Source organism: Amblyraja radiata, chromosome 3 (genome assembly GCF_010909765.2).
Source record: "Amblyraja radiata isolate CabotCenter1 chromosome 3, sAmbRad1.1.pri, whole genome shotgun sequence".
NCBI lineage: Eukaryota > Metazoa > Chordata > Chondrichthyes > Rajiformes > Rajidae > Amblyraja > Amblyraja radiata.
In genome coordinates this window covers 51,348,550-51,420,638 of record NC_045958.1, presented here as the reverse complement: position 1 = coordinate 51,420,638, position 72,089 = coordinate 51,348,550, and the positions used below count along the sequence as shown (strand labels likewise).

General features: G+C 41.5%; 1 protein-coding gene across 1 annotated transcript; it reads right to left on the bottom strand.

Annotated features, from left to right (window-relative positions):
- Positions 1–32,034: 32,034 nt before the first annotated feature.
- Positions 32,035–56,231, bottom strand: dmrt3 (doublesex and mab-3 related transcription factor 3). Its single transcript, XM_033017793.1, has 2 exons — positions 55,009–56,231; positions 32,035–34,409 (listed from the first exon to the last, which is right to left on the bottom strand). Exons 1-2 carry the CDS (start codon positions 55,403–55,405, stop codon positions 33,457–33,459), a joined length of 1,350 nt encoding a protein of 449 aa, XP_032873684.1. The 5' UTR covers positions 55,406–56,231; the 3' UTR covers positions 32,035–33,456.
- Between the last annotated feature and the right edge of the window lie 15,858 nt (positions 56,232–72,089).

Here is a 72,089-nt window from a genome sequence, read left to right as displayed (position 1 = left end):
AGTTGCTGAAATTTGTCTTTAAACCCTGTAGACTCATTGGGGTCCATAACTCCTCTCTATCACCATGAACAGGTGATCCTAGCAAATGTTACACCTCACATCTCAGTCTAAGTTACCGAGGGTGGATTAGCAGTGTAAACGCAGGGAATTCCCAGCTGCTGCATAGTGGAATCTCTCTCCCTCTCCAACATACACAAACAAGACCAACAGGTCAATCAAAGGAAGACGGACAAAAGAGAAGGCTGGTTGAATGACTAAAGGTACAAAAGGGGAAGGAGATTACTTGCACACAATGCTAATGACACAGAAAATCTCCCACATTGTTGCTACGCCTTTAATGCACTGAAAAGAGAAGAATGATACACTAGAAGAATTGTACCTTTTAGAAATACCTCACCACTTACAGTCTTATTTTGGTGATTTAATAGTTGCAAGAGCTGGGCAGTGCCATTGACATTAGGTCATCTGCGGACATAATGTCATTAGTCATAATTCAATGCACCAAAACAGGAAAGAAAACATCTTTAAATAATTTCAATTTGTACGTAGAGCTAAATCAAAATATCCTATCATGTCCTGTAATCTCAACCCTCCAATGTGCTCCAGTTATCGGAAACATTAATGATCACTGGGCAAGAAAAATTATTTCTCCAAGCCAATTGGGTACAGTCAGGATAAGGAAAGAGAGTTTGACTTCCAGAGTGACTATTAATTCTAGTCTAGACTAGTATTCTATTCATGAAACTCATGTACATGGATAGGTTTAGAGGGATATTGGCCAAACGCAGGTAACTAGGACTAGTGCAGATGGGACATGTTGGTCGGTGTGGGCAAGTTGGACTGAAGGGCCTGTTTATATGCAGTATGACTCTATGACCTGCTGTAAACTAGATCGGCAAGAACCAGTTACGGAGGACCTCAGTGTTGTAGAAACATAGAAACATAGAAAAATAGGTGCAGGAGTAGGCTGATCATCTAAAATCAGTACCCTGTTCCTGCTTTTCCCCAGTCCCTTGATTTCTTTAACCCTAAGAGCTAAACCTAACTCTCTCTTCACCCCTCGTTGCAGGAGATGGCCAACTATCAGGAGCGTGGGATGGAAATGCAGGCAGAAATTAAGGAGCATCCCTAGCAGTAATGGGAGAAGGCTGCAAGTTCTCAGTTTTAAATGTCTCAGAAACTCAATCAGTAACTTTGCTGTCCCATTGACCCTTACTAATGCTAAATCATAACCAGCATTTAGTAGTGCTCTGTAAACGCTTTCTTGCTTGCATGCACAGTGTGTTTTTCTCCCTTTGACCAGGAGGTAATACAAAACCAGTAGTACAAATTAGATTTGGTAACCACATCATTCTCGAAGGATTTCAACTGGCACCTGTTATATAACTGTATCTTTAATCTGTAACTGGCTGGAAACCGCTTCTAATTATCATTTTTCAAGCCAATGGATAGACTACAAACTGTAATTTGAGGAAGCTTCATCAGGTCTGTTGTGCTTTGTAGACAAATATTCTGAAATCCAGCACATAGCTACAAACTGCTGAAATGAATGATCTTGTTTCTGCTACTGGAAGATATGGAGAAGCACCAGTGTAAGTTGCCCTCATTGTGTGTACACATATATTATTGATTGGGATATGGTTTAATCTCACATTATTCCGTTTATTGCTTGTCTTGTATTTATAAATGGCATATAGATTTTGTGCTGCACTGATGAATAACATTAAGCTTAAAATATTCCCATAATAACTTGGTTTCATGTGTCAAGGCACATTTTAGCTGATTGCGCTGTTTGTTTTCCGATGAAAATGCAGATGTGTCATTCATTGTAAATGGTTAACTTATTTTGGTAGCCACATTGTAAAATCAGCAACCCAATGCAAGTTGGAGATAGGATATGAAACATAAACCAGAATGAAACAAGAACCAGAGGAATAGGTTTAAAGTGAGAAGGACGGCAGAGTGGCGCAGTGGAAGAGTTGCTGCCTTACAATGCCAGGGACCTGGGATTGATGGGGGCGGTCTGTACAGAGTTTGTATGTTCTACCAATGACCACATGGGCTTTCTCTGGGTGCTCTGGTCTCCTTGCACACTCCAAAAACATACAGGTTTGCAAGTTAATTGGCTTTTGTAAATTGTAGATTGCTCTTGTGTGTAGGATAGAAACATAGAAACATAGAAAATAGGTGCAGGAGTAGGCTATTCGGCCCTTCGAGCCTGCACCGCCATTCAATATGATCATGGCTGATCATCCAATTCAGCATCCCGTACCTGCCTTCTCTCCATACCCCCTGATCACTTTAGCCTCAAGGGCCACATCTAACTCCCTCTTAAATATAGCCAATGAACTGGCCTCAACTACCTTCTGTGGCAGAGAGTTCCAGAGGTTCACCACTCTCTGTGTGAAAAATGTTTTTCTCATCTCGGTCCTAAAGGATTTCCCCTCTATCCTTAAGCTGTGACCCCTTGTCCTGGACTTCCCCAACATCGGGAACAATCTTCCTGCATCTAGCCTGTCCAACCCCTTAAGAATTTTGTAAGTTTCTATAAGATCCCCCCTCAATCTTCTAAATTCTAGCGTGTACAAGCCGAGTCTATCCAGTCTTTCATCATATGAAAGTCCTGACATCCCAGGAATCAGTCTGGTGAACCTTCTCTGCACTCCCTCTATGGCAAGAATGTCTTTTCTCAGATTAGGAGACAAAAACTGTACACAATACTCCAGGTGTGGTCTCACCAAGACCCTGTACAACTGCAGTAGAACCTCCCTGCTCCTATACTCAAATTCACATGGGCTTCCTCTGGGTGCTCTGGTCTCCTTGCACACTCCAAAGACATACAGGTTTGCAAGTTAATTGGCTTCTGTAAATTGTAGATTGTTTTAGTGTGTAGGATAGTGCTAGTGCACAGGATGACTGCTAGTCAGCACGGACTCAGTGGACCGAAGGGCCTGTTTCCACACTGTATCTCTAAAGTCTAAAGTCTAAAGGGAGAGGGGAAAGATTTAATAGGAACATGAGCTATTCACTTAGAAGGTGTACAGAATGAGCTGCCAAAGGAGGTAGTTGAGGCAGGTACAATAATAGCATTGAAAAGATACTTGGACAATTACATAGATAAGAAAGGTTGAGAGAAACAATGGCAAACACAGACAAATGGGACTACCTTAGATGAGGCATCTTGGTCAGCACTAATGACGGGCCGAGGAGCCCGTTTCCATGCTGTACGTCTCTATCACTCTATGATTCTATCTGGGCCTTCTGAGGATCTTGTTCACAATATGACACAACCAATTAAAAATGCTACTCTTCGTGATAGTCTTGTAGACACCTTAACATTTCATTTATTATTTATACAGAGAGTCAGGATTGATAAAGACTAATAAGGTTTATATGAGAAGCTTCAAACATTCAGATTAGGGGTTGTGTTGGCCACCTGGCCCCTCAAACCTACTTTGGTATTCCATAAGATCATGGATCTGATCGCAGCCTAAACGTCACATTGCCAGATAACCTCTCAACCACCTCCATCTCGAGAATCTATTTAGCAATGACTTAAAACTAATCAAATACTCTACTTCCATTGCAAAATAGTTTCAAAAACTCATGACATTTCGAGAGAAAGAAAATTATTGCTACATCACATAGAAATAAAGCAGTTCCTTATTTTTACTCAGTGGCCACTAGCCCTTGATTTCCCAAAAGAGGAAACACCCATCTTCACATCCATCCTGTTGAGACCCTGCAATCAAGGTAACTTTCATTCTTCTAAATTCCAACCTTAGCCTGTCCAAGAATAAATGAGTAAGACAACTCATTTTGTCATGAGTTGTTAACTCATTACACTCCACCTTAAATAAGGAGGCAAATACTGACAACAGTATTCTAGATGTTGACTCACCTCTATAACTGAAGCATAAACTCCTTACTTCAGTATTCAATTCACTAACTATAAGCAACGACATTCTATCAGCTTGCTGCACTTGTATCTGAGTCTTTTGTGAATTATGCACTGACACGAGCTCCCACTGCGTCTCAATCCTCTACAATCTCACTATTTAGATAATAAACTCCTTTTATAGATTGCCTTCCAAAATAAGCATTCACATTTCCCCACTTTATACTCCTTTTTCCAGATTCTTGCCCTATTCTTTAACCTGTCCATGTCCCTTATGTGCTCTTCACAACTTACTTTCCTACCAATTTTTGTGTCATCAGTAAATTTAGAAATCATCATTCGTCCAAGACATTTATATAAATCTTGAGAAGTTGAGGATCTAGCACTGATCCTATGGCACACCACTTATTGCATCTGATCTTGCTAATTCCCATTTCTGTTAGCTAGCTGGTCATCAATCCATGCAAACATGTTACCTCCTACATAATACATTATTTTCCACAATAACCTTTGATTACCAGTCTACCTTTTGCTTATTTCTCACAATGGTTCTGCATGTCCCTGAAGTTGGTCAGGTACATTTAAAGTGTATTTGATACTGCCATTGGACCTGTTCTTCTGGATTTTATAGTGGCTGGTTCAGTGGGAGTATTGGTGCAGGCACCAGGGAAAGTTCTTGCATTCTTAACTGAACCAGATAAATATTAAGTGAAGACAAGATAGAAAGGAGAGCTCAGTGGACAAGAGGGAAACACCGCAAGGTTCTTGAGTTCAAAACTTCATAAGTCTTAGGAACAGAATCAGGTCATTTAACCCATCATTCAATCATGGCTGATCTATCTTTCCCTCCCAACCCCATTCCCCAGCCTTCTCCCCATAACCCTTGACTACTAATCAAGAATCAAGGGTTGGGACAGGATATGTTGGAACTTCTGTTTCTCTTGGCTTAGGAATTCCTGCTAGGCCAATATACATTAGAGGCATGCAGAGAAAAGACGGTGTAAATTCTATTCAATTTTAGCTGGACTGAAGGAGTTGTCCCCTCACAGTGGTCACTGTATACCATTACAGTGCATCGATCATAGTATTTGCCATCTGATCTTGTGATTGTGTGTCAGCGGAAAAGTTGCAACTTGCCAGCATTGTTCATCACACCTGAAATACTTTGCTGTAAGGAGAGCCAACCCAATTAGAGACTATTAGCTGTATCTTTGGCCACACCTTGCGATCTACTGAATGACATGGTGCTAACTCTTTTATTCACAATTATGCATGAAGAGTGTACAATTTCAGCCCAATTAGCCAATAGGAACCAACTTTACAGGTATTAAAAGTTGGAACAAAAATAGGCCACACGGAGAGATACATAGATTAACAGCAAAGAGTGCATTTATCAAGTATCACAATGATTTTTTAGTTACTTAGATAGCTCACCTTTCTATCTTGTCTTCACTTGATATTTATCAGGTTCAATTATGAATGCAAGAATCTTTCCTGGTGCCTACACCAATACACTTACTGAAAAGGCATAATTTTGTTCTGTAACCATAAACTTTGTTTGAGAGTTAATTGCTAGCTCTGCTATTTGAATGTACTTCATGAGGGGGTGTGTCTGAGATGTGAATAACTGCAGAAAAATATAGGAAATAAAAATTGTGGGAGTCAAAAGGAACCATTGCCTCAAAAGCTGAGATGGATTTGTTAACACTGATCCCCTGTCCTGTATCTTTTGGCAGGATGGTTATTCAAATGGTTGTTGATGGTTATTGCATCTACAAGGATGGCACAATGGTGCAACGATTGATGCTGCTACCTCACAGCTCCTGAGTTAGGGTTTGATGCTGACCTTGGGTGCTGTCTGTGTGAAATTTGCCCATTCTCCCTGTAACTGTGTGGGTTTCTCCCAAGTGCTTTGGTTTCCTCCCACCTGCCAAGTCCTTAGTTGACTGGTCTAATTGCCCCTAGTGTAGAATGAGGAATGGGGTGGAGATCTGATAGATCTAGAGGAAAAATTGGATTGATATAGACAGGTGTTTGATGGACAATATGAATGGTGTGGAGAAAAAAAGCCTGTATCTGTGCTCTATAGCTCATTGAGAAATTGACATCATTTTCTCCAATGTTACTGGTTACAGCATTTTTCATACCAATGATCAGTGGGAGAAAATATTTAAGAAATTAAAAAGATAATTAAACACCGATCGTCAGTCTTCAGAAACTCCACCCTCTGAACTTTCCAATTTGGTTGTTAATAGTCTCTTCAGATGATCCTCCACGAGCTTCAAGCCTTTCACTTAGGGCCTTTGTACCAAGCCTACTAACTTGCGTGATTGTGTAAAGAAATATTTGCAGATACCCTTCAACTTCCCTGTTTTTTCCAAATCGCCTGCAATTGACTGAAATATTTTGGAATATTGGAGCATAGTAGAGCAACAAGCATTACTGACACTTCAGTAACGTCCAACAAAGTGTTTATAAATAATGGAGAACATTAGAGTCTCTAATACTTTATTTGCCATTCGTATCTTCATTGCAGGACGAAGATTGTTACTTACCTGCCATGGAGCTAACAATTCACCTACAGTAGTCTTTACTTGAACTTCCGAGAACTCCAGGTCTTACTACAAAGGCAAAATAAATGAAATGAAATGGGGTCGCCTGGGATGGGATATTATGTTTATTTCAACATTTAATATCCAAAAGAATGTCCTAGATTGTCCTGTAAATGTCAATGTGTTTAATAATATGCAGCACCTTTTACTTTCTATTCCTCTCATTGTTTCAAGTAAAAGAATTGCATTAAAACTCAGTTTCTTTATCTAACTGTAATCAAAATATACAACATGCTCATAGATGTACGAAGTAGACATTCAGAATTCAAATTACAGTAACAGCTGAAAAGTCAGCAGTAATGACATTTAGAAATCATTAAAATTATTATGAGGGAGAAATTTGAGAAGATTTTTAAAAAATAATTTACCATATTTCCTTGAATTAAATGGGTATTGTTTTCAGCACTTTTTTGAACTTTTTTCTTTCATTTTGGTTTCAGTTTTATAATGCACTGACCACCTGTTGCTCTTGATCTTTGGGCATGTATCTAAATATCTGGTTTATAAGAACAAATAAAAGAAAACTTGTTCAAGCCTTCCTCTAATTTAAGTTAATGGGAATGTAGACGTTTTTCATGCTGCACATTTAAAAACTAAAGAATGGTACAAAATGGGGTTGATTACCTCATTTTCAAGTCAAGTCAAGTCAAGTTTATTCGTCACATACACATACGAGATGTGCAGTGAAATGAAAAGTGGTAATTCTCGCAGACTTTGTGCAAAAAGACAAACAAATAAACAACCAAACAAACAAACTACAAACAGAGTGGAACAGAATCACATGGTTATTATATGGGTATTATAATGGGTATTATATGGGTATTATAATGGGTATTATATGCAGCTCAGGATTACCTATATATATTATTTGGTTCTATTTTCCATTAGGAATGTCAGCTTGATATTTTGGACTTACTGTAAAAGCAGAGATTGTGAATACTGTACATTGAAATTCCAATATATCAGTCTATAATGTGGGCTGACACTCCACTCGAATACTGAATTCTGCAGCTTTTTTGAGTGCATTCCCTTTCACGTGAAGCCAGCAGCTCATATGTTTATTCAAAGGATCCAGTCATGCAATCTGAAAGACAACAAGTACATTTCCTGCACAATATTCTTCAACTCAAAATTCAAAATGTGGCTGCTTTGTTTTAATTGTTTTATAACTTCACAGCAACAGTGGTGTCAATTCACCATAAAGAGCTTTAACATATAATTGTAAGAATGTATATAAATGTAAGAATTTCTAAACTTCTGATTTACTTGGCTTTTACTATATTTGTCACTCAAATCTAGATCTTGTAATTCAGAGCCACTGCCTAGTTATTCAATCTTACAGCTTCCATTTCACATCTTCTGTCGATTTTGATCTGGAAAATTGGAGAACTATAACTAGTCAATAATTTCTGGTTATATATTGATATGAACAACATGCAACAATTAGGTCTTTAAAAAAGATGGGTTGGTTATTTTTTAATAGAAATACTTCTTTTTAATTTCTACACAAAAGATAGAGTAACATTTCAGAACTAGATCTTAACTCCTGATTTGATTAACATGCTTCAGTAGCAGAGTTTATTTGCTTACTTTTATCCTCATACCAGCTGCTTGATGTTTTATAGTGAAAACCAATTGCAGATTATCTTTCGGTCAAAGGATTTCATAAATTAAAAATGTGTCTTAAGCATGTTTAAAGTATAAAATCCTTTTAATAGATCTGTTGCAGGACAAATTGGGAACAAATTCTTGGATGTGTCTGTTTTGTGTTTCAGCCTTATGAATAAGCCTAAAATAATTATATTTCCACAGAATTAGCCAAAGTTTGTAATTATGGAATTCCAGGCTGAGGTAATAATAACTTACACATGAATTCTGTTTTTCAATTGGATTCACTATATTTCCCTCTTCATCAGAGTACAAATAAACCCTCACGATTAAGCCACTAGATGGGGCAGTTTCTTCTCTTGTCATAACCCAAAGAACAATCTGCAGTGTCTTTATGTAAACACCTCCACATTACAAATAATGAGGGCAGGAATAGGCCACTTGGCCTCTCAAGCCCTCTTCACCTCTTTATCAGCTCACAAATGATTTGATAGTAACCTCAGAAAGTGCTGGAGTAACTCCATGGGTCAGGCAGCATCCCTGGAGAACATGGATAGGTGACGTTTCGGGTCAAGACCCTTCTTCAGACTGATGACAGGGGTGGGGAGAAGGAAAGCTAGAATAGTGGAGGGGCAGGTTATAGGTGAACACAGGTGAGGAGGGGGATTGATCGGCAGATGGTTGGACAAAGGCAAGACATGAACACACACAAGACGTGAGAAAAAAAGATTAGAGAGTTGCTAATTGTGAAGCTAGAGGAGTGAGGAGAGTGAGGATAGTAACCTCACCTCCCTGTTGGTTCCAGCCTTTCACTTCCTTCTTTATCAAGTATTAGCCTCTGCCTAAAAAATATTCAAAGATTCTACTTCCACCATTCTTTGGGGAAGAGAGTTTCAAAGACTCTCAATTTTCTGTGAGAAAAATTGGCTTTTCAGTTACACTCATACCAGAATATGGATTACAATAGACAATAGGTGCAGGAGTAGGCCATTCGACCCTTCGAGCCAGCACCTCCATTCAATGTGATCATGGCTGATCATCCACAATCAGTACCCCGTTCCAGCCTTCACCCGTCAGGATCCACATTGAACTGAGACCAAAAGTGAGAACATGATTAATTAATTACGAATTGCTTTCAACTTTAGAATCAATGTTCACCACTGACAAAAATTGAAAATGCAAATAATTAGTTATTCAGGTTACATGATAAATGAATCAGTTAACCTGAATGATTCCGTTCATTATAAGTTATAGTTTTTATATAACAGTACAGACAGCACCCATAGTCAGTATCGAACCCCAGTCTCTGGCACTGTCAGGCAGTAACTCTACTGCTGCCGCCCTAAATATTATTGGGTATTTCAACTATTTATTAATTATTACAACCAGCAATAAGTGCTTATTATACATTTGAAACTGGGATTAGTGGCTGATTGATATTTAGAATTGGTCTCTTACAATATACAATATATTTGAGGGCGGCCTCGGTGGCACAGCGGTAGAGTTGCTGCCTTACAGCATTTGCAGCGCCAGAGACACGGGTTTGATCCCGACTACGGGAGGTATCTGCACGGAGTTTGTACATTTTCCCCATGACCGTGTGGGTTTTCTCTGAGATCTTTGGTTTCCTCCCACACTCCAAAGAAGTACAGGTATGTAGATTAATTGGCTGAATAAAGTGTAAATTGTCCCTAATGTGTGCGGGATAGTGTTAATGTGCGGGGATCGCTGGTCGGTGCGGACTCGGTGAGCTGAAGTGCCTGATTCCACACTGTATCTCGATGTATCTCTAAACTAAACTAAATATAACATAAAGTATAATGTATAATATAACTAAATAAACAATATAATGTTATTGTTATAAACTATATAATAGTGTAAGTTATATAGTATATTGTAAGAGACTAATTCTAAATATCAATCACGCACTAATCCCAGTTTCAAATTTATAATAAGCACTTACTGCTAGTTGTAATAATAATAATAATAGTTGAAATAACCAATAATAGTTAGGGCGGTAGTGGTAGAGTTGCTGCCTTATGGCACCAGAGAGCCGGATGCAATCCTGACTACAGGTGCTGTCGGTACGGAGTCTGTACGTTCTCCCCGTGACCTGCATGGGTTTTCTCCAAGATTTTCAGTTTCCTCCCACGCTCCAAAGACGTACAGATTTGCAGCTTAATTGACTTGGAATAAATGTCAATTGTCCTAGTGTGTAGGATAGTGATAGTGTGCGGGTATCGCTGGTCGGTGCGGGTATCGCTGGTCGGTGCGGGTATCGCTGGTCGGTGCGGGTATCGCTGGTCGGTGCGGGTATCGCTGGTCGGTGCGGGTATCGCTTGGTGAGACAAAGGGACTGTTTCCGCATTGTATCTCTAAACTAAAATGTTATTGCAAAGTTCTAATATAATAACTATTATTAGTTACTTCAACTAATTATTCATTATTACAACTAGCAATAAATGTTATGAATTTGAAATTAGGATTAATGTCTGATTGACATTTAAAAATTGGTCTCTTTGGATAAATGATAACAGTATTAGATCTCCACTTTTGAGTAAACTTAAATGTAAATGCTTGCTATTAGCAATGCTTCTGGAATTGATCCAAAGTTGCTTTTATAAAAATGTACTGATTAGCCTGGCCCTCATCTGGAAAATGTTGTTAGTTTCTTGAGACATTAATGTGATGAAGTTCATGGGTAAAAGTGAGACTCTTTTCAAGAGTTTCCATTTACCTGGGTAAATTCACCATCTGCACCAATGCTGGTATCTGGACTACTGGACAACTCTCAGTTCCATACATTTCAGAGTCAACTGAATACACAAGTATTCAGACCAAAAAAAACACAGCTTTAATTTCTCCGATATCTTTTTTTCTCCCTGTTACAGGAACATTTTTTCCAATCATACACAGTCACTTTTACTACAAAAATTATTTCAAGAACTACTAAAAGAAACATGTGGCACCGTGATGCAGCCTGCCTCACACCTCCACCAGTTCTAGGTTTAATCTTGACTTTTAATGTCTCTTGTGTAGTGTTTTAAAGTCACATGTCCCAAAACTAAACAACGAAATTCTTATTTGCAGCAGCAGCAGCACAACAGGTTTGCAAACACAGTACTCAATAAATACTATAATAAACAGAAAAAAAAAGCAATAAATTAAAAAAGCAATGTTGTGCATAAAAATAAAACAAAGCCAGAAGTTGCTTGTGTAACCAGGGCAGTTTGTAGTTTGTAGTTTAGTTGGAGTTTGTAGTGTTCAATAGCCTGATGGATGTTGGGATGAAGCTGTTCCTGAAACCAGATGCTACAGTTATCAGGCTCCTATACCTTCTTCCCTATGGCAGGAGTTATATGAGAACGTTGCCAGGATGGTGTGGGTCCTTGATGAATCTGGCTGCCTTTTTAAGACAGCTCCTCTTGTAGATCCCTTTGATGGTGGGGAGGTCAGTACACAAGAGATAACCACTTTTTGTAATTTCCTTAGTTCCTGGGTGTTCGAGTTGCCGAACCAGGCCATGATAACATTTGTCAAAGTGCTCTCTACTGTACCTGTAGAAATTCAAGAGAGCACCATACCAAATCTGCTCAATCTTCGAATCCACGAAAGGTGTTCATGGGCTTTCTTTATGATTGTGTTTGGAAGGTCTTTGGCCTCTATAAATTGCCTATAGTGTGCAAGTAAGAGGAGGGAGGGGAAATTAATAGAAATGGGGCAAACAATAAAATAGGATTAGTGTGTAAGGTTGCTAAATAGCCAGCATGGACCAACAAATTAAGGATCAATGACTGAAAAGTTTAAAACTTCTGGATGAAGCTCGCCTGGAGTCCGTCTGTTTTTACTTTTTTGGTGTTTTTTTTGTCTTGTTTTAGTTAAATTTTAGTTTATTAGGTTGTGTTATGTGGGGGGGGGGGTGAAACATGTATTTTAGTCTCTTCCTTCGGGGGAATGCGACTTTTTCTTGTCGTATCCCCCTTATCTGCCTCCGTCTGTGCTGAGGCCTAATGGCGGAGCTGGCGGTCTCCAACTGCGACCGACCTCGAGGCTCCGGAGTCAGAGCCATCCAGGACTAGGCTGGCCGACTTCGGGGCTGAGGCGGCGGCGGCCCGACTCGGAGTTGCTGCCGGGACTCGGAGCGGGCGCGGGACTCGGAGAGCGAGGCGCGGGACTCGGAGCTGAGGCAGTGGCGGGACTCGGAGCTGAGGCTGCGGGACTTGGAGCTGAGGCAGTGGCGGGACTCGGAGCTGAGGCAGTGGCGGCCTGACTCGCTGAGGTGGTGTTGCAGCTTTCGGCAGCGGCCCGACTCGGAGCTGAGGCTGCGGGACTCGGAGCTGAGGCAGTGGCGGGACTCGGAGCTGAGGCAGTGGCGGCCCGACTCGCTGAGGTGGTGTTGCAGCTTTCGGCAGCGGCCCGACTCGGAGCTGAGGCTGCGGGACTCGGAGCTGAGGCTGCAGGACTCAGAGCTGAGACGGCGGGACTCGGAGCTGAGGTGGTGGCGGCCCGACTCGCTGAGGTGGTGTTCCAGATTTCGGCAGCGGCCCGAATCGGAGCTGAGGCGGCGGCGACATCACTTCGGAGGTCCGCTGGACTGGAGGGCGGCATCTTCGGCCTGGATCCGCCTCAGCGCAGAGGGAGCACAAGGAGGGAAGAGATAGAGACTAAGACTTTTGCCTCCATCACAGTGAGGAGGTGCTTGGTGAACTCACTGTGGTGGATGTATATATTATATTATATGTTTATTGTATGTTTTGTTATTTATTATTATATGTATGACTGCAGGCAACGAAATTTCGTTCAGACCGAAAGGTCTGAATGACAATAAAGGAATCTAATCTAATCTAATCTAATCTAATTGTAAAAGGTTTTTTTTATTATCAGCAATTTCCAAAGAAAATGTATCAATTCGATGGCCCAACTTAGAGGACATGTTGGAACTCTTTTCACATTAATGATTTCACAAGACCAAGTTTGTACATCTGATGTTAAATTGCAAACCTGAAGTTTTTATCATGGCTAGTCTAAGTACATGACAACTAACCGTGAGATTCCAGATAACCTGCCATTTGTTCATGTCTTTTGTAGATGCACTGTGGAAAGTATCCTGACTGGTTGCATCATGGCCTGCTATGGCAATTACAACACACAGGAATGCAAGAGCCTGCAGAGAGTGGTCCATCACGGGCACAGTCCTCCCCTTCATTGAAAGCATCATCATCAAGAAGTTGCATCTATCATCAAGGACCCCCACCATCCATGACTATGCCCTTTTCTGATTGCTACAGACAGGCAGAAGGTACAGAAGCCTGAAGTCCAACATTACCAGGTGCAGGAGCAACTACTTTAACGTAACTATTGTTTCTTGGACCGACCTGCACAACCCTAATCCTACCATGGGACACTATGGACCACATCTTGCACTACCATGGACTGGTTTCTAATTCTATCTTTTTGCGTTAATGTCTTGATTTTGTTTTGCAGTCTTTTTCATTTCACTGTCTTGAAGAATGTAATTCATGTATAATTTATGCTTTGTGTGTTTGAGTCTATCTGCCTGTGAGTCTGCTGCAAACAAGATTGTATTTATATATATATTCTCTCTCTTCACACACACACATATATATACTATATTATATATATATATATATATATATATATATATATATATATATATATACACACACACAAAATATATACATTTATTATGTATTTACTTAATACATATATAATTTATGTGTTATGTAAAAACATAAATACATAAATGTGTGTATTTATTTATAAAACATAAATTATACATGAATTGTACGTACTTTGCTGCAGGTGGTGCAGGTTTCAGATGCATATAGAAGGCAGCATTATCTGCTGTCCCTCTATGTGTAGAAATCACGGGTGAACAAGGTTCTGGGCAGAAGAGGGCGCAATCCGAGGGGGTTAATTTTGGGATTCAGGTTGAGTGAACGGTTCTTCACTCTTCATGTCCGGAAGGGGGATAAAGGATTGGGCAGAGAGAATAAAGTTTTCTGTGCCTGCTTCAAAAGAGCATTGTTGATTCTCCTAGGACACAGAGGAGCAAAACAAAGATTTCATTCCAATACGCATCCTGGGACCTTTGGCTGCCAGAGTAGTCTTGCATTCCATTTGGGATCACTCTGTCTGCTTGGAACACCTGGTTAAAATTAACCAAAGTAGACCTATACAGCACAGAATCAGGTCTTTTGGCCCATTAAATCCATGGGCCAAAGTCACCCGTTTCAGTTTCATGTTTCAGCAAAGGACTTTTGTTGACTGGTCCGGAGAACTCGAGTATCCTGGCCCCGTTCCAATCTCAGTCCATGCTGAAGTCCTGTGGGCTCATTAATAGCATGCACTTGTGTCCTCATTAAGCCTGAGCTTCTTCCTTAATCTACAAACAACAGTCAACTTTGTTTTACAAAATTATAAAATCTAAAATTAGATATGCTCCTTAGTGATAGAAACAGGGATTATTTAATATATCAGGATTGAACTCACCTCATATGTCTTGGGGAGAAAAGTTTGTTGACTTATTACTGTATGTCCTTGAGGCTGCATGATCTGAGGCCTTGTGATTTACTACCTCTTGCAAGTGAGATCATTTAGTTTTCTAAGCATCTAACTGTATTTCTAAGCGAGCCTCCTTGCTTGAAGCAGGGGCTGGTAGCAGACAACTCCATTTTAGCAGAGAAGCCTGTTTTAATCCTCACATTATATACATTATACGTTATATATATCAGATTTGTCGGCCTAAATCACTCAGCATTCTATGTGTGACTGAGTAGCCTGGCTGCACAATATGGATGCCTCCTCAATCTTCCTAATCCTTTCTTGTCAATAAAATAGATGTTTTTTCTTAAGTTGTCATCTAAACATATACTGTAATATATGCATGATACAAGGAAGTACAACAATCACATGTGATATGATGCAAATCCATTGGTGATCTTCAATATTCTTTCCTCAGTTCCAGATCTGATCCCACCAACTTAGTTTCTGCAGTTCCTCTATCATTCTTTCTTTGTGTAATATAACCTCTTTATTGTGGTCAATTCACATGAATAACTTGTTTGGACTTTTTTTGATGATTCGTTCCCAATCAGCAATTAAACGAGGAATAGAAGGAAGGTCAGTGGGCACAAAATGGTGCAGCTCATGGTTCAATCATTCAGTGCTCTTACCAGAACCCATCAATCACGAACATGCCAATTACTGGCACGTACCACTGTCTACCACCCATGGTTTATCTGCAAAAATTAATAACATCTGCTCTTATTTTTATTGAAATATCTTATTAGCACCGCGTAAATGTTCCCAAATCTAAACAAACCAATATTGAAGAAGGATCTGAAGAAGGGTCTCGACCCGAAATGTCATCTATTACTTTTCTCCAGTGATGCTGCCTGCCCCGCTGCGTTACTCCAGCTTTTTGTGTCTAAACCAGTATTGGCAATCCCTGTACTAAACCCCAAATGTGTTACCTTGCCGATCTACAAGAGTTTTAACCATTTGAGGAGTGGTGTTTAGGTAGTCTATCCATATCTTCTCACCCTTGCACAATGTGGAAGATGGAGTACAAATGGGAATAGGTTTGATGTTGTTAGGGTTAATTATCTTCTGCATGGGTGGTCTGCCCAGCAGAGGGTGATTGGTCAAGTTGTACAGTGCCTGAGGCTAAAGCATCCTTTCAGAATATGAATCAGTGTGATGAGCTTAATCTGTTGTTTAAGCAGTCCGTTCATTCTTTCAAACAGGCTTGACACTTGAGGGCAGTAGGGAATGTGTAGCAGCCAATGCATGCTGTTGCCAGATGCCCATTTCTGGACCTCTGTCCTGAAAAGTAGTATCCATTGATGGACATTTCCAGAGGGTCTTTGTGGTGGAATATAGCTATGGAGACGTTCTGTTGGTCTGCTTTTACAGAGGGATGGCCATCAAAAGGCCAGAGTAGATGTCGAGCATGGTTAAAAGGAAGTGGTATCTCTGTTGAGGGGAAGTGATCCAATGTAGTCGATTTGCCAAACGTGTGCAGGGCCACAAAGTTACAAACAACTATGTTTATAGTAAAATACAGGAAAAATAATTAATAAAGCAACTAATCTCACGCTCTTCTGCTCGTCGAGTCTTCACTGATACAAACAGTGGTTGGTAGCAAGGAGTCTCATGGGCTTTCTACTCATCAGGGACTCCAGCTTGCAATAGCTAGTCTCGAGCACTGAAGAGTCCTGGCCCAGATTGCGGGACCCGGCCTGAGGTGATGGCCCATGAACTCACTTGTAGCATGCCCTTATATGCTCAATAAGACCACTCTTCTTACTTAATCTACAAACAACAGTCAACTATGTTTTTTTTAAACTAGATATCCTCCTTAGTGATGGGATATCAGATATCTCATATCTCTGGGAAGAAATGTTTGTCTTGATTTACTCCTATTTGTCCTTGAGGCTGCATGATCTGAGGCCTCGTACTTTACTAGTTCTTCCAAGTGAGCCCAATTGTCTTAAGCACCTAATTGTTTTTCTAACTGATTCTGCTTGTTTGACACAGGGATTGTTAGCAGACATCTCTATTGTAGTTGAAATGCTTGATTTAACCCTTCCTTACATTATACAAAGCTATTCGATTTTTTTGAGATTGTAACTAGCACGTTAAATATGGATATTTGGACCTGTGGAAGATCTTTGATAAGATGATACTCAAGGAATGACAAAACAAAATTAGAGCACTTAGTATTGGAGACAATGAAGGAAATGATGGTCAATAAACACATTAGATCATTTGGAATGTTTGCCTGTTTCTAGTGAGATCTGCCTATTTTCCTTCTTAAGTAGTGATTAGTTCGGAACTGTGCTGTAGCAGAGCAAATTCTATAATGATGGCAGATTAGACAAATGGACTCAGGACAAGGCAGGTCCGCCTAATTCTATTGAGCTGCTTATAATGTTGCTCTGCCATGAAATCAACTGAGTTGTTAAGAGCACTACCCCTCTTATAACTATAGTGTCTGGTACAGTTCCAAAATTGTGCACATCCAATGCAGACATCTCTATTGTAGTTGAAATGCTTGATTTAACCCTTCCTTACATTATACAAAGCTATTCGATTTTTTTGAGATTGTAACTAGCACGTTAAATATGTGCTTTCATACATGCTTTCATACATTCAAACAGCAGAATGCATTTTTGCTCAATGTAACATCCAACATGGACCAATGGAACTAAAAATAACCAATCTAGATTTTGCAATTGTAAATGTTAAGAAAATTTGGGGTGTCCCTTGATAACATAATGAGACATGATGAAAATATAGGACGGCACAGTGGTGCAGCTGGTGGAGCTGCTGCCTCACAGCATCAGAGAACCGGCTTTGATCCTGATGTCCGGTGCTGTCTGTGGAGTTTGCACGTTCTCCCTTCTTCTTCTTCTTGCGTATGGCGTGCACAGTCTAAAGTTGCAGGACAACTTGTTCTATTTGATCTTACTTGATTGTGCATGCCGGGTTGATTGCATTTGTCAAAACAGGGCGGACCACGTGAAGGTTGCAATCTCCCACCCCATGTTCTCCCTGTGACCTCGGGAGTTTCTTCCAGGTGCTCTGGTTTCTTCCCACCTCCCAAAAATGAGCGGGTCTGTAAGTAAAACTGGCCTCTGTGAAATTACTCTTCATATTAGGGAGTGGATGCATAAGTGCGATAACATAGAACTAGTGTGAACGGGTAATCAATGGTCAGCATGGACTCGGTGGGCCAAAGGGTCTGTTTCCCTGCAGTATCTCTAAAGCTAAAACTAAATATTGCATCGTGAATGATTTGCATGTGAACGAATTCCCACTGCACTCTCACCCCATCACATAAACACAGATTCACATAAACAAAACACTTTCTCTCTGAATTTCCTTCTATTCTTTCTCTAGGTGACCAGTATGATCCCAGGACCATGTTTGAACTGGCCATGGTGAGGTGTCTAATGGACCAATAAACTTGTTGATTAATTAACGTGACTAAATCAGACAGATATGATTTAAATTTTTTTTTTAATTAAACTGGTGATGCTGAAACTCTATTGTAAAAACAGAAAATGATGGAACATTCAGCAAGCCAAGGAGCATCTACAAAAGTCACAGTTTCAGGTCGAGAACTGGCATCAGATTGTGGCATCTCCGATAGTAAGATGTATATCAGGTGTCAGAATCTATTCTGCAGATTCCTCCATAAACTTGTTACCTCTTACAGTAAATAAGACAGCAGCATATTTACTGTAGAATCAATGACTGTGTGGAGGAAAGTACTTTAGTATAGTTTAGATTAGTTTAGTTTGGTTTAGTTTAGTTTATTGTCACGTGTACCGAGGTAGGGTGAAAAGCTTTTGTTGCATGCAAACCAGACAGCGGAAAGACCATACGTGATTAAAATCGAGCCACCCACATTGTACATTGTACAAACTGCAGGAGATGTTCTGACCCCTGATATTTCTTAGACAGCATCTCGGGAGAGAAGGAATGGGTAACGTTTCGGGTCGAGGCCCTTCTTCAGACTGATGTCAGGGGAGCCTGACTAGTCTGAAGAAGGTCCTCGACCCGAAACGTCACCCAAAATGTCACCCATTCCTTCTCTCCAGAGATGCTGCCTGTCCCGCTGAGTTACTCCAGCATTTTGTGTCTATCTTCGGTTTAAACCAGCATATGCAGTTCTTTCCTATATCCGATATTTCTTGTCGTATTATCTGAAATGCCACAATCTTGTTAATCCCACTGATGGGAAAATCAAGGAAACCTTTATTAAACTTCCCTATTAAAGCAGGAAGGTCCCTACCAACTACCCTACCAACTGAGCTATTGAAAAGGATCGTCAAATACTATTAGCAGGTTAGATGTTAAAGGTTTCAGTAGTCAACAGCAGGTTGTATGCCTGCTTTTGTGATTTTTTTTTTAGAGATACAGCGCGGAAACAGGCCCTTCGGCCCACCGAGTCCATGGTGACCAGCTGTACACTAACACGATCCCACACACACTAGGGACAATTTACATTTATAACAAGCCAATTAATCTTTGGAGTGTGGGAGGAAACCAACGATCCCAGAGTAAACCCACGCGGTCACGGGGATAACGTACAAACTCTGTACAGACAGCATCCGTAGTCAGGATCGAACCTGGAACTCTGGCGCAGAATGCGCTGTAAGGCAGCAACTCAACCGCTGTGCCACCTGGGTGCAATGAAAAACATTTTTCTCTGTTTTTGCATTTAATACAGAAAGAACACAAACATCTATTCCTTCTCTCCAGAGATGCTGCCTGACCCATTGAGTTACTCCAGCATTTTGTGTCCATCTACTTCAGCGAACAAACGGGTAGTGAGCATGACTGTGAAATGAGCAATAAACTGTCCAAATCAAACCATGTTAGAAAAAAGGAGTGGGGCACTCTCAACAACGTTGTTTCCCGTGTGGCTAGCATTTTACAAATCGTGCAGACTGAACGCACATACTTTTGTGCAAATCAAGGCCCTTTGACGTCCACAGCACTGGATACAATCTGAAACAAATAATGTTTGCATGCAATCCTGCAAACAAGAATAGTTATGACAGGAAGTGATGCAAAAGAATAATATTTCTACCCTTCAAATAAACAAAAGAAATTAACAATATAACAATATGTAACATCCATGTACGTCCTTGTATAAATCTCTCTATTCCATGCAATTCTCTGAGGTGCATTCCCTGTACCTCCAGCAGGGGTAGAAGCAGACTGCTCAGAAGGCTGCTATGGAGGCTGGGTGAGCTCATGCCTGATGTCTTCTGGATTGGAATATGACCCGTTTTAGACTTTTTCCCCCCGCACCTTTCCCGGGGTACATTTGGCCATCGGCACTTAAAGCAATATGAGATGTCTTGAATGAGGCGAGGAGTCAACAGCTGAGAGGCAGGGCCCCCAATTGTGTTCTCTCTTACAGCCCATCAACTCTGAAGATGGACGCAAAATGCTTGAGTAACTCAGTGGAACAGGCAGCATCTCTGGTAAGAAAGAATGGGTGATGTTTCGGGTCGAGACCCTTCTTCAGACCCATCAACTTAATATTAGGAATATGCTGGAGAACAATTAGTTGAGCGATGGATGGCCAAGGTTAATGTATCCACCTTCCTATTTAGAGTGACATCCAGAGTCTGCAGGTCACCATCTGAGGACCACTGGCATGTGTTCGATGGCTCTGACGATGCTCCATGCAATTGTCGGTTCCACTCATAGAAGGAGACATCAATGCAATTGCCTGCATTTATGTGCTTTGTGGCAGTACCTCCAATCTCTATGCAAACACCCATGACTCGATGGGAATGCTCGTTGCTACACCGCAGATCTCTTTTGCTGTTCATTGTTGGGCAGTGTGGAGATAAGTGAGAAATAATTGCTGCAATGGCCAACCTCAGCCCCTGCTGCTGAATGCATGGAAGTAATTTGGGGAAAGGCATGAGTGGATACTACAAAGAGAGGACTGCGTGAAGTTTCCATGATTCATCATGTTTCAGGGAAGCCTCAAATAAGCTTCAAATGAACAATTGTTGACGTCTTTCAAAGATGCGCCAATCATTATCAGCCATTGGAGTTGCTATATCATCTTAAATGATGCAGTGATTTGAGTCGTGAGCCTGTTACCTGCTCAGTTCATCCACAGATGCTGCTGATTTTTGCTCCAGATTCCTGAATCTGCAGTCTCTGGTGTCTCCAATCAAACAGTGACAGCTCCTGCTCCGCTTATCATGTGTAGGAAGGAGCTGCAGATGCTGGTTTACTCCGAAGATAGACACAAAGTGCTGGAGTAACTCAGCGGGACAGGTAGCATCTCTGGAGAGAAGGGATGGGTGATATTTCGGGTCGAGACCCTTCTTCAGACTGAGAGTCAGGGAGACATATAGAGATAGGGAAGAGTAAGATGTGAAAATACAGACCAAAGGGGACAATGATCAATGTAATGTAGAATGATACATTGTTAGCTGAGGGGAAGGTGACACCAAGGCATACAATCAGTAATATTTAATCAGGAGGAAAATGAAACTAGTTGGAGAACTAGGATGGGGGAGGGACGGAGAGTCCCTGTGTCTCTATAGATTGGGTTTGTGCCATCTCGCTGCTAAAATGGCCATTGCTGCGCCCATGTTATGCCTTTCCGTGCTTTATACAAAGCTGCTTCTCCTGCTACACCGGAGAAACGGCGATGGCTCAGTTCCAGAATAAACAACTTAGTCATAGAATCTCTTTACAATGAACTGCCAGTTCTTTCTTTGTAAGATTGCAGTAATGATCTCACAGTTTCTAATCCTTTAGTGAGACATGACAAGCTAAAAGTGCACTGGCTGCTGCTGCCAACAACACAAATCCAGTCTAAAACAGAACAAAAACTAGCCTGTGGATTAACAGAATATGTTAAACCATTCATAAGATTAATAGTGTGCGATTACACAGCAGTATCTAATTTTACTATTCAGATTATTAGTATAAACCACTCAGGCTTTACTCTTGTAGTTTATGATACCATCTGAATCCTTTAGCTGTACTGTTTTACACTTAGCAAGGAGACCATTCAACGTTGATTGATAAAAGAACATTAAAGTGTGGATTGCGACCACTTATCAGAAACCCAGGGTAATGGTGGGGAAGGGTGGGTTGGAAGCTTCTCTAGAAGAGGTGCTTGTTGCCCTTCCAACCATTCATAATAGGTGCAAAGTGACAACTACGTGGCTAAGATTGTCTGCAGATCCTCCAGGTAGGTTATGCATGGAGGACTTCATAGAGTGGGTATACTTAAGGTGCGGCTGGGCAAATATATGGGGCAGAAAGAAATAGTGAGTGCACTGATGGGCTTTAATGAAAAAGGCAGGGGAAAATCTTCCTGGAACACCAACACTAGCACCAACATGGTTGGGCTGAGGAGCTTGATTCTGTGCTGTGTACTCTACATAACCTTTTGCAGGCTCTTGCAACGGGGAAGGGAAGAAGGCTGCTTGCCTCATGATCCTGCTGAAAGTGAGAGTAGCTGGAACAACGATGTAGTTAGCGTTGTATGTCACTGGATTACCTTTAATTGCTGTAATTCATTTGCACTGAGAAGCACTAATGTTCAACCTACATTGAAGTACAAAGCAAACAGACAATTTAAATAACAAATATTTTGTGTGGCTGCAAACGTTTATGAGTAGTTGAGAATATATCAAATTACAATTATAAGAAAGAATAGTAAGATTATAAAGGGGCTATATTATACCAAAATCAGAGATGCTTGCTTCTGAAGAAACTCAGAGGCATACAAGAGGATGGAGATATCACAATGGTACTACATCTCTGATATATACCGTGAGGCCAACTTTAAGCTTAGTAGTGATGATGTAAAATGTGCACTTTGTGACACGAGTTGAATCTATATTTGAAAGCCAGTTCCAGGAACCTCCTCCTATTGCAGCTACTCGCAATTACCTGTATTATTAAAATCTGAAACACTCCATTGTCAGAAACAATATTAGTACCTATGGTATTGTTCCCCTTTGTTGAAATCGTCACTTAATATCTTGCTAGCCCAATGGTTCTGGCACTGGATTAAAAGGAGCATTCAAATCTCAACATGCCAAGTCATTAAATAAAATTCCATAATTCTGGTTATTTATGGGTCAACACTGTTAACCCGGCAGTAAGTGCTGGGCAGTTTGATCAATGCTCCTTGAGCCCCCAAGCATCAAGGATTATTTGATTACTGATTACTGAACAGATTACTGATGAGGTGAATGTGGGATAAATGTTGCCACAGCTGCAACAGAAATTGCTTGACAGGAGAGGAAGATGGATAGCATGGGGATAGAGGTTTATTTCTGCCATTTGTACAGAGATGTTGCGTATTCCAAAGAAAAGACACAAGATTATAAATATAACCCTGAATTCTCTTTCCCTCGTATGAGTGGGCATAGTTCAGGGATTCCCACATCAGTAAAGTGCAATACTTTTTTTTCAAGGAGGGTTTGAGAACAGGCTTGACTCATTTCCTCTGCCTGCTTGGTCATAAGTTCATAAGTTATAGGAGCGGAATTAGGCCATTCGGCCCATCAAGTATACTCCGTCATTCAAACATGGCTGACCTATTATTCCCTCTCAACCTAATTTTCCTGCCTTCTCACCATACCCCATGGCACCCCTGTCATCTCTTGCTGCCATAGAGCATGGACTGGATATATATATATATATATATATATATATATGTGTGTGTGTGTGTGTATGTGTCTGTGTGTGTATGTGTCTGTGTGTGTGTGTGTATTTATGTTTTCTAAGTACGTATATATCTATATAATTAAAAGTGTCATCTTGACCACTTCCTGTTTGCACTGTGCTTCAATTTTAGACTAAATGCTACTACATATGGCTGTGATTTTTTGGCCATCTTAGAGTCCTCCAAGAGGATGGAGATACCACAATGGTACTACATCTCTGATATATACCGTGAGGCCAACTTTAAGCTTAGTAGTGATGATGTAAAATGTGCACTTTGTGACAAGAGTTGAATCTATATTTGAAAGCCAGTTCCAGGAACCTCCTCCTATTAAAAAATCCTGCTTTAAGCTTAGTAGTGATGATGTAAAATGTGCACTTTGTGACAAGAGTTGAATCTATATTTGAAAGCCAGTTCCAGGAACCTCCTCCTATTAAAAAATCCTGCACAGGCCCTGAGGATTTTTCCATTGATGAAAAATAAAAGACTTATTAGTGTTTAAAAAATCTTGAGATTCTCTCTCCTGTCAATCACCACCATGAAGGCCACGGCCCTTCCGGTGGGAGGGGGGAGGGACTATAAAACCCGGAAGTGTGGGCATGGCTCAGTCTGTCTGCAAGATGGCGAGGGGGAGGTCACGACTCTCTGTCTGAGCTGGGGAACTACAGAACACTGTGAGTATGCAATGTACTTGAATAAATGATTTGTTAGCCATTAATGAAAATTAAATGAGTTGTTTGGCCTGCCCTGTGCTTGAAACTGCAATGGCAATTGAAATGAAGTGAAAATGCAATCAGCTGTTTGTCTTGAGCCTGCCATGTGCTTGAAACTGCAATGGCAATGGAAATGTAGTGAAAATGCAATGAGCTGGTTGGCTTGAGCCTGTCCTGTGCTTGAAAGTGCAATGGCAATGGAAATGAAGTGAAAATGCAATCAGCGGCTTGGCTTGGCCTGCCCTGTGCTTGAAACTGCAATGGCAATGGAAGTGAAATGAAAATGTAATGGACTATTCGGCCTGCCCTGTGCTTGAAACTGCAATGCAATTGGAAATTAAATGAAATGAATTGTTTGGCCTGCCTGAAACCATTAATTTCGGCCCATAAGGCCCATATTAGCCGAGAAACCAGTCCGTTTTGCCCAAAATGCCCGTATTAGCCCAGGAGGAGCATTGTGGCCCAAATGGCCCCTGCCAGGCTAGGAAAAGTCCAGAAAAAAGTGCCTTTCACTGAGATTTCACTCAGGTTTTTTTTTAAAGAGCCCCTTTGGCCCATCAGGCCTGTACTAGCCCAGGACTCCCTTCGGTCCATCAGTAAGTATTCCCCCTGCAAGTATTAAACCTCACCCCAGTATTTATCTCCCTCCCTTCATTTGCTCCCTGTGAGATCCAAGCCAGGATAGACTTTCCTCCTTCATTGTTGTGATCTGCAGAAAAAGATGACAAATGTCTAAAATTGATTCTCCACTCTCTCCCCCTTCTCTCTCACAGAGTCTCTCACCTGTCTTGGGCAGAATTTCTGGCAGTTTCTGAGCTGCCAGCCCACCAGGCCTGAGTGACTGAGCTGCCAGCCCACCAGGCCTGTGTGAATGAGCTGCCAGCCCACCAGGCCTGAGTGACTGAGCTGACATCCCAAGAATCCATTCGGCCCACAATGTCCATAGTAGCCCTCTGGAAACCAGTCCCTTTGGTTCACAACACCCATAATAGTGCTCCAGAAAGCCCCCCCCCCCCCCCCCCCACCACTGGCCAGCAATATTGGAATTGGTGGCGAGGTGGAATATTGCGTTGGGGACCAGCCCTCCCGTGTGAACATGGAACCCAACGGGTCCCACTTAGTCTAGTCTATATATATGTGTGTGTGTGTGTGTGTGTGTGTGTGTGTGTGTGTGTGTGTGTGTGTGTGTGTGTGTGTGTGTGTGTGTGTGTGTGTGTGTGTGTGTGTGTGTGTGTGTGTGTGTGTGTGTGTGTGTGTGTGTGTGTGTATTTGTGAGTATGTGTATTACTGTTTATTATGTTTACATATTCTTTTGTCCTGCAGCAAGTAAGAATTTCATTGTTCTGTCTAGGACATATGACAATAAAACATTCTTAACTCTCTTAATGTTGGGACTGTTGTCCAGGGAGAGGATACTCATGTGAGTTTGCTAATTCAGGCAGTGGAACTGAAGAGTTTTGCAGGGACTGCAGTATCTCTCCAGTGCTTACTTAGTGGTCCTTGACTCAGGATCATAGGACCATGACAGCCTGGCAACATAATCTTTGTGTGGAATTTGAAGTCTTGACCTTCAATGCATTTGCCTGAGCTGCCCGATAGTGTTGCTTGTGCACATGAGGAGGTTTCTGGGTTATTGAGCGTTGGCTCCTGAGGGGCAACAGAATGGCTGAGCTAGTAGAGCACCAGCGTCCTGAGTTCAATCCCAGCCTTGGGTGCTGTTTGTGTAGAGTTTACATGTTCTCCCTGTGACCATATGGGTTTCTGAATGGTCCATTTTTCACCCAAATTCCAAAGACATGTATGCTGGTGGATTAATTGCCACTGTAACTTGCCCCATAGTGTGTAGGCCTATGGTAGAATTTGAAGAGGAATTTCTGGGATGAATGTAGGAATAGTATAAATGGGTGGTTGATGGTTAGCACAGACTCATAGGATTGAGGGTTGAGGGAATAATCTTTCTATGATTCTATGACTTTATTTGGGAAAAACTCCATGTTTTCCAGGTCTGATCGAGAGCCTTGATTGTCCAAAGGCTGTAGTGTTTAACAATGACAATTTGGTAGTTTGTAAGACCCCCTTTCTTTTAAGTCTTTGAAGAATGGTCAAAGACGTCTTGGAGTTTAGCATCTAAACATGAGCATGAGCAGCATTGTGAGTGAGTATGCAGTGACTTCTGCTTTGGAGTGAAGTTAAGCAGTTTCCAATTCACCTACAAAGCTTGTTGCAGGAGATGTGTAGTATTACAGCAACACATTTCAGTTTAGTTTATTGTCATGTGAAACGCTTTTTTTTGCCTGCTATCCAGTCAGTGGAAAGACAATACATGCTTACAATTGAGCCATTTACAGATGGATTGAGAAGTCAATCACACACCAAGATAGTGTGCACCTGAAAGCTGAAGTCCAACAGAGAGCCCTAACTTAAAGAACAGATGCTGGATGGGCAGACACTGGATATGACACCTCACTGACAGCCATGACGTACATGGATTCTTCAGCATCATTACTGACCATCTACAGGCCAAACACTGGAGGGCTCCCCAAGCTGAGAGAGAACTGAGGAAAGCTTGAAAAACTTGTCAGCATCCACTAGAAAAAGAATGATGCAGAAACTACAACTGTGGCCCCGTGCTTGACATGAGCATCTGTTTCTTCCTCGTACAGCAAACCATCAAGTCCAGCCTTTCCAGACCAACGATGTCAAAAGAACACATGGGCTGTGTAGCAGCAACACTATCTGCTGTGACATTGTGCCACTTTAAATGGGACATGGGTACATTGGTGGCACAGCAGTTACACTACTGCACTAATGATCCAAACTATGGACTAAGATCTGGAGATTTGGGTTCAAATTCCACCATGGTTGTTGTAGGAATTAAATTCAGTGAATCATTTTGAAACTAGTCTAGTAAAGAAGACTGCAGAAACTACTGTATTGTTGTAAAGACTCGACTTACCTGTGAAGGCCCTTCAGTGGAAGAGTTATTTTTCCATCTATCCGAATGATATAAAAGAGGACAATTTTGGTGCACAGTTCACCCCTCAGCTCCCCTCAGCCTTCCCCACTCCAAGGTAAACAAACCCAACACATCCAATCTTTCTGCATAACTGCAACATTCCATCCCAAGCAACTTTCTGGTAAATCCCCTCTGCAAACTATCACGTCCTTTCTACAATGTCGCGATCAGATCCACATATAATGCCCCAGGTGTGGCCTAATTAGAGCTTTATACAGTTTCATCATGACCTCCATGCTCTTATATTCCGTGCACTGTCTAATATAAGGCAGTATTCCATATGGTACACAAAAATGCTGGAGAAACTCAGCGGGTGAGGCAGCATCTATGGAGCGAAGGAAATAGGCAGGAGGAGAACTTCTTCAAAGTAGGCATACCTTGAGGAGGCCTATTCCTTCGCTCCATAGATGCTGCCTCACCCGCTGAGTTTCTCCAGCATTTTTGTCTACCTTCGATTTTCCAGCATCTGCAGTTCCTTCTTAAACAGTATTCCATATGCCTTCATTACCACCTTATCTGCCTGTGCTGCCACCTTTAGGAATCTGTGCACGTGTACACCAATGTCCTCTGCTCCTCAATACATTCTAAGCCCCAATATTCTCTATTGGAGCCGCCTTTCCTCGACACCCTTCATCCCCCTCCGAGACGCAGGGAGGCGTGTCCTGTACGGGCTCCTCCTCCACACCCTGCACTTCCTCGCCCTGGTCCACCGTCCAGACACCAAGTGGTGGTCGGTGTTGCCTTCCGGTCGTGGGGGGGTCCCCGGTGGGGGTCCCTCTATGCAGGGATTCTCCCCCTCTACATTGGGGACCTGGGTTGGAGGGTATTGCACCGAGGTGTTCCTTGCAACTTGTTTCTCTCGCGGTTCACAGACTCGCCAGCCGCCTCCCACTTTTGCGGGCTGGAAGAATCTGTGTACCACGTGTATATGGAGTGCATGAGGCTGCAGCCACTGTTTGAATACTTAAAGGGGCTGCTCCTTGCCTTCTGGCTGAAGATGTCCTGGTTGGGTTGCTCCTGGGCCTGGCCAAGCTGGCCATCCGTGAGTCAAGGCACCAGGCGGTGGAGGGCTCTACCCGAGCCGGCTGCCTGCCCCTTTTCCGGGGATACGTCCGTGCCCGGGTGCGGTTAGAAAGGGAATACGCCCTGTCCACGGGCACCCTGGGGGAGTTCCGGGACCACTGGGCTCCGCAGGGTGTTGAATGCATCCTTGACAAGGAGTGTAAGATAATTGTACAGAAGTTTATTAAGGATATTTGTTTTGTATTGTATTATGGTGGTGGGATCTGATTTGTTTTATTGTAGTGTAATATTATTTTTTAATAATTGAATACATTTTTTGAATTAAAAAAAAAACCTCTATTGGTGTACATTCATTCTACCCTTATTAGACCTCCCAAAGTGCAGCATATCACACTCCTGAGGAGTACATTTCATCTGCCATTGTTCTGTACATGTCACTGTGAGGACCTGAAAACTCCACACAAATTATAGGAAAGATATTGTTGTTATAGGAAAGATATTGTCAAGCTTGAAAGGGTTCAGAGAAGATTTTTGAGGATGTTGCCAGGACTAGAGGGTCTGAGCTATAGGGAGAGGTTGAGTAGGCTGGGTCTCTATTCCTTGGAGCACAGGAGGATGAGGGGTAATCTTACAGAGCTGTATAAAATCATGAGAGGAATAGATTGGGTATATGCACAGAATCTCTTGCCCAGAGTAGGGGAATCGAGGACCAGAGGACAAAGGTTCAAATTGAAGGGGAAAAGATTTAATAGGTATCTGAGGGGTAACATTTTTACATAGAGGGTGATGGGTGTATGGAACAAGCTGCTAGAGGAGGTAGTTGAGGCTGGGACTATCCCAACGTTTAAGAAACAGTTTGACAGGTACAGGGATAGGACATGTTTGGAGGGATGTGAACCAAGCGCAGGCAGATGGGAATAGTGTACTATAGCTGGGACATGTTGGTTGGTGTGGGCAAGTTGGGCCGAAGGGCCTGTTTCCACATAGTCACTCTATGACTCTATGACAAACAGCACCAGAGGTCAGGATTAAACACTGCTGGCTGAAGCTGCATGTCAGCAGTTCTATTAGCAGCATCATTGTGTGGCCTTCAATCTGCCATTCTAATCTGCTCTGGTCTAGTTATGACCTTACCTAAGTGGTTGACCCTGTAATGATCCAGAAAACCACTCAATTCAAAGGCATCAGGATGAGCAATAAATGCTGACCTTGCCAGTGATGCATAGTTCTATGAGGAATGTAACTGTTTTGAGATGAATAAATGATTTCTAAACAAATTTGCTTAGAATATTGGAAAGACAGATGGTAGGTGTAAATTAAAATGCAAGTTGGAAAAATACAATGTGATACAGTATTTTGGGGGGTTGAATGAAGAAAATAAATATTTACATTTTCAATAAATAAAATAATCGGTTTACAAATCTTAAAAAATTGAAGGGCAGGTTAATAAAGTTGCATCTATGAGGGGCATAGATTGGGTGTATGTGCATTGTCTTTTCCCTGGGGTTGGAAAATCAAGAATTAAAAGAGGTTAAGGGGAGAAAGGAAAGATTTATTAGGAACCAGGGGCAACTTTTTCACACAGAGGGTGGTGAGTATATGCCAGTGGAGGTATTTGAGGCAGGTACAATAACACAATTTAAAAAACATTTAGTCAGATAAATAGATAGGAAGGTTTATAGACATATGGGCCCATCACAGCCAAATGGGACTAGTTTAGATGGTGTTCCTTGGTCGGCCTAGCTGAGTTGGACTGAAGAGCCTGTATCACACACACATGCAGTGTGAGTCCATGACTCTAAATGACAAAATACCTTTTACCAGTGGTAACTGAATAACTAAAGAATATGTTTAAAATCAACATCAAAAAGACAAAGATCAGTAGATTTTTAATGCAGTATGTTGATATGCCATGAATTGTCTGACCAGGAATTGTGACGGAAGTAAAATTCATAATATTGTTTCAATAGGTAATGGATGAGTGATAAAAAAAAGAAAAGCATATATGAGAATGACAGAAAAAGTAATAACTTCATTTTTGGAGCCAGGTACAGAAGTAATGAGTCAAAACATTAATTTACACTGTAACACTGTCAATGTTACGTTCTTTCATTAAAACATTATTCTGTGTAAAGCAGAATTTTTACTACGGTGAAAAAATGGGCTTTATTATGATTAAACAGTTATGAGCAGAAATTAAGAAACTGAGGTTATTATGTGTGAGTGTGTGTGAGTGAGTGTATGTGTGTGAGTGTGTGAATCTGTGAGTGTGTGCATGTGTGAGTGAATGCATGCGTGTGAGTGTGCGTGTGTGTGTGAGTGTGTGTGTGAGGTGGAGGGTGTGTGTGTGTGTGTGTGTGTGTGTGTGCGCGCGTGCGCATGTGTGCGTGCGTGTGTGTGTTGGTGGAGATGTGGAATATTGCGTTGGGGGACCAGCCCTCCCGTGTAAAGCTGGGACCCAACCTGTCCCACTTAGTCTAGTACTACTTAGATGTCTGAGGATAAATTTCTCCACCCTCCAAATCCACATTTTGTTCCACCTGCCACACCTCCCTTATCTAAATTCTTCAGAGAGTGAGAGAGAGGGAGAGTGAGAGTGAGAGACATAAGATACGGCACGGAAACAGGCCCTTCGTCCCTCCAGGTTAATGTCAGCCATCCATGAATCTAGTTTTATCCCTCCAGATCCTGCCCCCCACCACATGGAAATTTCCAGAGGGCAGTTAAACTATCGGCCCACACGCCTTTAGTGGAACTCAACCAGGGAAATTGATGAAAGGGTAGGATTCTTGTGGCCAAAGCTTGTAGTTCAATGATATTATCTGGAATATTAAAGGTTGTCTTCTGCTGATGTTGAGTACATTAGTCATGGAATATAATCTCTTGGTCACTCACCCTGTCCCTGCCTTTGTCTCATCAAGCAAGAAACCACCCTATTTATTACTAAAAGTAATTGAGCTGAAACTTTAACCCCGATCTTTATAGGATTCCCAATAAGAATCCCATATGGTAGTGGGCACTTGCTGAATAGGGAATGTAGGAGACAGACAGCAGCTCTGGAACAGGGAATATTTTGCTGTTGGGCTGGAGATTTTGAGAGAGGAAAACATTGCCCCAGGTGCAGGAGAGCTGGAGGGTGAGTAGTTATTGCATGGGATGACAGAGAGATCAGGGGCAACGAGATGGGGGTTGGAAATTAGGGGCAGGAGTGGAATTAGTGATAGCAAGGGTGAGTGGGAAGACATAGTCACCTATTTGCAGATTGAGAGAAGTGCAATTGACTGGGTGTGTTTGATTGCTTGTGCTCAAATCCTGGTAGTGCATGGGAGGAGAAGTGGGAGGTGTAAGATCTGGTGTGAGCTGACAAGAGTAGACCATGGGGTTGGATCTGGGTTGGATCCTGCATGCAGAGGGTAGTTGGAAAAGCTCTCCAGCTGTTCCAGGCTGACAAGCTGTTCTGTGAAATTACACGTGCCTCGTTAGTGCAGCAGGTTCTCACCTCTTGGCTTAAGATGGGCCAAACAGCATTAATTCCCATGGAAATAGTTAAATGAGCTCCCATCTTTTGGAAACCTTCCCCTCTGGGGCAGCTTACAGCCCCAGTATGAATATTGATTTATCTAACTTCAGGTAGCCCAGGCATACCCTCTCTCTCTATCCCTCCCCCACCCAGGTTGCACCAGCTTCTCGTTTTCACCCAACAAACAGCTAACAATGGCCTGTTTCCTTTATCTATGTTACTTTTTTGCATATCTTTCATTCATAGTTCTTTATCTCTCTACATCATCATCTATATCTCTTGTTTCCCTTATCCCTAACCAGAATAAGGGTCTTGACCCGAAACGTCACCCATTCCTTCTCTCCAGTGATGCTGCTGGTCCCGCTGAGTTACTCCAGCTTTTTGTGTCTATCCTCTGGACTCCCCCACTCTAAGTCGAGGTGGATGGGTTCAAGGCAGCTGAATGGGTTTAACATTTTTTTTAATGTTAACATTCTTCTGCAGCATACGTCCATGCCGGACCCCCGGGTTAAAATGACCCCCATTAACTCTGCTTGTCTTTCTCTCCGAAGATGCAGCCTGACCTGCCAGTGCTTTCAGTGCTCTCTGATCTCTTCATGAATCTGACATTTATTCATGGTAGCCACCTTACTTCATCTACCAGGATGCCGTATTCTCTGTTATGCTAAAATAAATGTCGCAGTATTCCTCTGTCTGCATGCATGGCTGATGAATGTTTATATTTTCTATTTAGTTTTTTTGTACTATGTCCTGTCCTAATTGAAAAGTATGTGAATTTAAAAAAGGAAACTGCCATGCAAATGGCAACCTAGAAAACATCTATATGACTTCCTCCCTATTCATTGCAATCTGTACACACAAGCAACTGCAGATGCTGATATCAGGAGCAAGATAGAAACTGCTGGAGGAATTTAGGAGATTTTTGAGCAGCGCCTCTGGAGGCAAAAGGATGATCGCGTTTTGTACCAAGACCCCACATTAAAACCTTGTAGTCTGTGTTGGCCTTTCAGCTGAGGAAAGCATTAACTGCTATTGATTTAGAGTTTAATTCTGCCATCATAATCTTGCACATCTGAATCTATTTTACTTTTTTGGAACTATTACTTTCCCGATGTTTAAAGCCTCCAAAATATAATGAGTTCCTATAAAACTGAAATTGTCAAAATAATTTTGATTTGAATCCCAAAACTTTTTTTGCTTCAGGGAATTCAGAAAATATTGGAGAGTAATTTAGGCATTTCCAAATGGCCAAAGTGCCTTCCAATCTGTATCCATAAACTTAACATATACATTCAATTGAATGCGATTAGCATGATGAAGGCAAATCCACTTCCTCATAATCACAGCTATCTTGAAATTTTCTTTATTCTTAATTTAATTGAGAGTTAAATGAGAGCAATTACACACCTTAAAGTAAGTACCTGAATTGTGTTAAATGTAACAATGAAATCCATCAGTTTGTGTGAATGACGTTTTGTACAACATATGTCCACATAATTTTCATTTATTTGCACTTGAAATTCTGGGCGTGCTACAGGTACTTGTTCAAGTGTCTACTTTTTTTTAAATTGTTAGCAGTCATGGTCACAGCATATAACATGCATTAGAAAGTATAGCTACCAGTTATACATATTCTTCAACTAACACATCTAAGTATGACATATTAACTGAATAACTATGTTTTATAATCCTTTGGCTATTCCTGATCGGGATATTAAGTCATGGATATAGAATCTACTCAGTCTTCAATACCTATATTCAAGTATTTTCCTTTTATTATTCTATTTGGTGAGCATCAGATGCATATCATTTAAGAAGATGAGTTCAATATTCTAGAGTCTGCAGAATCCGATCTCTCATCATAGTCCTCCTCTGTGTAAATGGGTTGCTTGGTCACCATTGCACAGCCTTCATCGGCAAGTGCAAGCCTGGGATCGTTGGCAGGGTGAGACGGAAGGACTGGTGAGCTGCGAAAGATGCCAGCTGAAGCATTTGGGAAAGGGGTGAGATACTGGGATCTGAGCTGGTATTGCTGCTGAAGAGTCATGGTGTTCCACAGGGCAACGTCGTTTGAAATAAATGGGTTTGCCTGGTTTCTGCTCAGGGTGTTCCGCAGAACCAGTGGGTAACGAGGAGGTTGAGGAAATTGGTGCTGCAGTGGCATGGCCAGTGGGTTTGACATGACGTTACCAGGATCATTAGAGAACCTCAAGGAATCAGGGACCCTGAAGGCTGACCCAACAGACCATTTGGAGGAGGCAACAGGATAGGACCCAAAAGCATGTTCAAAAAATGTCTGTCCATTGGATGATACACTCAGGACATCAGGGGCTTCTGAAGATCGATCAGAGCGACTGGACAGAAGAATTTCAATGGCACCAACAAGGTCACCTCCACACCCTTTCAAAATCAGCTCCAGAACTGTAGGTTTGTGATTCGGGAAGATCTTCTTCAGCACTTCTATAGGAGGTCTGTTACCTTTTAGAGAAAATGGAACTGACATGGCTCCAGATAGTCCCTCCATCAACATCTGATTCTGATCCAGATTAAATTTGGAACTTTCAGGTGCTGTTTCCTGGGTGCTGCTACCCTTCTCCACGGGTAACCGCTCTTCATCGGCCACTGGCATTTCGGGGCTGTCAGCCGTGTAGCAGCTCTTGTCTTTGACCATATCTGGTGAGTTTGTCTGTCCTGAACCTTTGTCATTGTATGTTTCCGAGATGTCGTCTCTAATCTGCTCGTCTAATCGTTCGTCACTCACGTCTAAAATGAAAAAGAGAGAAAGATGGAGCGGGTGATAAACATCTTTACGACCATATCAGTATCATAAACATTGTATTATAAACATTGGCGGCATCGTGAACCTCAGTGACAGCATGAACCTCAGCGGCAATGGGAGCCTTGGCGGCGGCGGGGCCTCGGCGACAGCATGAGCCTCGGCAGCAGCCTGAGTCTCAGCAGCAGCGTGAACCTCAGTGGTGACGGGAGCCTTGGCGGCGGTGGGGCATCGGCGGCGGTGAGGCCTCGGCGGCCGTGGGGCCTCGCGATCAAGCCATGATCAGCAGACGATGAGCGTGAGGGAGGAGGGGACGACAATGGTGACCCAGCATAGGGGGACCGCCGTGAGGGACGTGGGAGAACAAAGGGGGACCCGGTATGGGGGAGGGGGTGGCACTCTAGTTTAGAATCATCTGCCCAGGGAATAGTCTGTGTTTGTTTGTTTGTTTGTTCGTTTGTTCTTGTTAAGGCGCTGTGCACACGGCAGCCAGCCAATAGTCGCTTGTCTTTTTCTTTTCTTTTTTCTCACTTTTAATTTAATTTCAAGTTTTCGTGTACCTTGTGTGTTGTGACTGTTGGCAGACCAATTTCCCTCCGGGCATGAATAAAGCTCTATCGTATCGTATAATAGTTAACGCTGTGTTTCGCCCAACACTTAAGGTTTAGACGCTGGTGGGTGTTGTGTACAGGCCACCTAACAGTAGTAGTGAAGTTGGAGATGGTATCAAACAGGAAATTAGAAATGCGTGCGACAAAGGCAAAACCGTTATATTGGGTGACTTCAATCTACATATAGATTGGGTGAATCAAATTGGCAGGGGTGCTGAGGAAGAGGATTTTTTGGAATGTATGCGGGATAGTTATCTAAATCAACATGTAGAGGAACCAACGAGAGAGCAGGCTATTTTAGACTAGGTATTGAGTAATGAGGAAGGGTTAGTTAGCAGTCTTGTTGTACGTGCCCCCTTGGGCAAGAGTGACCATAATATGGTTGAGTTTTTCATTAGGATGGAGAGTGACATTGTTAATTCAGAAACAATGGTTCTGAACTTAAAGAAAGGTAACTTTGAGGGTTTGAGACGTGAATTGGCCAAGATTGACTGGCAATTAATTCTAAAAGGGTTGATGGTGGATATGCAATGGAAGACATTTAAAGACTGCATGGATGAACTACAAAAATTGTTCATCCCAGTTTGGCAAAAGAATAAATCAGGGAAGGTAGTGCATCCGTGGATAACAAGGGAAATCAGGGATAGTATCAAAGCGAAGGATGATGCGTACAAATTAGCCAGAAAAAGCAGCATACCGGAGGACTGGGAGAAATTCAGAGACCAGCAGAGGAGGACAAAGGGCTTAATTAGGAAAGGAAAAATAGATTATGAAAGAAAACTGGCAGGGAACATAAAAACTGACTGCAAAAGTTTTTATAGATATGTGAAAAGAAAGAGATTAGTTAAAACAAATGTAGGTCCCTTGCAGTCAGAAACAGGTGAGTTGATCATGGGGAACAAGGATATGGCGGACCAATTGAATAACTACTTTGGTTCCGTCTTCACTAAGGAAGACATAAATAATCTGCCGGAAATAGCAGGGGACCTTGGGTCAAAGGAGTTGGAGGAATTGAGTGAAATCCAGGTTAGCCGGGAAGTGGTGTTGGGTAAATTGAATGGATTAAAGGCCGATAAATCCCCAGGGCCAGATAGGCTGCATCCCAGAGTACTTAAGGAAGTAGCTCCAGAAATAGTGGATGCATTAGTAATAATCTTTCAAAACTCTTTAGATTCTGGAGTAGTTCCTGAGGATTGGCGGGTAGCAAACGTAACCCCACTTTTTAAGAAGGGAGGGAGAGAAAAAACGGGGAATTACAGACCAGTTAGTCTAACATCGGTAGTGGGGAAACTGCTAGAGTCAGTTATTAAAGATGGGATAGCAGCACATTTGGAAAGTGGTGAAATCATTGGACAAAGTCAGCATGGATTTACAAAAGGTAAATCATGTCTGACGAATCTTATAGAATTCTTCGAGGATGTAACTAGTAGCGTGGATAGGGGAGAACCAGTGGATGTGGTGTATCTGGACTTCCAGAAGGCTTTCGACAAGGTCCCACATAAGAGATTAGTATACAAACTTAAAGCACACGGCATTGGGGGTTCAGTATTGATGTGGATAGAGAACTGGCTGGCAAACAGGAAGCAAAGAGTAGGAGTAAACAGGTCCTTTTCACAATGGCAGGCAGTGACTAGTGGGGTACCGCAAGGCTCAGTGCTGGGACCCCAGCTATTTACAATATATATTAATGATCTGGATGAGGGAATTGAAGGCAATATCTCCAAGTTTGCGGATGACACTAAGCTGGGGGGCAGTGTTAGCTGTGAGGAGGATGCTAGGAGACTGCAAGGTGACTTGGATAGGCTGGGTGAGTGGGCAAATGTTTGGCAGATGCAGTATAATGTGGATAAATGTGAGGTTATCCATTTTGGTGGCAAAAACAGGAAAGCAGACTATTATCTAAATGGTGGCCGACTAGGAAAAGGGGAGATGCAGCGAGACCTGGGTGTCATGGTACACCAGTCATTGAAAGTGGGCATGCAGGTGCAGCAGGCAGTGAAGAAAGCGAATGGTATGTTAGCTTTCATAGCAAAAGGATTTGAGTATAGGAGCAGGGAGGTTCTACTGCAGTTGTACAGGGTCTTGGTGAGACCACACCTGGAGTATTGCGTACAGTTTTGGTCTCCAAATCTGAGGAAGGACATTATTGCCATAGAGGGAGTGCAGAGAAGGTTCACCAGACTGATTCCTGGGATGTCAGGACTGTCTTATGAAGAAAGACTGGATAGACTTGGTTTATACTCTCTAGAATTTAGGAGATTGAGAGGGGATCTTATAGAAACTTACAAAATTCTTAAGGGGTTGGACAGGCTAGATGCAGGAAGATTGCTCCCGATGTTGGGGAAGTCCAGGACAAGGGGTCACAGCTTAAGGATAAGGGGGAAATCCTTTAAAACCGAGATGAGAAGAACCTTTTTCACACAGAGTGGTGAATCTCTGGAACTCTCTGCCACAGAGGGTAGTCGAGGCCAGTTCATTGGCTATATTTAAGAGGGAGTTAGATGTGGCCCTTGTGGCTAAGGGGATCAGAGGGTATGGAGAGAAGGCAGGTACGGGATACTGAGTTGGATGATCAGCCATGATCATATTGAATGGCGGTGCAGGCTCGAAGGGCCGAATGGCCTACTCCTGCACCTAATTTCTATGTTTCTATGTTTCTATGTAGACTGTCAGGTGGTCCAAAATAGGAAGTAGTCATGGTGTGCAGAAATATTCTGATATTCTAGAATAGACTTACATTGCAACAAAGATTAAATAGTCATTTTTGTTTTTTTGAATGTATTTATTGGAGTTACATAGCCTGTTTGATTTTAAGGCATTGAAGTAATTTATGCTCCATTTCAATAATAATTTGGGGCGGCACAGTGATGCAGCAGGAGAGTTGCTGCCTTACAGCAGCAGAGATCCAGGTTCGATCATGATTATAGGTGCTGTCTGCATGGAATTTGTACGTTCTCCCTGTGACTGTGTGTGCATTATGCGGTTGCTCCAGTTTCCCCCGACACTCCAAAGATATGCAGGTTTTTTAGGTTAATTGGCTTTGTATTTTGTAAATTGTCCGTAGTATGTGCAAATTAGTGAACAGGTTGATTGCTGGTCAGAGCGGACGGACACTGTCGGCCAAAGGGCCTGTTTCTGCACTGTATCTATAACACGAAAACTTATTATGCGATGATTGAAAAGAGCTGGTGACTTGAAGGTAAGCAAGGAGGTATTCATTCCTAGAGGGTTTTGCTGTTTGTTTTATTTGACCCTCACGTACAGAGGGGAAACTTCATGTGGCTGGAAAAGGAGAAAAATGGGAATATAATTCTTCCCTTGTGCCCAATGAGATTATTCACTTTCCCACTTTGTCAGTTTGCAAAGTGCCCTTGGGCTCCAAACAGGTTCTGATTTTACAGGCATCCATAAATTGATTTTGTCCAAAAGTAGTAAAATATAAAAAAAACACTCAATATAGTGTCCATACCTTCACAACATTGTAATAAATGATGTTATTAGGGACAATTGACATGGACATTTATATGGAGACACAAAAAAAGTGCAGATGCGGCAATCCTGAGCAAAACACAAAGTGCTGTTGGATCTTTGCGGGTCAGGCAGCATCTGTGGAGAGAATGGACAGATAGTGTTTCGGGTTGAAACCTATCAGTCTAAAGAAGGATCATGAACCAAGACGTCATCTGTCCCTTCACTCCACAGAGGCTGCCTAGCCCTCTGAGTTCCTCCAGCACTTAGTGTTTTGCTTGATGAATATTTTTCTGCTGTCTGCATCTGCCTAGTTATAATGGTACAGAATCAGGATGTCCCACCCTCAATGGCTGGGAATGACAGGCTTACAGTATCAGTGCATGTAACATTGTGTAGAAGAATATCATTGAACAATATCAATAGAAACAATTGCTTGTCAATTTCCAAAGGATCTCTCTTAAATGGTCTCCCGCAATGAAACCAGCAGGCTGTGATCTGAAGTGACAATGGTGTCTGACTACTGCAGGGGTAAACAGATTTATTTCATAACCAATTCTCGTTTGAATTTAGTAATATTGATGGCAGTTTATTCAAATGTTAAGGATATCCATAAGTAAGACATTCGTAACCCTGGAAAGAACTGTAATTTCTCTATTCTCAATCTTTCATCAAGGAGCCATTACTTTTTTAATTCAGTACAAAGAATAAATAGGAGAGATTGAATAGGAACGTTGAGAAATTATTGGAACTGTTAAGAGAGTTTACGTTTCTTTATACTTTAAAATGCTGTATAAAAAACACAAAGCTCTTTTTACCCTATCGAAATTGGCAATGCAACTTGGCAGACAACTCTCAACTGCACCTTTGCACTATATCCTGTAAATATATTCACTTGAAAATATTTGGGATTTGTGCTTCTACTGTAGAAGCAATGAGCAATTTTAGAATGGCCAAAGACCCATTCTGAGCACATGAATCTGATGAAGTCTGCTATGATATTCCAGGGCAATTTCAATTGCAATTCATACACAACTGCCAGGGTCAACCCTTTGCAATTTATCTGAGTCCAATACAATGCTACAGAACCCAGAAACACACAACACATAAACATGCCATTCAGCACACCAAGTCCCCATGCTGACCATGAAGAATCCATTCCCACTAATCCTACATTAGTCCCATTTTAATCATCCCTACATTCTTGTCAACTCCCTTGAAATTCTGTCACTCTCCTACACACTGGGGGCGATTCACAGTGGTCAATTAATCTACTGATCACATGATTTGGGGATATTAAGTAATAAAAAGGAACTGCAGATGTTGGTTTGTAACAAAGATAGACGGCACTTCTTCAGACTGATTGAAGTGGAGGGGGGAAGAAACTGCAAGTGAGAGAAAAAAAAACAGGACAGATCAGGGCCAGCAACAGATGACCTTGGGCAAAGAGGCTCCCTGATAGGCCAATTGTTGGCTAGAGATGATGTGACCTCAAGAGGAATACATTGATGTAAACTATGGGACTGGTCAACTGACTTTTAGTTGAATAAGGGGGGACAGTAGAGGGGGTGGGGGACAGGGAGGGAAGAGAGGTTTTTGTAAAAGTTGCCTAAAATTACAGAATTCAATGTTCATTCTGCTGGATTGTAAGCTACCCAAGTGAAATATGAGGTACTGTTTCTCCAGTTTGTGTGCAGCCTGCAAGCAATGGAGGAGGCCCAGGACAGCAAGGTCAGTATGGGAATGAGAAGGGAAGTTAAAATGGTTAACAACGGGGAGATCCAATGGACCTTGGCAGACAGAGTGTAAGTGTTCAGCAAAATGGTCGCCGAGCCTCGCTTTGTCTCGCCAATGTACAGGAACCCACATCCAGAACACCCCCCTCCACATCCGGTGCAGTGGATGAGGTTTGGGATGTTGGAGGAAACTGGTGCACCTGGGGGGAGCCCACCTGATCACAGAAGGAAGTACAAACTCTAGACAGACCGCACCAGATGTGAGGATTGAATTCACGTAGCTGGAGATATGAGGTAGCAGCTCCACCTGCTGCCCAACTGTGCTTGTATCGAAGTGTCTACCCTATCTGTGGTACTACAATTAATACTTATGCCTTAATCTGAGAAGGGAATCACATCCCTTGAAAGGATACAGAGATAAAGAATGTTAAATTTTATTTAATGGCCGCATTGATAGATTATATATTGGAGGCAGATAATGGGCTAGCTGTCAGGTAGCAGTGAGTAGGGAAGAGGATCGTTTTCAGATTGACAACGTGTGATCAATGGGATTATCATGTTGGGATCACAGTTGTTTAAACACATATTATGGATTAACAGGAAATCATCTAAATGTACTGTTATAGAAACATAGAAACATAGAAAATAGGCGCAGGAATAGGCCATTCAATATGATCATGGCTGGTCATCCAAAATCACAACGACGTTCCTGCTTTTTCCTCATATCCCTTGATTCCGTCAGCTCTAAGAGCTAAATCTAACTCTCTCTTGAAATCTTATTGGAGCTGCAGATGATAGAGAGAAACTGTAAGGGGGATTCAAACAGTTCACAGAGAGATGTTGAAAGGTTAAGTAATTGGACAAAAAGGTGGCAGATAGACAATAATGGACATCACATTATATGTTTCTAAGGACAGTTTGTTAAAGTTGGTTAATCAAACTAGAATGAATAGGTTGTGAGGTAGACAAAATTGCTGGAGAAACTCAGCGGGTGCGGCAGCATCTATGGAGCGAAGGAAATAGGCAACGTTTCGGCCGCACCCGCTGAGTTTCTCCAGCAATTTTGTCTACCTTCGATTTTCCAGCATCTGCAATTCCTTCTTGAACTACTGAATAACTTGTCAAACATCTTTTGAATTGTGTTATTGTTGCTACGTAGAAACTCACATAAACACACACCGTCCTTCACATATATGAAATAAAAACAGAAATTGCTGGAAATACTCAACTGGACATGTCGCATCAATGTACAGATGCAGGAATACTGGGTTCAGGACAACATGGAATATAGGTTGCGGGTTACACTCAGGAATACTCAGTCTGATGCACTCATGCAGCAGCGAGGTAGGCTGTAGCCCTTTGTTTAAGATGACTGATCCATAAACATTTTGACCATAATGAAATATAAACTCAATATCTCTGTGATTGACAACTCAGTTTCTAACCATGGGACCACACAGCCCCTTGTGGTAGTTCTCCATCATGTCCGCATTAGCTTTACCAGTTCGCCATGAGCAGCATCAAATTCTGCACCATCTAATCTACAATATATTGTGTAGATTATTTATCAATATCAAATAAATGTAACTTATTTTACATTAGAAAATTATGGATATTCCGAACTTTCCGATATTCCGAACAGAGCATCCCATTTTATTTTTACATTCCTGATATTTCTGCCTGCATTTAACTAGTTAATTGTTCCAAATATGGAAGGAAGAATGCTTGTTGGGGTACTAGAAGTGTAGAAGCCTTTGCACAATCTGGGATTTTAGATCACAGAGCAGAACATTTACCCTCTCGGTTGTCAAGATGTAAGCTATCATTTTCATCCATCTGATAAATAAAAATGATGTTTTATTTCTACTTCAATCTCAATACCAAATACAGGGAGCTGATATCCTTGGTCGGTGCATTCACTTGATGGGGTGGTCTTGGTATGATTTACTTTTGAAATTTATTCCACACTATTATCTCACGTCACAGGAAAAGAACATTTAAAGCTCATTGTGAACAGTTGGAAGCACCAGAGTACAGTACACCGGACAGTATGGACATCCCTATCTGAGAACTGAGAACTGTGAGCTGTTTACAACCCTGAAGGCCAGAGTTTCTCACATCAAAAAGCAGAAACTACAGATAATTTTCATTCCAATCCCTTCATTGTTATTTTAATAAGCTTTTTAGAATATATTTTTTCGTTTATTTTAATTCATTGGATGGGTCAGTTTCACTCAAGAAAATATTTGTGCACCGGAAAATATTTTAATGTAATAAAAAATACATATAAACATCCTAAAACCCTGAGATGAAATAAAATGCTGGAGTAACTCAGTGGGTCAGGCAGCATCTCTGGAGAAAATGGATAGGTGACATTTCAGGTTGGGATCCTTCTTCAGTCTCTAAATACAAAATCCTAAAACCCTAGATGCATTCCTTCTTCAGCTCTCTAAACAAATGTAAATTGTTTAGAGCAAAATCACTTCATCAATGCACACAAAAACCAACCTATTGCACTTGCAAGTGCACCGCAGACGGTTTGATAGTTTGACATGGACAGCAAAGAAACAAAGGAATGGAGTGCATTATACCTATTAAGGGCCTGTCCCACTTTGGCGTAATTTGCGCGTCACGCAGGTGCGCGCGAAGGTTTTGTGAATTCCAAAATACTGGGGCGTCACGCGCAACCGCACATCACTGCCTACGTCACCACGCACCATGCACACGTAATGCACACCATGCGCATGATGCGTAAATTATGTCGCGTAAATGATGCGCAAATGACGCCCGAGTGGGACAGGCCCTTTATTAACCATAAAGTAGCCAGCAAGCAACAAGTGACATGATGCAATCCCTTCCTAACCATGTTCCATCTGGACTTCAGAGCTAAGGTTATAAAAGCAATCTCATAAATTATTCCTTCACATTTGGAATTAGATTTGTTACTCCATCTTCTACGTTATTTTTTTTTCTATCCCAGGATAGTGGTAAAAATTGAATGCTTAATTGTAAAATGTGATCTCTACCTTGCCATCGGGGAGTGGTGGTACAATGCAAATTATAAATATCAATCGAGTTTTGCTTTTTTTAAATTGATTAAAGTCCTATAATATGTAAGTCCTTATCCCAGACATTCAATTTATTGTGAATTTACAAAAGATGTTTTTGACTAAAGTCTAATTTAATTTATTGTTTAATTTCTGACAGATTCTTCTTGTTTTCCACCAAACATTCATCATCAGACCAACAGGGTCCTTGGAGCAAAGATCATGTTTTCTTTTTGTCTGAGGTTCCCACTAAATGATCGCAGGAGTTGAGAAGTGATAGAAAAATATTAAGTGAAAATGACCAACATTTGCATCTCGTGAATGCTGTAATCGCTATTTTGCTGCCATTAATAATGGAAAAAATATTATATTGATTGTTAATATCCTGGTGATTAATACGGTACAAAAATATACCACGAACTGCAGGGAACACCTGTTTCCAGCTTATCAGAAACTTCACAAATACAATATTAAACCAGTCTTTGATTTGATTCCATCTTCAACCTACCCTTGATCTCTGTGTGTTCAGTTTGCTTTTCAGAGTTGAATAAAGGATCATTCAAAAATGCTTTCTTAAAGTCCTCATGAACAATATCACAGGCAATACCATCTGTTTCTTTGTAATGTACTTTTAAACAGCAAAGGACTTTTGATATTTGTAAATCTTCTGTAAAGGTATGATCATTTGTAAATGTATAATTATAAACACTATTTGCTATAATCCTTAAATCCAGCCATTATTTAAAAATGGGTATAAGACTGTACATCTGTTGCAGTAATAGTGTGCGCCCAGTGCATTCATAAGCACTCTTGCAGAGGAGCAAAAGAACACTAACCTTAAAATAAATCCTAACCTTCTTAATAGTGTTGAGAAGAAGGTATATGGTATGCTTGCTTTCAAGGGTCAAGGCATTGAGTATAAGAGTCAGGAAGTCATGGTGCAGCTTTATTGGACTTTTGTTAGGCCACATTTAAAATATTGCATCTATTCTGGTTGCCCCATTATTGGAAGGATATGGAGTCTTTAGAAAGGGTGAAGTGGGGGTTTACCAGAAATAAGCCTGGGTTGAGAGGTTAATACAGGGAGAGGTTGGATACATCTGGATTGTTTTCTCTGGGCACCCGAGGCTGCGGGGAGTGTTGATAGAAGTGTATAAAATGATGAGAAGCAGAGATAGGATAGACAGTCAGAACTTGTTTCCCAGGATGGAAAAATCAAACACTCAAGAGCATAGCTTTAAGGTAAGAGGGAATGGAGGGATATAAGTGCAGGCAGATAAAAGTTAACCATGGCATTATGTTGGGCACAGACATTGTGGGCTGAAGGGACTTTTTTATGATGCACTATATTCTATAGAATAGAAACAAAAACACTATAATTGATATTATTATTATTATTATTATTATTATTATTATTATTATTATTATTATTATTATTAGTACTGCTACTAGTCTTTTCACATGCAGATATTCCTTGGATCTTTGTAAAATCATTTGCATACGTCATGTACCTTGAGTCTGGTTTTTAATCAGTTAAATTATTTATGTTACCAATATCCTTTCCTGGAGCAATTTACTTCCTCCATTTAGTTTACATTTTATACCTTTGTGTTTCCCTCCGAACTATAGAAATGTGACTCAATTTTACATTTTTTCATACCATTTGATTGACCACATATCACATTCCAATAAAAACATATATTGTTATTCTGCATTCTGAACAGGTAACTTCCCACGTTACATAATTTAAAAAAAAAAATGTTTAACTATTAATTTATCTTCATAAGTTCCCCTTTCTTTTACTCGCATGAAACACTGGTAAGGCCTCTAAATATCCTGGTTTCTAGTTGCACATTCCCTGCCGATTTCTCTTTTTTAATGAGTCAACAGATTCTCAATTTTCAGTAATATAATATAGTTTATCATGTAAACACACATATCTACATGCACAGGTCTCAGCCTCTAATGCAAATAACTGAATTAGTCATTAGTGGATTCGCAGCATTTATTCCAGACACAAGAAATTGCAGATGCTGGTTTACACAAAAATACACAGTGTGCTGGAGTATCTAATTAATCTGAGGAAGGGTCCCGATCTGAAACGTCACCTATCCATGTCCTCCAGATCTGCTGCCTGACTCGCTGAGCTACTCCAGCACTCTGTGGCACGTATTCTGTTTGGGATCTTTGTTCTTTTGATTGCATTCCTACTTACCTACATGCATTCTATGCATTTCAGAAATGACTCGTGTGGTCTCAGTGTAGAGTTCAACTTAGATAGACACAAAAAGCTGGAGTAACTCAGCGGGACAGGCAGCATCTCCGGAGAGAAGGAATGTGTGACGTTTCGGGTCGAGACCCTTTTACAGTCTTGAATCTGAAGAAGCATCTTGACCCGAAATGTCACCCATTCCTTCTCTCCAGAGATGCTGCTTGTCCTGCTGAGTTACTCCAGCATTTTGTGTCTATCTTCAGTTTCATGAGATTAAGCCTTGGGTAAGTCACAGTTTTATCCTAGTTAACATGAAGAAGTCTTCACTCCCACTATACCTCCATGATCATTCATTCCATCTCCCTCGCTAGACATTGTTTGGGGCTGAATTCATGCATTTGCTATCCTAACGTCTCTTAATTGAATTCTAAACCCTATTTTTTCTTTCACCAAGAGAGCTTGCTGACACCTCAACCAACCTACATTTTTTCCCTATCACCTATTATCTTTGGATCTTGTGATACAATCAATTCCATCATTTAGTAGGAATATACTCAATGAATGGCCTACTTCTGCTCCTATGTCAGGAACATAATATACATGTTAGTTCAATATCACTTCAATAAATGCCAATAGTCTGTTTTATATGTGCAACTGGGTTATGATTTTTTAAAAATATATATTTTATTGGAAGCAATTTTACAAAAAAACTTGACAATTTTACAACTCCAGCACAGCTTTAGTTTGAACATTTTTCAAACAGAACCTTAAATAAAAAATAGAAGGTAGAGAAGAAGGAGGGAAAGGAAAGAAAGAAGAAAAAAGAGGAGATATCCGTCGACCCACCCATGGGCCTGCTCACCCATGCCCTATGATCGGTTTTGAATTTGTGTACAACCATTGCATTGCTCAAGAAATTCGATAAAAGGAGACCATATTTTTAAAAATAGTTCTGGTTTATCATTCAAGACAAACCTAATTCTCTCTAGATGTAGTTACGATTTTAATATCTTCATATGCAGCTATAAATGTCATAAATTTCCTCTATTCCTCTATTCCTGGTCTTTCCACTGAATCTCTCATTTCTGATTTCATTTTTCTGAATCGGTCATTCTGTTTTTTTCTGAATCTTATCATCAGTGCAACATTCTTCAACCAACTCTGATCATTTACAGGCCAAATAAAATGAAATACACCAGATGACATTTAGAATGAATTTTGTAGGGCTTTGTCTTACTTAGTACCAGGAAGCCTGGCAACAACATTGGTTTCACCAACAGTTCAAACACGAGAGCAAGGGGGAAAACACATGCTATGAGGATTGGTAGGGAGTGGGATGGGAGAGAGAGTGGGAGAGAGAGAAAAATACATAGATACAGGAAGAGAGAGAGAGAGAGAGAGAGAGAGAGAGAGAGAGAGAGAGAGAGAGAGAGAGAGAGAGAGAGAGAGAGAGAGAGAGAGAGAGAGAGAGAGAGAGAGAGAGAGAATCAGAGCTAAGTGTACTTCCTGTTGGAGTAAGAGAAAACGAAAGCTGGATCTTGTTTGAATAAGCAGAACAAAGAGAGGATTTATAGCAAAATAAATGAAGAGAATTAACTTATTGAAGTAAAAATAAAGAATGAAAAGGGTACTTTGGAAGTGAAAAAAGTAAGCCTTATGCCTTCCCTGTTGGATTAGACACAGAAAGTTGCATACCACCTTGAAATAGTTTTATCAGAAGCAAGAAATCTTTTGGTTTTGAACAGTGACATGGGAAGTATATTAGTATATTGCAATCCAGACTTTTACTTTTACGTCATAAATGAAACATAATTATGTTACATGGGACTTTGAATGTTTTATGGATAGCATTGCACACACAAATACTTTTTTATTCTCAAATTTAAAAACTAAGAATTATGATCATAAAATATGATGTAAAATATGATTGCCATTATCACAAAGTCATGAGCGGTTAAACAATTTAGAACCGTACAAAAGTAAATTGGCAAAAATTATAGTGATTGGAATCAGGTAATTTGACCAAATTTAAAATTTACATTTAGAGACTAATATACAAAAATAAATTTTACAGGGTTAGTATTTGTCAGCCAATTAATTAAATCCACAGATTGGTTGGTGGAAATACATTACTGTATATCATTCTTGATGTTTCAACTCATAATCTAGAACAACAATCTGTTAACTGTGTAGTCACATTGCAAAAGATGGAAACAGTGATGGCACTTTTGTTCAGAATGACAAGTGTCCCAGGCATCATATTAAAGCGTGAAACCATTACATTTATCTTAACCATTCAGAATCACAATGGGAATGCAATACTCTGGATCAGATCAAATGATCCAGTCATTTCTTAGCTGGTTGAAAAGGAGTCCTCCGGTTTTAGTTAATGGATACTCCTGAGAAATTATAATAACCAGTTTTATGCATTTAAGTAGGATTTCACCATTGCTTTTCCGAAATCCTTTTAAAGTGTGAGATGAAATTCGTGAGTATGTCATTGGCTGAAATCAGAAGAGAACCTGTTTTCAAACAGATGTTGGGACTTACTTTACAAAATAACAGATCTCATTTTTGAAGTTTAAATTGTTTGCTTATTTGTATATTCTATGTACTAACTAAAATGGTGTAGGATAAAGTCCCGTCAATGATCAAAGCATTGGGGTTCAGGAGCTCATGTATTCATTTCATTTTTATTTCTCCCTTTGATTTTATACCTTAGAAGCATATTGTGGTTGCCTCTCTAGCAGTAACTGAAAGTGAGATCTTTGACACTTTTTTTTTCTCTACAGTATAATTGTTTGAATTGTTTACATATACGAGTCATTTTTATCCGCAAGGGTATTTAACGCGCTTTAACTGGATATTCATGTTGATAATTATGTTAATAATGATCCATGATGATAATAATCTGCTGCTTATTTTAATTTCATCTGCGATATTAAAACTACTGAGTTTATCACTTTCAATGCCAAAGTCTGTTATTCGAATTCAATTAGTTCAATTTCAAATCTCAATAAACTTTTCAAGAATTTTTTTTTTTTCGCTATTTCAGGATAAATTTGAGGTTTACCGCCGAGCCACAAATTAAAGATGCCGCTGTGGGTATCTGAAATAGAACCAATACACACGGGTTGCTCGCGTTTCCCATGAAGACGTGTTACTTTTACTTTTCTCTTCAACCATTTCCAGTTGACAAGTGAACAAGTGAACAAGTGAAGATCTAGCGAATCAAGGAACTGCACATGCTGGTTTACAACAACAAAAAACACAAAATGCTGGAATAACTCATCGGGTCAGGTAGCGTCTCTGGAGAGCGTGGATAGCGGACGCTTCGAGTCGGAAATAATCAAATTGTGTTTACTATAGTAAACTATACTTTTGAGTAGTGTTCGGGTGTTTTAAGCTAGATTCGTAAAGCAATCGGTAAAACGTTTGATACAGTTTGAACGAAACAACATCTTTAAATACACTCAAGCCGAAAATTCCCCAATTGAGATCTATTTAGCGATCTTGTTTGATTCCCAAACCAAATTTACAGATTACTTCTTAAAATAAGATAGAAATGAAACGAGTGAATATGGAAGAAGGACCTGGCGGATAAAGTTGTGGAGGGGGGGGGGGGGGGGGTACGGATGTGTGGGTTAATTGGGCAATCTTATGTATTTATAAACGAACACCCCATTAAATCTGGATAAAGGTGCACTGGATCACTTCCAGTGACCTTGACTTTTCACAGAGAAGGCAACATTTATGAATCAGTGTGGAGACGCCAAGGTTCTTGTGATTGATAAGGATTCGGCCCTCTGCCTCTCCTTGTAAAACCGTTAAGAGAAATGCTGACTACTAGGCAAGTGGCACTACATCAATGCAGAAATAATAGTATTTCAGCGCAACTCTCCTCTTGCTTGGTAACATTTCAGTGTTGTTTGACCTTTTTTGAAGAAGTTATTGTTATCCTATTTCGATTGAATCTGCTCTCATTTGATTGTGGTAATTTGTTAAGAGTCTTGCAATAAAGCGCGATTATTAATCATCCGCTCAAATCCAATACTGTGCCATACGTCTCATTTGTTCTCCCACTAAGGTGCTGAAGTGTGCTGCTTGTAATCAGGCCAGTGTTTAATTTTTAAATTAAGTGCTTTTTGCAGCAATCAATAATTCTTTCACCACAAATACCCACCCCCCCCCCCCCCCACCCCCAAAGTATGCATTTTACTCATCTTTATTTGTGCGTCTACATGACAACATTTTACAATTATTTAATAACTATAATCTCGCTGCAACATTCCGCTGAAAATTGGAGGAGAGTTTCTCACAGATTTAAATTGTGTTTACACAGATCTCGCCAGCTACCTGAGCCAAAGTTTGATAAGGAAGCTCCATTTACATGTCTATTTTCACCAGTTGCGTTATACAAATAAGATTGGAGGATAAAGTTTAATAACTGAATATTGGTCAAAGTTATCTATATTTCGTTTACCATAAATGGAATCAATCTCGCGGTTGTAATGTAATAACAAGGAACTGCAGATGCTGGTTTATACCATAGATAGACAAAAAATGCTGGAGTAACTCAGCTGGTCCGAAAAAGGGTCCCCTATCGTCACCTATCAATTTCCCCCAGAGATGCTGCCTGACCCGCTGAGTTACTCCACCATTTTGTGTATATTTTGTGTCTCACAGTTGTGCCAGATAAACATAAGATAAAAGATGTATGTCAGAAAATCTTCAATCTCGATGCAAATTTAAACGTATTTTTGAAACAAAAAGCTCTGAACTCAAACGATGATTAAAATACCACATATGACTGAAACAGTGGAATTTAAATCAAGGCCCTTATGTTCTGACCTGCCATAGAATAGATAGTTTTTGTGATATAAAAATGTGATATCTGAAATAAAACCAATACACACGGCGTTGATCGCATTTATCATGAAGGCATGTTTGGTGTACTTTGCTTTTCAATCATCGTTCAATAATGTCATCAACATTTTGAGACCTGAATTAACTTTATTTTCCAGACCGTGCAATCTTCCGATCGCAATCCGGTGCTGCCGAGAAAGAGAAAAAAAACGCGCCGCTGTGATCCCACCACCTCACCTGGTTAATATTTATAAAACACCACAAAACACCTGACTGAGTGGACACATTTATTTTGTTATTGGTTGGCGAAACTAGGCGGTCCCATTTATTAGCCCACAGGCCTCAATGTTTATATTTCTATTCAATCCCAATTTGCTGAGGAACAACCGTTTATTTTAAATTACCTTAGATTAAAATTTTAGAAAGATATCATATCCAGTAACATTGGCAACGATCTCCGGTGTTCCCACTGCGAGGGAAAGAACTATTTTACCAATGAACTTTTTCAGTGCAGTGTAGGCGCGTTTACTATTTGGTGGTTTAGTTTTCACATCTTATCCGTCTGGCCCTGGGCGGGTTCAGTGCAGACCCAGAGTGCAGAGGCAAATACATTATATAAATTAATAACTGAAATATATTTCACATAAATCGTCAAAATAAAGCAGCAATGACAATTTAATGAAAGCACGAAAGTTACAGGCCCGCCCGGGGAAAGTAAAATCCCTGTATCTCTGAATTAAGCCGGCAAATAAACAACATTAAAAATAACCATTATAATTTTAAAGTATCTTTATTTTTTCTTATAAAATATCTGGAATCATATTATCGAAATAATTTACAATAAAATTAAATGCAAAAAAATCGAACAAATTACCATTGAGGTCAAATAATATGATTTTTTTAAATGTATTCGTTGTAAGGTGAATATACTTGAAAATGCATATAAGAACATTTCCAATACTGAACACCGAAACTGAACGGTGAAAAGGTAACTAACTGGGACAAGCGTGAAATCGCAATCTCGATAATCGGGAAAGTTGTTGGAAACAAGAAGCCGAGCTGTCTACAAGTCAAGGGAGAGGGTCAAGCAGAGTTCTGCTTGGTTCAATTAATAGTTTTTTAATGTACAGTTTATCTGTGAATTATCATTAAACGATTGTTTAAAGGAATTATAATTTATTATTACATTATTGTATGTTTAGTCTTTTCTTTAATGTGTTGAACTGAGCGCGTTGCTAAGTGTTGAGGGATTGTGGGGATCAGGCCGAAATACCAGCGCTCAGTTGAAAGGAATAACTGATTGAAGCAAGTATTTTATAGCAAATGAAATACTTTTGATGTGCAGTCATTGTTGTAATGTAGGAACATACGGTCGTCAGTCTCCGTATAAACAATGATAATTACCCCGATATTCTGTTTTCGTGTATTAGAAATATTTACCGCCGCTTTGAAAATTTAAAACAAAAGAAGCAAGGTCTGCCTGATCTGCTGAGCGTGTTTCCAACATTTTCTGTTTTTATTGCTTGAGGAACAGCCTGCGTCTTACAATTTCTTCCCCCGGCACCGCGATTTCAAGGCAAATTGCCTCTAACAGCGTATTCCTCTCTCTGTCCTGCTCTGAAGTTTCGCCCTGGAATTTGAGTTTAACCTTCCAGAAAGGGATGTGAACACGCAAACATCCCACATTTATCTGCCCATTCCTGCACAATGTCCTCCTGAACCATCGTCAGACGACAGGAGTAAATAAATCGTTTTAATGAGAATTCTACCTGTTGATTAGTTTTAAAAATTCAGAAGCAAATCTCTTACATTTGGATATTATTTTTTAAGGAATAATGCAGTACAAAAGCAATAATCTGAACTCTGAACGGCGGAATATTGTGCAGTCCAACCCCTGCCCAACCTCCCTGCCCCGGTTAGAGTTAATATCCATGTGAATGATTAGCATGTGGAGAATAGCTGCTTCCAAAGTCTCTCCATACTTCTGAACACTAATACTCCTCGTATTAACGTCATGATCATACCCAGTGCAAATATGTAACAACTGGTACTGCAGTCCCCGCGTACTCCACCCCGATTCCTATTTTTAAAGAAAGTTACAAGTTCACGGTCTACATCAGCTCCAATCGGTTCCGTGTAGTTCCATGACCTGCTCTGACATTCAAACATGTAACCATAGACGGATTTCAAATGATACTAAAAGTACTTTTTTAGTTTTAGTTTCGAACAAGATGTTTGGGATGGTTGGACGTTTCGTCATTGCACGCTAAACCCCAGTGTCCTCTAAGGGGATGCGGTCATGGAAAGCAAATGCAACTTGCACCGAGAGCGGGGCGCATGATTCCGCCCGGCCCCGGGCCAAACTCTAGTGTTTACATCGTACACAGGCCTCTTCCGTTGGGAAACAGACCTTGTGGTAATTTTCCTCTAAACGTGGTTCATTTACGGAAATATCTGTATTTTGTTAAATTGTCAAATTATACAACCGTTAAGCTTATTATCTTATTAAATTTTAAAAAATACCACAAGAGCATTTTAAAAGGCCATTAGTAAAGGGGAAACTATCAACATTAATTACCGGCCGTTTTTCAGAATTTTCTATCTCTCACATTTAAAAAAAAGTTTCGGGTGAATTTATCATGCCTCCTTATTTCCACCTCCAGTGCTCGTCGAGTGGTCTGTGTAAATAGTCATGAGTGTCTGAAGAAGGGTCCCGACCCGAAACGTCACCTATCCATTTTCTCCAGAGATGCTGCCTGACTCCAGCACTTTGTGCCCATGTCATTTGGTATAACCAGCATCTGCAGTTTCTTTTGATTACAGGCGAAGTCTAACCTTTGCTAGGACGGCTACTATCAGACATTTGCAGAATATAAAGAGCTGCTGTCTAAAATCGCCCAAAATCAATTGTATTATGAATAACGTCGTTACCCTTCACGAAACAGTCAACATCATCGAATTAACGAATTACATTTACACCCAATCCCTAAGTTTCACGCTGCCCGTATATGCTACGGTTGGTAGAGTTGATTTGCCTTTTGCTTAGTGTATGTAAAATATTTCCCACAATAAACTCATTTGTACAAATGATTCGTCTCCAACATAGGAAAGATAACAAGGCTGTTCCCAGTCGAAATTTCCCCCCGATTCTGCGAATCCTTGTACAAGGGCCGCGGGACCTCCGAAATTCCCGATGACCTGAACGACCCATACACATACTCGAGCAGAAATGTGAATCCACACACCAAAATTATCGAGACATTGTTGGCAAAGATTGATTCAGCAGATGGAATGCATTTTTTTAGAAGTAACAATCGTAATAAAGTGTGGTTGAAATCCACAGGAGAGTTTCATAGGACACGGGCAGTTTATATTTCTACCCCAGTTTTATTTTCTCTGCCGAACATATTAATGTTATTTGATAAACCTTCTGTGCGTGTAACGGTGACTACCTGCATATAGGAAATATTATGTTTAAATAATAATAAAATAATAAAATAATAAAATAATGTCGCATATTGTGAACAGTGAAATAAAATATTTATGAGAAACAACTGTAGCTGCTGGAAATCGGAAATAAAACAGAAAATGTTGGAAGCACTCAGCAGGTCAGGCTGCGGGAAGAGAAATAATGAACGTTTCAGTCAAAACCACTGACGGTGTAAAACGTTAACGTTGTTTCTGTTTCAACAGCGGATGTCTGGCATGCTCCGTGTTTTCGGCATTTTGTATTATGGATGGTGTAAATCTAAATATTGGAACAGCAGCGCCATAAGCCGGCCCACCCCTCTTCTATTATTTGTATAAACGAAACGGGTGGAGAATCTAAAAGAAATAATAATTCTTTTGATCTTCAGCGATTTGAACTGACAACCTCCTTTCTCGTTTCATGGGTTTCGGATCTGTATTAGTGAACCATCGGACGGAATCCGCGTTAATACTCTATGCAAAAATGTATCAACAATTACTGCATTTTTTTTTGGTTTGCAATCAAAGAAGCAAAACGCTGAACATTAAGGTTTAACTCTTCCAGATTACGATAAACCTATCGCTGTACTATGCTTGCATCGTGTACAAGTTTTGACCATAAGACCAATTCGTTTGGCAAACGATTACTGATAAAGTGGCTGGATACACGTTTACTTCAAGTTTCATGGTCTCGTGATAAAATAGATATCGCAAAGCAACGAGAAGAACGTTTTGTGTTCAATGCAGTACATAGTCATATTTCCATCTTTGTTCCCTGATTGTTTAAAATATCGAATTTATTTTTGAGAGGGCAACGTCTCTCGTCATTTTAAAATTTGATTTAATTCTTATTACCACACATGCTAGTCAAAAGAGATCATGAAATCAAGTTTCACCGTTAGACAGGTAAGCTCTGTCTGCGTTTGATCTCTGTGTAAATTAGTAAAGTCAAGTCCATTACTAGTCACATATCCAATCCCACACTATTCACTGTATATTACAATCGCCTCCACAAATCACTCTCATTCTACGGCTCGTTCTGCAGCAGAATTGAGTCGATGTTAAAAGTTGACAAAGATGGAAAAATCATATTTGTAAGAGAAAGGGGGGAAGAAATGGATGTTAAAGTGCTGCTTTCGATTGATGCCCGCGTTAATAATTGTAGTCAGCTGCCTTACCGGCCCTGGGCTCCGGGAGACAGTGAGACTGCTCGGGGTCCCAGCGCAGTGCGCTCTCGGCGTTTTTGGTCGCTGCGTGCCGAGGCACGGCCGTGCCAGGAGCCCCAGCCATGCCCTGCACCGCTCGGATACTGTCCGGAATGAGGCTGCCGATGCACTCGTTGGCCTGCTGCCGCCGGAGGGCCACCTGTGCCGCCATCACCCGCTGCCTCTCGATGATCAAGATGCATTTCTCGCAGGTACAGTCCTTGAAGCGACAGTAGCGCTTGTGTCCCTTCAGCCAGGATAGGACGCCGTGGTTCCGGCAGCGGGCGCACTTGGGGGTCCTTTGTAGAGGGGGCCGGGGCTGGGACACCGGGCCGGCCATGTACATGTAGGGAGATCCATAGGTATTCATCTCTCACATGGGCCGGAGCCAAGCGATGCTCCAATCCAGGGGGTCTTGAAGAAGAATGTCTCTATCTTGCAGCCGGATGCTTGCTTCAGTGTAAGTCCCAGGCTGAGTAAACGGGGGATATCAGCCTTGTTCCAGCATCAGGAGTACATGGACTGAGGCTTCCTTGGCTACGGGCTGCCTTTTCAGATAACTTGGAGGAAGGAGAGACTGCGATCAGGTGTGGATCGATGTCGACCCAGCGACATCCGACCCCCGAGCGTTCAGATCAGCCGAGAGGATCTCGGACCACTGTAAAGATTCTGGAACAGGGCGGAGAGGAAAGGCAGCAATCGTCCACACTCATCATTCCCACCGTGAAACTGCAGCAGGTCACCGGGCCGAAGTTTAGTCGGCCGGCCACCCTCTCCTCCTGCGATCAGCTCGTTCCGTGGGACGCTTCTGCCATTGCCCTTCTCTCGGCTGTGAGCGGAGAGTCGGCAGTAACAAGCGGAGGAGGGGGAGAGAGCGGGTGGGGGTGGGGAGAGGGGAGCTGGATGCTCAATGCTCCTTTACTCCCTCTCAAATGAACGCTCAAAATAGAGCACAAGAGGAGCATCCATCACCGAGGCGCGCTTTGAGCGGGACCCTGCCTCTCCCCCCCCACCTGAAACTGGAATCTATTCACTCATGCATGGTCACCCGCTTGCAGCATTTACATCCCGGCAGCTCACGCAGACGCTTCTCCACCTGAACTGACGATCCCAAAAGTCAGATGCTCTGCACCGTTTGAGCACACACTTCTGGTCTCACCGGTCACCCTGTGCATAGCTGTTCTTTGCAAAGCCACCGGTCGCGATTGGGCTGGTGAATACTTTGAACGTGTAGAAACAAGGAACTGCAGAATGTTTAAGAAGGAACTGCAGATGCTGGAAAATCGAAGGTACACAAAAATGCTGGAGAAACTCAGCGGGTGCAGCAGCATCTATGGAGCGAAGGAAATAGGCAACGTTTCGGGCCGAAACCCTTCTTCAGACTGAATGCTGCTGCACCCGCTGAGTTTCTCCAGCATTTTTGTGTACCAAGGAATTGCAGAAGCTGGTTTACAAAATAAGACACAAAATACAGGAATAACTCAGCGGGCCAGGCAGCATCTCTGGAGAACGTGGCTAGGTGACGTTTCGGGTCGCGGCCCACGTACACTTCAAATAATTTGAAGATAAACACAGCGTGCTGGAGTAACTCAGCGGGTCGGGCAGCATCTCTAGAGAAAAGGAATAGGCGACGTAGCCGGAACCCTTCTTCAGACCCAGTCTGCCGAGTTACTCCAGCATTTTGTGCCTATCTTCGGTATATGCCAGCATATGCAGTTCTTTCCTACATATTTTGAATAATTTTGAATTTACACTGAGCTCCACCGATCAATCAACCCACGATTGAAACATATAAGATTATTAAGGGGTTGGACACGCTAGAGGCAGGAAATATGTTCCCAATGTTGGGGGAGTCCAGAACCCGGGGCCACAGTTTAAGAATAAACGTAAGCCATTTAGAACGGAGATGAGGAAAAACGTTTTCACACAGAGAGTTGTGAGTCTGTGGAATTCTCTGCCTCAAAGGGCGGTGGAGGCAGAGAATTCGATAGAGCTCTGCATTAGATAGAGTTAGCGGAGTTAAGAGATATGGAGAGAAGGCAGGAACGGGGTACTGATTGTGGATGATCAGCCATGATCACGTTGAATGACGGTGCTGGCTCGAAGGGCCGAATGGCCTACTGCTGCACCTATTGTCTATTGACAGGCATTCTGATCAGCCACAGTGTGCCGCAGATACTAGATATCTGAGATAAAACCAGCACATGTTGGAAACACTCAGCAGTCCAGGGCAGAGCTTTGGAGTTATCATTTCAGGTCATTGAACTTTGATATACCTCATGCGCACATCACAACAGGTTCAGCTAAATATATGTAATTAATATCCCATTTTTAACATATGAGATTAAATTGAGATGTGTTTCCGCACTTAGTAATGTCCCCTGTGAAAGAGAAGAGTGGTGTCAACTCTTGAGTGTTTTTAAAATCGAAGAGCCTTTGACTCTCTGCGTTAATCTGAACCCACTCCAGTGAGCTGGGTTTCCCGTTACGGGACCATCCGTGGGCCCCGGGTGGTTTCCGCGCCATTACTCTCCCGCCATGTCCCTGGAAAGCTCCCGGTGAAGTTGAGGCAACGCGACAACGAGTCTATCTTCTAGTGCAACTATTGTGGGGCATGAAATTCTGCGCAGACAAGTGTGTACCTACAAAAACATTCAGGATCTTCCCAACCAGAAGCCCCGGATGAATCAGGAGATTTGCAATTGACTGAAGCCTATATCTGGGGCATATATTGTGGGCAATCCAGAGTCACACAAGAAGTCCAACCAAAGAGACAATTCCAAACTAAGCTGGTCAGGGACAGACGTTCTATAGCTGTGGCAGAACATGCGTGTTACCACTTCCTTCAAGGCAAACCCATGCAGTGTACATGTGGCAATGCATCAACTCAGATGAGACCAATGCCTATTATGCATGCTTTGAAAGGAAGGGCAATGACACACTTACACAAGCCCCCACCAATGGCCCTTTGATCTCAGTCTCTGAAGCCGAGTCTGAGGATTCTTCAAGAGGGTGAACCCATGCAAAGCATTGGGCCCAAACGGCGTATTCTGGCTGAGCGCTAAAGACCTGTGCGATCGAATTGAGTATTAAAGCGATCGTGCAACCTCCCTATATGACCCCCCCCCCCCCCCCCCCGACCCGACCACCCTCCCCCCAACCACCCCCCCGGCAACGTCCCCGTCAGCTGCAGCAGAGTTGGGGACAGTCTGGTCCCTCCGCCCACCCAGAGTCACTGGCTGCGCTACACCCAGACCCCCCCCCCCCCCCCACGGCCCCCCGACCCCACCCGACCACCGCCCCCACCCCCCCCCCCACCCAACCGGCATGCTGAGTAAAGCTTTTCACTGTACCTCGGTACACGTGACGATAATAGACCCAACCTAACCTATGAAACGGACCCGGCAGGAGGCCGCCTGCAACCACGATCGGTTGTACAGAGCCCTAGTGAGACCACACCTGGAGTATTGTGTGCAGTTTCGGTCCCCTAATTTGAGGAAGGACATTCTTGCTATTGAGGGAGTGCAGCGTAGGTTTACAAGGTTAATTCCCGGGATGGCGGGACTGTCATATGCTGAGAGAATGGAGCAGCTGGGCTTGTACACTCTGGAGTTTAGAAGGATGAGAGGTGACTCATTGAAACATATAAGATTGTTAAGGGCTTGGACACACTAGAGGCAAGAAACGTGTTCCCGATGTTGGGGGAGTCCAGAACCAGGGGCCACAGTTTAAGAATAAAGAGTAAGCCATTTAGAACGGAGACGAGGAAACACTTTTTCTCACAGAGTGGTGAGTCTGTGGAATTCTCTGCCTCAGAGGGCAGTGGAGGCAGGTTCTCTGGATGCTTTCAAGAGAGAGCTAGATAGGGCTCTTAAAAATAGCAGAGTCAGGGGATATGGGGAGAAGGCAGGAACGGGGTACTGATTGGGAATGATCAGCCATGATCACATTGAATGGCGGTGTTGGCTCGAAGGGCCAAATGGCCTACTCCTGCACCCATTGTCTATTGTGTATTGTCTATTGACTGTTGGGTAAACTTTTGTAACTTGTCGCGCCACAAAGTACTCTGTGTACATCCTCGGTGAGGTCTGCTGTATGATTTCGCCAGGTTGTATGCAAAACAAAGCATTTCATTGTACGTCGGCACGTGACAATAAAGTATCACTGAGGTTACCACTGCTTCAAAAGAGCATCGAAATATATTTGTTCATAGAGCTGATGAAGAAATTCATCTAGGTTTTTAGGATTTTGTATTTAGAGACTGAAGGAGGATCCCAACCCAAAATGTCACCTAATCCAGAGATGTTGCCTGAGCCGCTGAGTCACTCCAGCACTTTGTATTTTACTTAAGATTCCAGCTTCTGCAGTTCTTTGTGTCTTCATCTTACTTTTAAGTCTCTTCAACTATACCTGCAGGCATTGCATCCCAAAATTACAGGAACCCATATATTAAAAAATTCAAATATTACTATGCTTCTTTGGCTAATTGCTTAAAATCAGTGGATTATGAATATCTTATTTTCCAGAATTAGTCCTGATATTAAGCATTTCTAATAAAATCTACATCAATAAACCGTATCCCCCACTTCTTCTACCCTTGCTTTGGCCTCAATTTGGTCTCATTTAAAAAACATGGGTCCTCACAATCTGAAGGCTCATATGGAGACAGAAGATGTCTTGGGCTCGTTGAATCACGTGGATTCATTTGTGTGTGTACAACCTTCTGAATGGTCTTCTTCCATGTAGTAAACATCTGCAGTCCTATGAATGGAATACAGTCTTCTAGCTGAAGCCTAACCAAGGTTTGATGAGACTCCCTGCTTTCATATACTGTCTCCATTTATAAAATCAAGAATGTCATATACCTTTTATAGACCTGCTCCACTGCTCTTACTAACTTCAAATGTTTATGTACACAGTCACATATCTTGCTTGTGCTGCCTGTAAAAAAGAGTCATTTACATCACCTTGCTTCATTTTAGTTGCAAGAATGTATCATTTTACATCTCTGTGTTAAATTGAACACAACTCTGTCTGCTACACCAGACTGTTTGAAGTCTATGAGACCTGTCAGATTTCATTGTGACTGATATTTCTGAATTGTATATCGTGTACAAATGTTGAATTTATGTCTTGTGTAGTGCAGCCAAGACAAAATTATTGTTAAAAGAGCAGTGGTTCTAATAACAACCTGTGTGACACCATCATATATTGTTCTGTGATGCCATTCCCTTGTCTTTTATGCTTAATATTCCTCAACCATATATCCACCCTGCTATTTCTCTTATTTAAGTACAAGTTGGTTAAAGACATTACAACATATGCACGTCAACCATGCAACGCTAATGAACTGTCTCCATGACTTCAGCAAGTAATATAATGGGTGGAAAAGGGAAAGTTGTGGGACGAACAATCCTACAAAGAGTAGGAGTAAACGGATCCTTTTCACAATGGCGGGCAGTGACTAGTGGGGTACCGCAAGGCTCAGTGCTGGGACCCCAGCTATTTACAATATATATTAATGATCTGGATGAGGGAATTGAAGGCAATATCTCCAAGTTTGCGGATGACACTAAGCTGGGGGGCAGTGTTAGCTGTGAGGAGGATGCTAGGAGACTGCAAGGTGACTTGGATAGGCTGGGTGAGTGGGCAAATGTTTGGCAGATGCAGTATAATGTGGATAAATGTGAGGCTATCCATTTTGGTGGCAAAAACAGGAAAGCAGACTATTATCTAAATGGTGGCCGATTAGGAAAAGGGGAGATACAGCGAGACCTGGGTGTCATGGTACACCAGTCATTGAAAGTAGGCATGCAGGTGCAGCAGGCAGTGAAGAAAGCGAATGGTATGTTAGCTTTCATAGCAAAAGGATTTGAGTATAGGAGCAGGGAGGTTCTACTGCAGTTGTACAGGGTCTTGGTGAGACCACACCTGGAGTATTGCGTACAGTTTTGGTCTCCAAATCTGAGGAAGGACATTATTGCCATAGAGGGAGTGCAGAGAAGGTTCACCAGACTGATTCCTGGGATGTCAGGACTGGCTTATGAAGAAAGACTGGATAGACTTGGTTTATACTCTCTAGAATTTAGGAGATTGAGAGGGGATCTTATAGAAACTTACAAAATTCTTAAGGGGTTGGACAGGCTAGATGCAGGAAGATTGTTCCCGATGTTGGGGAAGTCCAGGACAAGGGGTCACAGCTTAAGGATAGAGGGGAAATCCTTTAGGACCGAGATGAGAAAAACATTTTTCACACAGAGAGTGGTGAACCTCTGGAACTCTCTGCCACAGAAGGTAGTTGAGGCCAGTTCATTGGCTATATTTAAGAGGGAGTTAGATGTGGCCCTTGTGGCTAAGGGGATCAGAGGGTATGGAGAGAAGGCAGGTACGGGATACTGAGTTGGATGATCAGCCATGATCATATTGAATGGCGGTGCAGGCTCGAAGGGCCGAATGACCTACTCCTGCACCTAATTTCTATGTTTCTAAACCTGGAAGGAGGCAAAGCGATCCCATTACTTCCCACTCTTGTTTATGTGTTCGGACCATTAGGAAGTTTTCAACTGCCCCGACTAAGCTTCTTATCAATGAAAACTTAGGGCTGGCAGAGTTATTCAGCCAAACAAAGGTTGTGAGAACTGCAATCCTGTGGGTCAAGTAGTTCATCAAAGCTATTATCTTTAAGACTTTGCATCAAATAAAAACATAAATACTGGCAAATTATTTTTAATGTCGTTTTTATCAGGGTAGGAAAGTAAATTGTGTAAATATTTGTTGTGTTCCCCTTTAAGAATTGAACCATGTGACCAACTGTCCTTTTATGTATACATTGCTAAATTCTGCTGTTTTTTCGGACTTTTTGAACTCGGAGGCAGAAGCAGGTAGATATAAATGTCTTTATTCATCAAGAGAAACTGACACTGGAGACCCTCTCAGTAGAATCTCCAAACTCAAAGTACATTGAGGTAATATACATGTTTTAAAACCATTTAACATCGTCAGCTTCTGCAGTTCTTTGTCTCTACAATAAACCTGTAACTACAGTTTTGATGGCTATAAACGTGTACATTTTGAGTGTAAACGTGACTTTGCAGAACTACATAGTTATAATGGGAGCACATTGTGGCTGCTAAGACAACTCCTAAAAATCAAATACCTTTGCTGAGACAAAGTAATTCATTTGGATGATCTAAAACCTTCAGAACAGAGAACATTTGAGTACACAGATAACCAATTATTGATAGAAAGAAGAATATGGCTATGACCAAGTGCCAAAATAATGCTTGTCTGGAAGCTTCATTCATCACTATCACAATGGTGCGAAATAACTTAAGGTGAAGATTTTTGGTTTGATTTAGGCCAGTTAACTTAACCCATTTTTTACATTCGGGTGATACATACAAGATTAGACAACCTGTATGTTTGCAATGTACATTAGACCAGAAGACTGGTTCTCATTTTGAATTAATGGCTCCTACTTCCACATAATTTTATAACCCCTGAATAATCACTAACAGCATGAGGAGGATAGATCAGGTTTCCATTTCTGTGAGTACTGTGCAGACAAAACTCCTTCCTGGAAGTTTAAATTATGTTGCACTTTTTTAGTTTAATTTTGTGGCTACATCCAGTAACTTAGAGTTGGAACTGGACTGCAAAACTGTAACGCCCAGGTTCAGAAGCAGCTTCTTCCCGATAACCATCAGGCTGTTAAATACTGCAACCTCCAAATAAGATCAGAACTACATAGATTTGGAGGCATTGTTTTTGTCTTTGCACTATTATTATTTGTTGTTTAATGTGGTGTTTACAGTGTGCTATGTTTACACAATCTGTTTCACTGCTGCAAGTGTTCTCTTTTGGGACATCTGAAAATAAAACACTCTTGACTAAACACGCAATTCACATCTGGAAGGTAACTCACTCTGAAGCTATTGGCCTGAAATTAGTAATAATACTAGCCTTTCATCAGTCTGCTTTTTCACTATTATATCCTTCTCTATTCTTGCCTTTTTAGATAACCTCAAAATGTTTGAATAATTGAATACATCTATTCAATGTAAAGAGAATTAGGTAAAGGATATTTACACTATATGTCTTTTTTTAATGCACTGTGATAAATTGACTGTTTATTTAGATGTTTCCTGGGATCTTAATTGCGCTTAATGTAAGACCTTATAATATGACCAACCAATTAAGTGATGCAGTTAACAAATGGCGGGGTTATTCCAGTTAGAAACTGTGCTAAGTTCTGGGTGGAATGAAAGAGCAAGGATAACATTTGTGGTTGCAGAGGCAATTCCTGCCTGGTGCAAGAATCCTTCAAGAATTGTAGATGGCAATTACAATACTCATTCCATATATCAATCATCCTTTGCGTGAAAATATTGTTGTTTAGGTTCCTTTTAGTTTTAGTTTTTTTTAGTTTTAGATATATTAAATAATGTAATTAATCCTATTAAATAATTTCCCTTTCATCTAAAATCTATAACATCTAGTTCTTGATTTCCCTACCCTGGGAATATGTGTGCATTCACCCTATCTATTCCCATCATGTTTTTATACACCTCTATGTTTAGTTTTGTTTAGAGTCAAGAGATGTTGCGTGGAAACAGGCTCTTCAGCCCACCGAGTCCACACCGACCATCGATCACCTGTACACTAGTCCTGTGTTATCCCGCTTTCACATCCAACACACGAGGGGGAATTTACAGAAGCAATTTAACCTACAAATCTGCATGCCTTTGGAATGTAGGAGAAAACCGGAGCACCCAGAGAAAACCCACGCAATCACTTGGAAAACAAACATATTCCGCTCAGACAGCACCTGTAGTCAGGATCGAATCCGGGTCCCAGAAGCTGTGTGGGTGCAGCTCTACCTCTGTGTCATTGTGCCACCCCTCAGCCTCCTGCACTCCAAGGAATAAAGTCCCAGACTGCCCAATCTATCCCTATAGCCCAGTCCCTCAAGCCCTGGCCACATCCTCACAAATATTCTCTGAACTCTTTTCAGCTAATGACATCCTTCCTACAGCAGCATGACCAAAACTGAACAGAATACCCCAAGTGACACACCACAGTAATCTTTAACAACGGTAACATCATTTTCCAACTTCTACCCTCAATTCCCTGAGTAATAATCATTTGCAGAATGGTATGTTTAGCAAACTGCCTGATCCACTCTAATTAATTGACCTACTGTAAATTGAGCCAGTGATTTCTATTTGTGAAGCAAATCTGAAAGTGGATCCAACAAATTTCAAAATTTGCAGTTGAAAAATAATTTGAAGGCTTACTCATGAATGCAGCCAAACAAATGAAACCACATCCCACCCATTGTGTACGAGGACTTTGATATTTTCCCCAGATGCAGCTATGATTCCATGGGAAGGCACAGCTTCTGAATTAATTCCTTACTGAGGCCTCACCCCAGAAGCCTGAGGTTCCCCATTTCCTACAGTAGTCTTACACCTAGTCATAGAGTTATACAGCATGGAAACAGGTCCATCAGCCCAACCTGCCCACACCAACCAACATGCACCATCTACACTAGTCCCACGTGCCTGCATCTGGCCCATATCGCTCTAAACCTATCCTATCCATGTACAGGTACCTGTCGAAATGTTGCCTAAACGTTGCAATAGTTCACCTTAAATATTGAGTCCAAATGTTCTTTTTCCACATCTGGGACCAGCATCTAGTTCCTTCTCTTGCCTCTTCAAAAACATATATCCTAATGATGATGTGCATGGGCACCAACATACAGCTGAGACATTGCTTATAAATTCATCTGGTCTGTTGGGATCTTGGAAATCAACACAATATATTGTCATTTTGATCATAGACATCATTGATCAGGAGAGATTTTAGAAACACAATATATAAAATATAAAATAAATATTCGCTATGTTACAGTTAATATGTGGAATTGTGACATGATAATCCACATGCAGCATACGCATGAATTTACGCAAACACATGTCATACCTTCAGCTTTGCAATGCAATGTGGTTTGAACAGTAGCAGGGGGAAATAATACATATACACCAATGTATAATATAATGTCAAATAAATAAAAATTGTGCCTCAGAAATTCATCAGCCTTAGAGAAGTATCGAGGACAAATAATAGGTATTGCTCCAGCAATGAATTATATCTGTGCTTTATCTTCGTCTGATGTTTCCATCGATCTGCCTATTTGCATTTTCCATTTTCAGTTTATTGTAAACACTGAGGCTGCAAATGCAGAATCAATTGGAAGAATAACCCACAGAGTATACGTAGATTAGGTTTTCAACATAAAAAATAATATTTTGTAGTATTTGGAATTCTCTAAGAAGACCATCACCTATTGCTTATTTTAAATTGCTTTTGAGAAGTCAGTGAACTGCCTTCTTGAACCACTTCAAATAAAATGTCAACAGACCACAGTCTGAAGAAGGGTTTCGGCCCGAAACGTCGCCTATTTCCTTCACTCCATAGATGCTGCTGCACCCGCTGAGTTTCCCCAGCAATTTTGTGTACCTTCGATAGACCACAGTACTGTTTGGTAATAAAAATAGAAAATGCTGGAAATGCTCAGCAGGTCAGGTAGCATTTGTGGAAAGAGAAACGTTTCGGGTACCGTCCGTTCATTAGATCCAGGAATGTGAATCTGAAGAGGTTCTCTTCTGTTCACTGGCGGTCTTCAATCTATCCCTTTTGCCTTGTTTACCCTAAATGGTTTATCTTTCCAATCTAGCCTTCGATTGACCAAAACTTACTTCCACAGCCACATTTATTTCCTTAAAAATTTCCAACTTCAACTCATTCCACATGAATTTCTACTCAAATCCCATCCTTCACCATTTGGACCATTCAGGAATAAAGGCTCTCCAAAGAATAAAGGCCTTGCCCACCCAATCTCTCCCTATAGCTCAGGCCCTCAAGCCCTAGTAACATCCTCATGAATCTTCTTGGTATTCTTTCCATCTTAATGGCATCTTTCTTATAGCACAGTGACTAAGACTGGATACAATACGCCGAGTGTGGCCTCACTGACATCTTGTACATTTTACAGGACGTTGGTGAGGGGTGATCTTATGGAGATGTATAACATCATGAGGGGGAATAGATACAGTGAATGCACACAGTCTTATACACAATTGTGGGGGATCAAGAACCAGAGGACAAAGGTTTAAGTTGAGGGGGAATCAAAAACCAATGGACATAGGTTGATTTATTAGGAACCTGAGGAGCAACGTTTTCATGTGAGCGAGTTGCCAGATGAGGTAGTTGAGGCAGATACTATAAGAGCATTTATAAGACACTTGGACAAGTACATGGATAAGAAAGATTTAGAGGGATATTGGTGAAAAGCAGGTAAATTGAACTCTCTTAGCTGGGGCATCTTGGTCAGAATGGATGAGTTGGGCCAATGAGTCTATTTTGGTGTTATATGACTTTTTGACTCTTTTACTTTAACAAAAATTACACCATCTGTACACAACTGACTGATGAAGGCCAGCATACCAAAAACCTGCTTCACCATCTTATCTGCCAGTGACACCATTTTCAGGGAGGGAATCTTATAGTTGAGGAAAACAATATTTAACAGAGTGGATGGAATGCCAAACAAAGAGACTACGTTTTCCTAAATGACGTGTGTTGGAGTTACATTCATGCTGACAAGTGGCCAGTATGTCACTAGATATCCGACTTGCGCCTTGAAGGCTAAGAAGTCAGAAAGGGAATAATTTTCAAAATAATATCTAGGCTCTGACCTTTGTTTCCCGCCAATATATTCCCATGGCTGGACTCATTCTGGTCAAAGAGTGACCTCGTAATACAAATGCTGAAGGATTCCTTGTGCCAATACTGTCGGACAACAAAAACTTGGCGGGCAGACTGTTTTCATTGCTGGCACATGTTTTATGTAAATGTTTCCTGCCATTTGGCCCAAATCCTGATCGTCTTGTTGCATTCTAGCAAAGAATGCTTCATTATCTAAAAGTTGCAAAATAAATTGAACATTTTGCAAACGTTCTCACTTCTGACCCAACTATGGATAGTAGGTCATTAATGAATCAATTAAAATTGATTGACCCTTGGACACGACTAAGGAACTGTAGTAACGGCTGAGATCCCTATATTCCAACGATCACAAGCATTCAGTATTTAGGTCCAACGTTTATTCCTCAGTTCACAACACTAACATAAATAGCCTGGATATTTTTACATTTTTGTTTGTGTGGATTATTTATGATTTTTTAAAATATATAGTGCAGTTTTAAGGTTTGTGAAAATGATGGGGAGACGTTTGGGTTTAAATGTGAACTCATTTTTAACCAGAGTAGCTAGCATTTGTATTCAGATTATTAACAGTTTTAGGGTCTTGCTTTGCCAAGGGTGCTATGTTGGATTCAGTAAAGGGCCTGTCCCACGAGCATGCGACTGCATGCAGCAATCGCGACCTAACGTGGTCGCTTGAGCCGTACGGCCTCACGGGGCCGGTCCCAGTTCGATCGCCGGAGCCGGATGAAGTTGTGCGGAGCTGGTCCCAACATCGCACGGGGCTCCGGAAAACTGACTGTTCAAAAATTTGGCGTGGCAACGGCCTGCCAGCCCGCACCCGCCTCAATGCCGTACGCACCGCCTCGACGGGCATACGCAGCGTCTTGACATTGTACGCAGCGTCTTGACGCCGTACGTCACGCACGAACTTCCCGCGGATTTCGCTCGAACTTCACGTCACTCACTCGACCTCCACGCGGCCCCCGCTTCTGGTTTGGTCGCGCTCGCCTCATGCAGTCGCATGCTGGTGGGACCGGCCCTGTACGGGGATCACTCGACCACCGCGCGACCCCCGCGCGGCCCCGGCTTCCGGTTTGGTCGTGCTTGCCGCATGCAGTTGCATGCTCGTGGGACAGGCCCTTAAAGCTTCTGGCAAAAGTACTTCAGATTATTGACATTAGAAGTCTTTGTAAAGGTGGTGCCATTTAAATTTTGAATGTGCAAAGGGTTTTGTTTGATAATAGTTATGGTCATTGCTTGATGTGACATTAATTTTACCTGTTAGTTGTCAGCCCAAGCCTTGATTTTCCTTGAGTCCTGCACTGGCCTAACGTGGACTATTTTGTACGTCGTGAGTGGGCTGTGCACTAGCAGCGGTGCAGGGTTTCAGTGGAAATGTAATATTCATGCCCCTTTCCCCACAGGTGACTTAAGAAGCCCCAGCAAAGAGTTTTAGAGTTCTCCCATATCTCTTCCATTGTTTAGCCTTTGTTTAGACTTGGACGAAAATTAGGCCTAGTATTTGTCCTTAACCTTTGATGGAATTCTAACCGCTCAAAATATACTTCTCATCCCTTCTCCAAATTACCTGATCAATGTAGCTTATGGAATCTTGCTATGTAGAACCTGGATGTTCTGCTTGCCTAATTTACAAAATGATTATACTTCCAAAGTATTTATTGAAGATTGTGGAATGTATGCAATTTTACCATGTTCTTAGTTAAAGAAAGAAACAGTGTCAATATTAATTGGGGCACATGATTGTGATGGTTAAGTTACTTATTTATTACGACACAGAAGGGAGTTAAGGCAAGAAACTGCAGATGCTGGAATCTTGCGTAGACCACAAAGTGGTTCAAAGTGCTGGAGCAGCTCAGCAAATCAGAGAGCATCACTGGAGAACATGCATTGGTGATTTAATGGGTGAGACCCTTTCTCAGACTGGAGTGATTTTGTCCAAGACAGCTCCCCACAGAACAACACACTCACTCCCATCCCCTCTTCCTCACTTTCTTCTAACTCTGTTCTTTCTCATATGCCTTTCCAGTCCCCTTTTGGTTCTTTTGCCATTTATCTACACTAAGAGGTAATTTAAAGTTTCTATGTAATTATCCTGCCAGTACATCTTTACAGCATCCCTCCCACAACTGCACACCCTTCCCTGCCGAGCTGCAATACTGGGTAGTTGGGTCAAGTCAAGAAGTGCTGGGAGCATTGAGCGGACTAACTAACTCACCCATTGAGTCAGGGAGCCAGGTTGGCGGCCACTCTTCCAGTGTCTGTTCCCTCTCCAGTCAGAACTGTCTCATTACGATACTCTCTCACACAACATTTTTGTTTATTTCCAAGGTGTGAGTAAGTTTGGGCTATGAATAGCTCTCAAGGATGGAACCCTATTGTAATGTACTGTAAACTACTAGGAAAACCCATTCAATTCAAGAATATCCTACTATCCAGGGAAGGAAATCTACATTCGTTACTTTGCCTGGACAATGTGTGACTCTAGAACCACCGATGTGGTTGATTCTATTAATTCCTCAATTCAGAGGCCATTAGGAATGGACAATACATGTTAGTATTGCCTTAACATCCATATCTCACCTATGAATAAATAAATTAAAAAATAATTACTTTCATTATCTCCTTCATTTTATCATGAGATAGGCACACAATGTTTTGGGAACAATCCCTTTCCTCGCCATTTGATGAAAATGAAGTCACTAATGAATCAACAAACAGGAGTTTGTGCAAAAACCCAAGATTTGAGTGAGAGACCCAGCAACCACTGTGTGTTTTATTTTTTGTTTGGTAATATTCTAGCCTTTAGAGCTTTTGAATACCACCTGCCTCATGGTACTAGTATTGTACCTACGTGGCTAGTGCCTTGATGTTGCCTGTAGTGATTTTCAGTTCTCCTCTCCCCTGTATCAGGTCCAGAATGGGAGATGTATAGGAAAGAACTGCAGATACTGGTTTAAATCGAAGGTAGACACAAAATGCTAGAGTAACTCAGCGGGACAGGCAGCATCTCTGGAGAGAAGGAATGTGTGACATTTCGGGTCGAGACCCTTCAGACTTGTTTTGGGTCGAGACCCAAAAGAAGGAAGTCCCTACTTCCCCTCAGGGGAGAGGGAAACTAGAGGTATGGTTATTGTAGTTGGACATCAATCATGTCAGTCTCTTGGACTTCACTGCAGGAGTTCCTCAGGACATTGTCCCAGGCCCAAAGCCCAACTGTATTTAGTTGTTCATCATTCCATCTCAGGACCAAAGGTGGCAAAGTTCAACAATGTTTGCAAACCTGATGGATTCTATTTGCAACTTCTCAGCAAATGTTGCTGCCCCCTCCCCAACTCCGTACCTGCATAGTACAAGACTTGGACATAGGCTAATATGATCCAAGTAACATCCCACATACTGTAAATGCCAGGCAATGTGCATCTACAACAAGAAAGATTTGAGCCACCTACACTTGACATTTAACATGTCCCCCCCCCCCCCCCCCCATCAACATGCTTAGGCTCACCATTGATCCGAAATCAATTTGACCACCCACATAAAGACTATAGTGAAAAGAGCAGCTCAAAGACTGTGTATCATGTAACAGGTGATTCACTTCTTTCACCCCAAAGCCCTTCTACCCATCAACAAGTCATGCCTGAAATGTGATGGAATGCTCTCCACCTTGGCCTGGATGACTTGCACAAATAACCTACTCAGTGATGCACAACCACGGTTCTCAGGTCAGAACTGATCATTTCATGTCCCATCCACCACAGTAAACATTAATTCCCTACAACCACTGGAGCAAAGTGGCTGCAGAGCATGTACCTCCAACCCAGTGTCGCCTCTTGGGACAACGAGCCTTCATGGCCAAGTTCAGGCTCGGACATCTATAAAATACTTTGGACTAGAAGAGTACAAGATGCAGCCTGAAACACGGTAACTCTTGTGTCCTGACTCAGTGTGGTCTACTGTCTTACACTTTAGTACTCAGTGTGGTCTACTGTCTTACACTTTAGTACTCAGTGTGGTCTACTGTCTTACACATTAGTACTCAGTGTGGTCTACTGTCTTACACTTTAGTACTCAGTGTGGTCTACTGTCTTACACTTTAGTACTCAGTGTGGTCTACTGTCTTACACTTTAGTACTCAGTGTGGTCTACTGTCTTACACTTTAGTACTTAGAACTATTGTGCCTAATGTAGAGTAGAATTGTTACTGAACTGAATGTAAAATAATAATTTTACTGTACTTAGATACACGTGACAATAAAGTACCATTAAACCATTACTATATGCACTGCATCTATTTGCCTGAACTTCTCCAAAAACAGCTCCAAACATACGACCTCCACTGTCAAGGCCAACATGGGCTTCAAGTACCTGAGAGCATGATTACCTGAAGCTTCCCATCCAAGTCATCCACCATCCTGACATTGAAATATGCTGCTGGTTCTTCATCTTCGTTGAATATAAATCCTGAAACTCTGTAGGCTGTAGGGAGTTCCTTCATCAAAGTACAGTGGTTTAAGAAGGCAGTTCGCCTTCGCATTCTCAAGGGCAGTTTCTGATGCGAAACAAATGCTGGCCTTTGTAAAACAATTACAAATCAGTCCGAAGAAGGATCCCGGGCCGAAACATCATCAATTCTTGTTCTCCAGGGATGTAGCCTTAGCGACTGAGTTACTCCAGCACTTTGCATCTTTTTTTTTTTAAACAAGCACCTGCAATCCTTTGTTTTTAAATGCTGGCTTTTACTTACATCACACGGATCCCAAAACACTTATTATAAAAAATGCGCGTTTGGCTGATTTACTATGTTAACAGTGCCATATAGTTGAAAATGTTTTTTGTCACGAGATGTTCATATAATTATTTAAGTACCATTCTCTCATTCACATTCTAAGTTAGTGTAGGAAAGCTAGTTAATTGAACCTAGAAACAAATAACTTGCATTGTGCAGAGAAGCATTTCTCTACTGTCTGAGCTGACTAATCTGTACTGCAATGGCTTGGCTCAAAATGCAGCATAGATATCGATATGGAGCATAGTTTTCAGTACTACAGCCAGTATGCGATGGGCAGAACTATTGAATGTTGCAATATGTGCAAATGATAATCCAAAAGTTGGTTTTCATAAAGTGGCACATACTTCTTCTTCTTTTTCTGTCCGTGGCACCAAACCAATGTAAGATGTGGCTTATGTAATGTCGAAGAGACATTCACAAGAATAGTTCATTTTCCAATGCACAAACATTTAAATGGGAAGGCTTGTGAGTG

Bases quoted from the DNA above. Each gene is read 5' to 3' on its own strand.
- dmrt3 (XM_033017793.1), bottom strand. From the start codon at position 55,405: ATGAATACCTATGGATCTCCCTACATGTACATGGCCGGCCCGGTGTCC. The intron at 34,410-55,008 runs GTAAGGCAGCTG...TTTTCATTTTAG, and splicing joins TCTCCCGGAGCCCAGGGCCG to ACGTGAGTGACGAACGATTA.